The sequence below is a fragment of the Mirounga angustirostris genome, unplaced genomic scaffold (assembly GCF_029215605.1).
Source record: "Mirounga angustirostris isolate CCGP_5_RB_7025 unplaced genomic scaffold, mMirAng1.0.hap1 SCAF_5, whole genome shotgun sequence".
NCBI classification, from domain to species: Eukaryota; Metazoa; Chordata; class Mammalia; order Carnivora; family Phocidae; genus Mirounga; species Mirounga angustirostris.
The window spans coordinates 173,766,205-173,838,293 of record NW_026991713.1 but is presented as its reverse complement, the minus strand read 5'-3'; the positions used below and the strand labels follow the sequence as shown (position 1 = coordinate 173,838,293).

General features: G+C 42.1%; 1 protein-coding gene across 1 annotated transcript; it reads left to right on the top strand.

The window, feature by feature from the left end:
• The first annotated feature begins 33,410 nt into the window (after positions 1–33,410).
• Positions 33,411–68,824, top strand: LOC123841656 (cytochrome P450 3A12). The gene is made up of 13 exons (XM_064593272.1): positions 33,411–33,481; positions 37,505–37,598; positions 39,921–39,973; positions 42,117–42,216; positions 48,745–48,858; positions 49,112–49,200; positions 50,518–50,666; positions 54,640–54,767; positions 56,628–56,694; positions 59,978–60,138; positions 61,993–62,219; positions 64,758–64,920; positions 66,049–68,824. Exons 1-13 carry the CDS (start codon positions 33,411–33,413, stop codon positions 66,142–66,144), a joined length of 1,512 nt encoding a protein of 503 aa, XP_064449342.1. The 3' UTR covers positions 66,145–68,824.
• Positions 68,825–72,089: the final 3,265 nt, after the last annotated feature.

Below are 72,089 nucleotides of genomic sequence, written 5' to 3'. Positions count from 1 at the left end.
CTGTGAACTTGTCATATATGGTTTTCAATATGTCGAGGTATATTCTTTCTGTACCTAAACTGTTGAGAGTTATTATCATGAAAAGATGTTGAATTTTGTCAAATGCTTTTTCTGCATCTATTGAGATGATCAAGCGATTATTTTCCTCATCATTCTGTTGATGTTATGTATCACATTGATTAATTTGCATATGTTGAACCATTCTTGCATCCCAGGGATTAAATCCACTTGATCATGTCATATAATCCTTTCAATATGCTCTTGAATTCAGTTTGCTAGTATTTTGTTGAGAATTTTTATATCTATGTTCATCAGGACTATTGGCTTGTAATTTTCTTGTAGTGTCTGGCTTTGATGTTGGGGGTAATGCTGGCCTCATAAAGTGAGTTTTGAAGTGTTCCCTCCTCTTCATTTTTTGGGAGGAGAGTTTTAGGAGGATTGACATTAATTTCTCCTTAAACATTTGGTAGAGTTCACCAGGGAAGCCATCTCGTCCTGGACTTTTCTTTGCTGAGAGATTTTTGATTACTGATTCAATCTCTTTATTAGTTATAGGTCTATTCACATTTTCTGTTTCTTCATGATTCAGTCTTGGTATATTGTATATATGCAGGAATTTATTCATTTTTTTCTAGGTTTTCCAATTTGTTGGTATATAATTGTTCACAGTAGTCTTTTATGAACCTTTGCATTTCTGTGGTATCATTTGTGATGTCTCCTCTTTCATTTATGATTTTGTTTTTTTGAGATATTTTTCTTTTCTCTTAGTCTTGCTAAAGATTTGTCAATTTTGTTTATCTCTTCAAAAAAAGCCAGTTCTTAGTTTGTTGATTTCTCTTCTATCGTCCTTTCAGGCTCCATTTCATTTATTTTTGCTCTGATCTTTGTTATTTCCTTCATTCTGCAAAACATTGTGCTTAGTTTGTTGTTTTTCTGTTTCCTTGAGGAATAAAGTTAGGTTGTTTACTTGTGATTTACTTTCTTAACGCAGACAGTTATTGCTGTAAACATCCTGCTTATTACTGCTTTTGCAGCATCCCATAAGTTTTGGTATATTGTGTTTTCTGTTTATATTTGTCTCAAGATACTTTTTGATTTCCCTCATGATTTCTTCTTTGACCCATTGATTGTATAGAAATATGTTCTTTAATTTCCAAAAAATATGAAGTTTCTAGTTTCCTTCTATTATTTATTTCTACTTTCATATCATTGTGGTTGTAAAAATGCTTGATATGACTTCAGTAGTCTTAGATTGGTTAAGATTTATTTTGTGATCTAACATATGATCTGTTCTGGAGAATGTTCTGTGTGCACTTGAGAGGAATGTTTATTCTACTACTGTTGAATGGAATGTTCTGTATATATCTATTTGGTCCATTTGGTCTAAAATCTAATTCATGTGCAATATTTCCTTTTGATTTTCTGCTTGGATGACCTACCCATTGTTGAAAGTCGGGTATTGAAGTCCCCTACTATTATTTATTGTTGTTTATGCTTTCAGAGTTGTTAATATTTACTTAATACATTTAGGTGCTCTGATGTTGGGTGCACGTGTAGTTACAATTGTATATCCTCTTGATGAATTGATCCTTTATCATTATATAATGACTGTCTTTGTCTATTATTACTGTTTTTGACTTAAAGTCTGTATTGTCTAAGTATAGCTTATGGTTCCATTTGCATGGAATATCTTTTTCCATTCCTTCACTTTTCATGAGTGTCCTTAAAGGTGAAAGGAGTCTCTTATAAGCAGCATATATTGGGTCTTATCTTTTTGGTATGTGTGGGGATGTCTTATTTTTTATTCCATTCAACCTCTGTATCTTTTGATTTGAGAACATAATCCATTTACGCTTTAATTATTAATAGGTAAGGATTTACTTTTGTCATTTTGTTGACTATTACCTGGGTATTTCATAGATCCTTTGTTCCTTTCTTCCTCTCTTGCTGTTTTCCTTTGTGATTTGATGATTTTCTATAGTGGTGTGTTTTGATTTCTTTTTCTTTATCTTTTGTGTATCTACTGTAGGTTTTTTCTTTGTAGTTACCATGAGGCTTGCATAAACCATCTTATAGTTATAAGGGTCTATTTTAAGGGGCTAATAACTCAGCTTCTATTGCATACAAAAACTGTACTCTTTTACTCCCCTCTCCCCTACATTTTATGTTTTTATATCACGATTTCTGTATTATATTGTGTATCCATCAACCAATTATTGTAGCTATACTTTTTTAAAAAATACTTTTGACTTTTTTTATTTTAGAGAGAGAGTATGACCATGAGCGAGGTGGGGGAGGGGCAGAGGGAAAGAGAGAGAGAGAATCTTTTTTTTTTTTTTAAAGATTTTTATTTATTTATTTGACAGAGAGAGAGATAGCGAGAGCAGGAACACAAGCAGGGGGAGTGGGAGAGGGAGAAGCAGGCTTCCAGCTGAGCAGGGAGCCCGATGTGGGACTCGATCCCAGGACCCTGGGATCATGACCTGAGCCGAAGGCAGACGCTTAACAACTGAGCCACCCAGGTGCCCGAGAGAGAGAATCTTAAGCAGGCTCCATGCCCAGCCTGGAGCCCAACATGGGGCTTGATCTCATGACCCTGAGATCATGACCTGAGCTAAAATCAAGAGTTGGATGCTTATCCAACTGAGCCACCCAGGTGACCTAATACTTTTGTCTTTTAACATTTATGCTAGAGTGAAGTGATTTACACACACTATTCCAGTATTAGTTTTTTTTTTTTTGAGAGAGAGCACACACACGGGGGGAGGGGCAGAGGGAGAGGGAGAGAAAGAATCTTTTTTTTTTTTTAAGATTTTATTTTTAAATTTATTTTAGAGAGCACATGAGCAGGGGGAGGGGCAGACGGGGAGGGAGAAGGAGAGGGAGAGAGAATCTCAAGCGACACCAAGCTGAGCAGGGCTCAATCCCATAACCCCAAGATTATGACCTGATCTGAAACCAAGAGTCAGACACCCAACCAACTGAGCCATCCAGGCACCCTGAAAGAGAATCTTAAGCTCTACTGGGTGTGGAGTCTGAGTTGGGGCTTGATCTCATGACCCCGAGATCATGACCTGAGCTGAAATCAAGAGTTGGATGCTTAACTGACTGAGCCACCCAGGTGCCCCCAGTATTAATGTATTCTGAATTTGACTGTATAATTTCCTTTAACAATCTGTTTAAACCTTTGTATGTTTTCCTGTTACTAATTAGCATCCTTTCATTTTCGCTTAAAGAACTCTCTTTAGATTTCCCTAAGGCAGGTCTAGTGGTGATGAATTCCCTCAGCTTTTGTTTGGGAAAGTCTTTATATTTTCTTCTTTTCTGAAGGACAGCTTTGCCATGTGAGGTATTCTTTTTAAAGATTTTTATTTATTTATTTGAGAGAGAGAGAGTGAGAGAGAGAGAGTGAGCAGGGAGAAAGGGTAGAGGGAGAAGCAGATTCCCCGATGAGCCAGGAGCCTGATATGGGACCCAGTCCCAGGACCCTGGGATCATGACCTGAGCCAAAGACAGACACTTAAACAAGTGAGCCACCCAGGCGTCCATCTTCACTCTTTTTCATTCTTTTTTTCTTTTTTATCCTCTGGATAATTTAAAATGGTTTGTTTTTGAGTTCACAGACTCTTCTTTTTAAAAAATTTTTATTTTATTTTATTTAAATTCAATTAAATAACATATAGTGCATTATTAGTTTCAGAGGTAGAATTCAGTGATTCATCAGTTGTATAAAACACTCAGTGCTCATTACATCAGGTGCCCTCCTTAATGCCCATCACCCCATTACCCCATCCCCCCATTCCTCTCCCCTCTAGCAACCCTCACAGATTCTTTCTTCTGCTTGCTCGTGTCTTCTGTTGATGCTCACCTCTTCAGTTTTCATTTCAGTCATTGTATTCTTCATCCCGAACATTTCCATTTGGTTCTTTAAAAAATGATTAATCTCTGTTGATTTGTCTCATTTTGATCATGTACTCTTTAAGAGGTTTCATCAAATTGTTTACTTGTGTTCTCTTGTAGATGGTTAGTAATTATTTTAAATTCTTTGTATAGCAATTCATAGATACCAATTTCTTTGGGGTCAGTTACTGGGAGATTATTGTGTTCCTTTGGTGCTATCATGTTTCCTTGATTTTTTTTTTTTGTTTGTTTGTTTCTTGTAGCCTTGCATTGATATCTCTGCATTTTTAAAAAAGATTTTATTTATTTATTTATTTGAGAGAGAGAGCACAAGCAGGGTTGAGGGGCAGGGGGAGAGAGAGAATCAGACTCCCCAGTGAGCAGGGAGCCTGATGTGGGGCTCAATCCCAGAACCCTGAGATCATGACCTGAGCTGAAGGCAGATGCTTAACCGACTGAGCCACCCAGGTGCCCTGATATCTGTGCATTTGATAGAGCAATTACCTCTTAACAGATTTTACAGACTGGTTTCGATGGGGAATACCTTTATCTGTGGGTAGGCGTGAGGGTGTTTGCTGGGCAGGATGTGGCAATTTCAGCTCCAGAGAAGGCCCAGCAGCATAGTCTTTGTGCAGCTCCATTAGCTGAGGTGAGGGTTGGTGAAGATAGCAAGGGGTTCTCAACAGTCAAGGCTGTAAATATCTGCAGCAGCTATTGGGGATCTTTCGCTACTGGGAACCTCCTGATCTCTTTTTCTCTTATAGGTGTTATCATGGCTGGGAGGACCCCTTTTGGCACTGTATTCAGCTTGTGGGTGCCCTTGCGGTAGTGGTGAGATTGTGTTTAATGTGTGGATGACCATGTGGCCACCATGGAACAGGGGACTGGAATGCATGAGGACAGTGGCTCCAGGTTCAGGGACACTGGATAGTCCACATGGGGATGGCTCTGTTGCCCAGATGCTGGCACTTGCAGAGCAGCAACAGAGCCAGAGTCTGGAGTGCAGGTGCTTACAGAATGACCGTGGCCGTGGAGTCCTGGCATTGGCTAGCCCACAGTGGCAAAGGCTCTGTTGCAGGAGATGTGAGTGCATACCAAGTGGCCACAGGGGCAGGGTCTAGAGCATGGGTGCGTGTGGAGCAGTGGTGGCTCTAGGGTCTGGGGTGCTAGCTAGCCCATAGCAGTGGTGTCTTTGGTGCCTGAGATAGGGATGTATGTGGAGCAGCCATGGATCTGGGATTTGGAGTGAGAGCACATGCAGAGTGGCTATGGAATCAGGGTCTGAAGTGTGGGCACAGGAAGAGCAGCCAGGGCTCTGGAGTCTGGGGGCATGCACGAGGTTAAGGGAGGCTGGCAGCCCTGCCCTGGTCCTAAGGTGGCATAAGAGCAGCTCCCTTCTGGGGGATGTGCAGCAGCATATCCCTTTTTTTGGGGGGGGTCTTCTGTTGCAAGGGCCATTAGTTACCACAGTGTCAAAAGCTTCCTCTGTCTCCTGCAAAGCAGGTCACTGGGGTCTGTACCAATGAACACTACGGAATCTTCCACTAAGAAAGCTGTGGGGAGTCTGCAGTTTTTGAATTAAAGGCTATTTTGTCTGATATTAGTATAGCCACTTGTGTTCTCTTTTGGCTGTCATTTTCATGGAATATCTTTTACATCCCTTAACTTTTAATCTATGCATGCCATTAGATCTAAAGCGAATCTCTTGGGGTCACCTGGGTGGCACAGTCAGTTAAGTGCCTGACTCTTGATCTTACTCAGCTCAGGTGTTGATCTTAGGGTTGTGAGTTCAAGCCCCATGTTGGATTCCATGCTGGGTGTGGAGCCTCCTTAAAAAAAATAAAGTGAATGTCTTGGGGCAGCTGGCTAGCTCAGTTGGTGGAGGATGTGACTCTTGATCTCGGGGTCATGAGTTCAAGCCCCAGGTTCGTTGTAGAAATTATTTTAAAAAATAAACTTCACATAAATAAAATGAATCTCTTTTTTTAAGAGAAGGGGAGAGAAGAGGGGGTAGGGGCAGTGGGAAAGGGAGAGAGAGAATCTTAAGCAGGCTCCACGCCCATCTCACAACCCTGAGATCATGTCCTGAGCCGAAATCAAGAGTTGAACAATTAACTGACTGAGCCACCCAGGCACCCCTAAAGTGAATCTTTTATAGACACAGTATAGCTGGATTCTATTTCTGACAATCTCTGTCTTTTGATTGGGTAGTTTAATTTATATTTGTATTTAAATTAATTACTGATAGGGAAGGACTTGCTATTATCATTTTGATATTTATTTTCTGTATGTCATATACCCTTTTTGTCCCTCATTTCCTACCTTACTACCATCCTTTGTGTTTGGTTAGCTTTTTGTAATGACATGTTTTGATTCTCTTCTCATTTGCTATTGTGTATATTCTACAGATATTTTCTTTGTGGTTACCCTGTAGATTATATAAAACATCCTGAAGTTATAACAATCTATTTTAAACTTAACCTCAATCACATAAAAAGGACTCTACTCCTTTATAGCTCTGCACTCCGCCCCCCCATTTTATGTTATTGATGTCATAAATTATATCTTTATATATTGTGTACCCATTAATATGATTTATAGTTCTTTTTTATGCTTTTGTCTTTTAAATCCTATAGTACAATAAAAAGTGGAGTTAAAGCCAAAATTACCATAATACATGTATAATACATGTTTTTATATTTGTTCATATATTTATCTTTACTGGAGAACTATATAGTTTGTACGGTTTTTGAGTTACTGTGTAGCAAAAAAAAAAAAAAAGAAGAATCCATTTCTACCAGCCTGTCAGAATACTAAGGGAACATTACATACTTCCGGTTTCCCTCTTGAGAAGTATTTGAAAAATTCTGGCTTCTGTCTTTGCTAGAGTAACTTCATCAGCATTGGGGTTTGTTGATTTAAGCCCCCCAGTCCCCCAGATAATTTAATGGGTATGGACCTGTTATATTTCAGTCAACTTCCATAGGGCTTTTTCTTTGGTGAATATAATTCCTGGGCATGCACATAATAGCCTTTAGGTTCTACTTTAATGTATATATTCTGAGAGAATTGAAACTGTCAAAGAAATCTTGACTTTGAGTGGCAGGCATTAGAGCTGTTTCCTAATAGTGTGTTTCTTTGGTGAGCTGAGTTCATATTCTCAACCTGCTTGTACTAGTCCGATTATAATCTGAATTTCCTAAGGTTCATGTGCCAAGTTGAGGTCATTGTTTAATATTCAACAAGGATTATGCCAGCAAAGCAGTGCTGTGGGAAAACATCAGATATGTGTTGTAATTGGTGATTTGATTTGAGTTGCAACATATTCTATCTGGTTATTGATCTCAGCCACCACTCCTGCCTTCTATCTCTGTCTTCTAGGTCTGCAACCTTGGAAGTTTAAGACTTAGTTTATAGAATCCTAGTACCTGGGCACTGAGAACATATAGTACAACCTCCTTACATGATGGACAAGGAGTTGAGAGTGAAAGGGTCTTGCCCATGGTCAAGTGAATGAATAACAGATTGGAGTGGGACCCTCAGATCTAGACTCCTGTGACTTCTCCCCAACAATACATTCCAATTGTCCCTTCATTTCCTTTATAATGTCATATCTGGTCTAATCTGGCTGTTTCCCGCTTTCCACTCTTTGCCTTCTTCAGTGCCCTGTTTGTAGGTCACTTTGTGACCCAGAGACCTTGACTACATTCTTGGAAGGAATGCTAAGCCACAATTTACAAAGTTGATCTGGGTGAAGCTGATGGGAGGCCTGGGCCTTGTCCACTTGGCATCATTGTCTTCTGACATCTGTTTTCCACCTCCATAGGTAGCCCCCATTTGAAAAAAGCTGTTCCAGGAGGTCAGACTTGACCCTTTGGCTGATTTTGGAGTGCTCACTCAAGCTGCTGCCCAGTTCCTTCCTTTCCATCCTCTTCTCATCCTTTAGACATATACTCTGTTCCAACTCAGCAATTCTGTGTGTTGTCTCCCTGTGGGGACTTTGCTTTCCGGGACTATGCTAGACTCGATGGAGAGAGCTGCAAGTCCATGGGAGTGGCCTGTAGAGGCTCTGGAACAGGAGGTGAGACAGCATTAGCAGTTGACAGGCCAGGAGAGAATGGCTGAGCATAAAAAGGCTCTCACTGTCATCCATGGATAAGCATGTCTTCCCTAAGCTCTCTTGCCAGGCATGGTACTCGATGATGGAGAAATAAAAACAATTTTACTTTTTTTTTTTTAAAGATTTTATTTATTTATTCATGAGAGACAGAGAGAGAGAGAAGCAGAGGGAGAAGCAGGCTCCCAAGGAGCAGGGAGCCCGATGCGGGGCTCGATCCCAGGACCCCGGGATCATGACCTGAGCCGAAGGCAGACGCTTAACCGTCTGAGCCACCCAGGCGCCCCAACAATTTTACTTTTTTTAAAAAAGATTTTATTTATTTATGAGAGAGAGAGAGAGAGAGAGAATGAGTCGGGGAAAGGGCAGAGAGTGAGGGAGAAGCAGACGCCCCGCTGAGCAGGGAGCCCAACGTGGGGCTCAATCCCAAGACACAAAGTTCGTGACCTGAGCCGGAATCAGATGCTTAAGTGACTGAGCCACCCAGGCGCCCAAAACAGTTTTACTTCTATCAAGATTTCCAACTCATGGGGCGCCTGGGTGGCTCAGTTGGTTAAGCGGCTACCTTCGGCTCAGGTCATGATCCTGGAGTCCCTGGATCGAGTCCTGCATCGGGCTCCCTGCTCAGCGGGGAGTCTGCTTCTCCCTCTGACCCTCCCCCCTCTCATGTGCTCGCTCTCTCAGTCTCTCTCTCTCAAATAAATAAATAAAATCTTAAAAAAAAAAAAAAGATTTCCAACTCATTAGCTATTAATTCCATTCTTCTGAAAACTTTGAGGGTATATGCTCCAGGCAAAAAGGGAAAGGAGAAGGAAGACTAACATTCAATTATATGCGTATTAGAGTATGTGCTTTGGGTGTGCATTCATATCCCTGAAGACAGTTTGCATGCTGAGGGCTTCCTGTGCCTCAGGGACTGGGTGTGCTCTCTGCTCACTGGCATGTGTTTGGCTCACTGAGCAACAAGCAGGAAGTGCCAGGCAGTTAATGCCCAAAGCAGCGATCTTCCACAAATAAGAGGTGGGAAAACACCCTAGCTTCCCTTTCCCTCAATATGGTTCTGAGGCACATTCTGCACAGTCATCAGAAGGTCCCCTGTGGGATGGGGCTCCAGTTTTCCACAGCAGTGACCTGCTCATGAACATACACTGTATTCACATTCCTACCTTCCTTTAGCCATGTCTCCATCCTTTTAGAGTGCTTCCTGGGATCACCCCCTAAATTAACTACATACAAATATTTGTCTCAGGGTCTGCCTCTGGGGAAAATTCAAACTAAGAGCCCTCTTATGTACCAGGGGTTTTACATGCATCGTCTCACTTACTTTTTGCACAAGCCATGAAATATGCACCAAATCCTTTTTAGAGATGAGGATGCTGAGGTTCAGAGAGGTTGAACAGATTCCTCAAGGTCACACAGCTAATTCAGGTAGAACCAGGATTTGAAACTATGTCTGTGTGACTCCTAAGCTTGTCCCATTTCTGCCATCCCAGGATGCTTCGGGGGAAAGCCCATGAGTGAGGGTCAGCAGATCTAAGCTCTGGATTCAATTCTTTCTCCACATCAACGTGTGACCTTGGGCAGACCCCTTGGTTGTTCTTGGTCTTAAGCTCATTTGCATTCCTACCTCAGGGCTTTTGCACAAGCTGTTCTCGTTGTATGAGATGTCTTCCTCTCGTTTATCTCTATGTTAGGGGTCCTGAGGACCATACCCAAGTTCAGTGATTTGCGAGAAGGATACATAGAACTCAGTAAAGCTTTTATACTCATGGTTATGAGTTGCTACAGCAAAAGGGTATAAATTAAAATTGGCAAAGGTAAAAGGCACACAGGATCTAAACTTTCAGTTTCCCCCCCCCAATGAAATTGTACAGATAGCCCTGAATCCCCCCAGCAATGATGTGTGACAAAATGTATGATGTGTTGCCAACAAGTGAAGCTCACCCGAGCCTTGCTGCCCAGGGTTTTTGTTGAGGGTTGGTCACATAAGCAGGGAGTGCTCATGTGACTAACCTTAGTTATTCCGTTTCTAGCACTTCCAAAGGTCAAACTAATACAGCATGGCCCAAGACCCCTACCATAATTCACACTGCTGGCATAAACTATCTGGTATGCCCCAGGGCCCAGGTATGCAAAGACTCATAGTAGGCAGCATATTCCAAGGGCTTAAGCATTTTTTCCCTGGAGCTGGTCAGGATCAGTCCTTTCTTTTTTTCTTTTTCTTTTTTTTTTAAAGATTTTATTTATTTATTTGAGAGAGAGAGAATGAGAGAGAGCACATGAGAGGGGGGAGGGTCAGAGGGAGAAGCAGACTCCCTGCCGAGCAGGGAGCCCAATGTGGGACTCGATCCAGGGACTCCAGGATCATGACCTGAGCCGAAGGCAGTCGCTTAACCAACTGAGCCACCCAGGAGCCCAGGATCAGTCCTTTCTTTGGAATATGTAGGGTTTGGACAACTCAGGCCTGCTGAGTTAGCCCTTTACTATACGCTCTTGTTGCTTTTTCTTGTCACTCAAGACTTAAACATGATTTCCTCAGAGAGGCTTTTGTCAACCAACCATCCTGAACTACCCTCTATCACTTCCTATCATTTTGCCTGTTTGTTTTCATCATTGCTCTTCTGAACACCATATATTTCCTTGCTTATCATCTACCTCCTCCTTCTAGAATGCAAATTACTCAAGAGTAAGGACTTTATTTTATTCTGCACAGTCATCAGAAGCTCAAATGCCAAGAACAGAGAATGGCAAAAAATAGGCACTTAATAAACACTTTTTGACAAATGAAGGAATCTGGACAATGGACTGATTTCTAATATTTTTTCCTAGCTTTAAACTACCATTAATCAAGTGAATTGATTTATATTTTTCTTTTTTTTAAAAGATTTTATGTATTTATTTGACAGAGAGAGACACAGTGAAAGAGGAAACACAAGCAAGGGCAATGGGAGAGGGAGAAGCAGGCTTCCCACGGAGCAGGGAGCCCAGTGCGGGGCTCAATCCCAGGACCCTGAGATCATGACCTGAACCGAAGGCAGACGCTTAACCGACTGAGCCACTCAGGTGCCCCGATTTATATTTTTCTAGCTAGATTTTGAGTTCTTATAAGGAAAGACTATTTTTCCTATGATTAGGTTACCTGAAAGTTCCCACGTCTGTGTTGGGCAAGAGCAGGTGCCTGAGGAATGCTTGTTCATGCATCACTTCTCCTTTCCTTGAATGAACCACACCTCTCATGCTTTCCTGGGACTTTCTTTTCCCCTGCCTTCCCTCTTTTCCTGTTTTGCTATTATGATTTGTGAATCATGCTGCTTACCCCATGTTGGTTTCTCCCATTTTCTGGAGCTCTTTTGTAGTGAGCAGGCACTTCCTGAGATGACAAGTGTACCTCTCTTTTAAGAACTATGGCTGTCTGATGACCTAATTCTACCAGAAAGTTCAGAAGATGCCCACTGGAAGCGAGCCTTGAGGGTTTTTTTTTGTTTTTTTGTTTTTTGTTTTTGCCACAGCAGGCTAGGGATGACACTAGTATTAGTGCCCTAGGTTGCCATAGCAAATTTACCATAAGCTAGTGGCTTAAAATCCAGAAATTTTACTGGAGTGCCAAAGTCAATAGGGGATGGGTCATCAAAGCTAAATGTGGCCATCATCCCCTGTGCCAGTAATTGGTCTAGGAGTGGATGTATGTTTGCCATTCTAGCCAGTGAGACATAAAGGAAATTTTCTAGGGGCTTCTGGGAAACATCTTCCTCCATGATAAAAGAGAAGTGTGTGAAGAGAGAACTCCTTTTACCCCTACCTTCCCTTCCTATGTTTTCCCATATTTATGTGAAGATGTGATGCTCAGAACTGCAGCAGCCATTTTGCAGCCATGAGGGGGAAGGTGGGTACTCTGAGGATGACAGAGTTGAAAGATTAAAGGAGTTTTGTTTTGAATGACCCCATTGCACCAATCCTGGCATTACCTACCTCCAGAATCCTTTTTATGGGAGATAACTGTCTTTGTCACTATTATTTGTCTATTACTTGAAGCCAGATGCCTCCTTTCCAATATAGTTGATATTCTGTGTCTCTTCACATGTCCATGTATCCTTGAAATAAACTACCATTACCTAGGACCACCTAAACATATCTCTGTTTTTTGCAATTTGAAAGAAACTACCACCTATTTTTCTCTTTGTGTGCTGGAGACCATGCTTGCATATTCACGTCCTTTCATAGGATTGAAAGGGAGAGGTTGTGTGTGGCCACATCTATTGCTCTTGCCTTCCAGCTTCTCTTCTCCCCTTTTTGGGAAACACCCCTCTCCTACTCCAAGTTCATTTCTTATCAATAGATTGACTCTATTCTTCTGTGCTGGGGTTGGGCAGGTGATCCAGGCCTGGCCAATCAGAGTCAGAGCAATTGGTTTACGGGTGAGCATGTGCCTGATTCAGACCAATGAGAGTTAGACTTGCAACTTTTGCTAGAACAATTGAGGTAAGAGACATGTGTGTTTTTTTGTTTGTTTGTTTGTTTTGTTTTGTTTTTGTCTATTTTTGGATTACTGAACTATGAGGATGTGAGCTTGGAGCTGCTGCTGGCCACCTTGCGCCGTCAGGGGGAAAATGTTGGGGAGGGAAGCCCACATGGTTACTAGAGCCAGAGAATTCTTTTTTCCATTTATATACATTTACATTGGGTTTTTCTTACTTATAAAAGAAAGAGGGCTCTCTGACACGTAATGTCTTATTTTTCCCTTGTCTGTGTCCTAGGAGCCCCCATTCTTTCTCCCTGCTGGATTATGTTAGTGTTTCAGGTTTACAAAAAAAGATATTACATCAAAAGGGTTTGCAGACTTGGCCCAGCATTTCATCCTCTGGTTTGGTGAGGGTAATTTTGTCTCTGGCCACATAGCTACCCCTTCTTTTCCTTATAAAGGATACTTTGGCTATGACAGTTTAAACCTGGCTGTTTGTGCAAATCACAGTGATGCCCTGAGGAAGCAGGAGAGTCTACAACAGTGTCTGACAGGAATATGATGAGATTCACATATGCATTTTAAATTTTCTGATAACCATATTGAAAACATCAAAAGGAAGAGATGAACTTGATTTTAATAGTATATATTATTTAATGCAATATATATCCCAAAGACTATCGTTTTCAACATGTGACCAACATGCAACTTAAAAATTAAATATGTTACTTTTTTTATACTAAATCTTCAAAATCCAGTAAATTCATATAATGCTTTATAGCAAATCTCGATCCAGGGCAGCCGCATTTTAAGTGCCCAATAACCCAGTGGCTGCTGTATTGGACAGTTTGCCTGGGGAAGGAAAAGAAGCCTGGAAGAGGTCAAGAATTGGGAAAAGAAAAGTAACGGTCAGGGGATCAATAGGCCCCCCCAGACTTAATTTCAAGGGTTTTTTGTGCAACAGTTGAAGCCAAGTTGAGAAAGAGCCTTGAGTCCAGATTTTTGCCATGGTAAGGACTGTCATGAGGAACATCTCCATGCAGATTCGAGCACTTGCCCTGGAGTTCAACAGCCTGGGTTTAAACCGCACTCCAACACAGGCCAGCTGTGTAATGTGGGGCAGGCACCTCCTTTGTTGTGTGGGGAGGGGAAGGTCACAGGGAAGGTCACATTCGTTTCAGGCCCAGAGGTTCTGTTTTTGAAGGCTCCGAACTTTTCACCTCCTGTTAAGTTGTCCTCCTAAGGGAGTGATGGGTATCAAATCAGCAGGAAAATGGTTCCATTTCCTGCAAAGACACAAAACTCTGGGGACAGCTGAATAGCCCACTCATTTGGAGTGAAGAGAGGAAATGCCCTCACAGGGGAACTGGTGATGCTGGGTATCAGTCTCAGAAACAGTAGTTCTGTGAAAGGAGCTTGGAACCATCTGGAATATCTTGCATTACGTTCCATAGCATTCCAGAATTTTGATTTATTCAACCAGTACCTGTTGAACTCCTGCTCTGTGCCAAGCATTATTTCAGTGTTGAGGATACGAGGGCGAACTGTAGTCAGGGTTTCTGCCCTCGTCATGGGGTCACATCCTAGTGAGGAGAGAGACAGCCAATAAGAAGGCAAATATAGCAACTAGATATTGCTGAAGAGCCAAGAAGGAAATGAACTGGTGCTGAGACTGCGGCTTGGGGATCTGATTAGCCTGGAGGGCCAGGGAGGGCCTCTCTGCGGAGATGGTATTTTAAGCTGAAACATAAGAATTAGGCCCCATGAAGGGCCAGGGGAAGAGCATTCCAGGTGGTGGAAACAAGGTATACAAAGGCCCTGAGGCAGGAAAGGGCTTGGCTTCATCTGACAATGATGTGGTTGGAGGGCAGCAAGTGAGGCCGGTGGTGGAAGGAGAGAGGGCTAGAGGGGTGGGCAGGGACCTCGGGGGCCAGTGGCAGGAGTCTGACTTTTCTTAAGTGCATGGGGAACCCACTGGAGGGTCTTTAGCGGGAGAGTGAGACAATGGGCTTTCCCTGCAGTGGCAACGTGGAGACTGGCCGGGAGTGGGCAGAGTGGAGGTTGGGGGCTGGTTGGGAGCCATGCTAGGTATTTGGGAGAAAGATGATGACAGCATGGCCAGGATGACAGCAGTGGCGGTGGTTAGGAGATGCATTCTGTGGGAGAAATGGACAGGCCTTGAGGATGTATGGAGGTGTGGGGGAAAGAGAGAGAGAGAATGCGAAAGAGAGATCAAGGAATTCCAGCTTGAGCACTTTGATATCACTCACCATGATTTTTCTTCCGGCCTGATCCATACATACCTGTTGTGCTTTGGGAGATTCAGATCTGACCTCTTTGGGTGCCCCAGGGGCTCGTTATGAGAGGTAAAATCCCAGAAAAGCTGAACTAGAGGTCAGATGTGGGAATTGGATTGTCCACTTCACACTTCAATGTGTTTATTTAGCAGCTTCTCAGGCTTGCTTGGGTAACCTGGGTTTTTTGAGTTCAGTCTTAGTGATTTCCTCCCCCTTTCTCTTACCCTCCAAGATGATGTTGGGGTTGGGACTTATGGGAATTGGAAGGTGGGCCTCAGACTTATGTTTTGCTTTGGGCCTTGAGATCTCTGTGGTCAGAGAGCTGGCTCCACCCTGTGGCTTCATCCTAGAGGGAGGATCATCCAGGCTGAGGGGAAGGCAGGATGTTGACTCCCATCATTTAGGGTCAAGGTGTGGGAAGAGGCTGCTGTACCGGGTGAGGCCAGGGCTGCACGGGGATGTCCGAAGTGTGTCCCTGAAAGCAGAGCATGGTTTGCAGAAACTGTGGCTTCCCTACTTGTCCCTAGGCACCCCTGCTCCAAGTGTGGTGACTGGGACCCAGATGTCCCTCTCCATGAGAGAATGGATCTGTATTACTTTGCTGGGCTCCTGTAACAAAGTACCACCGACTGTGGAGCTTCAATAACAGAAATTTATTCTCTCACAGTTCTGGAGGCTGGAGGTCCAAGGTCAAGGGATCAGCAAGGTTGGTTCCTTCTGAGGCCTCTCTCCATGGCTTGCAGATGGCCATCCCCTCCCTGTGTCTTCATATGGTCTTCCCTCTGTGGATGTCTGTGTCCTGATCTCCTCTTCTCATAAGGACACCAGTCATGTTGGATTAGGGCCCATGCTAGTGATCTCATTTAACTTTCATTTCCTTCTTAAAGGCCACATCTCCAACTGCAGTCACACTTTGAATTGCTGGGAGTTAGGACATCAACATACAGATTTGGAGGGGACAAATTTAGTCTATACCAGGGTCTGTGGAGAGAGCATGTGGGCCTGCACATGGCTGGGCTAGTGGACCACATGCACAGGAGGGCTAGGGAACCCACAGCAGTGACCGTACACTTTCAGCAAAGCTGGGTGGAAGGTGGGGCTGGGTCCCGGGTGCTAGTGAGAAGGCCCCAGGTCAGCAGAGACAACTCCCAGTCCTTACAGAGCCATGGACACAGCCACAGACCATCAAGGACCCTCTGTGGAACCAGGGCAGAGAGCAGGTGTCACCTAGAGAGGTCTGAGGCCCACTGTCTCAGCCAGGAAGTCACACCCCCAAATATCCTGAGCTCATTCTGGGAGGAGCAGGGACAGAACAGTGGGGAGCAATGATGATCTCATTTTGAAAAGTTAAAAAGCCCTATTTTCTTCGAGTATTTGTGTGTTTTCAGCAGCATTGTGTCTCTTATTTCTGCAAATGGTACCATAACACGGTTGATTGATCAATACAGATGAAAGAATCAGAGAGCTGGAAAGAGTCTCACTGTTTGAGTCCAAGGCTTAAATGTCACACATTTTTCATTTAATCCTCCTAACAGCCCTCTAAGGAAACTGAGGCACAGAGAGGTTAATGACTTGCTCATGGTGAGAAAGTAGAAAAGGCAGAGCCTTCCAGACCTGTGGCCTCACTCATTGTGCTGACCTATTTCCAGATAAGCTTGTAAGTCCCAGTGCTGGGCTGGAGCCCAAGGGCCCCCAGGGGACAGAGATGACTTTGAGGCTAATGTTGGCCCCGCTGATGTATTCTCAGAGCCTATCACACTGCTGAGCACACACTAGGCCTTCAGTAAAAACATCTTTTTTTGTGTGTGTTTTGTGGCTGTTTGTGGAACATATTGGAAACAGCATGCGGACTTCCACCAGTACCACTCATGGTTTTGTCATTTGGGCATTTTCCAACACCTGCTATCAGGAGTTTCATCAGAACCTCGAACATGCCTAGACAGTCAGCCAGAAGGTTCTTGTCCTGGATTTTCTTTGGGTCCACAAACATTTCCTGAGCACCACTCTGGATCAGGCAAGAGATGCCTTTGGTGGGGAAAAGTCAGACCCACGAACAAACTGATTCAGTATGGTGGAAGGCCAGCCTCGACACTTTGAGATCACACAGAAGGCACACTTGTCTCCAAAGGGGGTTAGGAGGAGCTGATACCCAGTCTGAGGCTTCTAAAAATTTATTTTCAAAAATCAAATGAATAGATGGACATGCTTTAAAAAGTTGGACAGTACTACAGTGGTTATAACAAAGCTAGTGGTGCCTTGCTCCACCTGATCTCCATTCCCATTTTCCTTTCCAGGGTCCATTTTCAACCAGTTTAGTAGTTTCTTCTGGCGTTTACTACCATGTCATTAAATGACATGCTCCTACTGCTACTTCTTGATTACTTGGACGCTGAGAGTTTAGGTTGCTAATTCCTCTTGCCTCACACCAACTTCCCACCCTCCCAAAGCAGGGGTGGGAATTTGATTCCTATTCAGTGCTACGTCAATATGATTTAAGTACTTACTATTCACAGTTGAGCCACATGCATATCTATGCTCCTGTTTCTGTTCTCTCGACAACTTTTTACTTTTACTTGGAATCAATATTTCCTTTTTGTAAAATTTGATTTTTCTATGCCCCATCATCCATTTTCTGCTAGAAGCATCACTCACCTCTCTGCATGGCCAGACCCTTCTGAGGCTCTCTCCATGCTTTGGCCTAGTCTACTTACTCCCTGCAGCTTGTGCAGGGCCATTATGCTGGGCATTTCCCTCCCCTCTCCTGGTCCTGTTGCTCCTCTTTCTTGGTTTTCTCCCTCATTTTGTAGCTTTCATTAGAATGATGCAGAGGAGTAAGTTTTTGTTTGTTTATTTGTTTGTTCTTTTTAAAGAATGTGCATGTCTGAATATACCTCTTTTCTCATGCTTGATTGCTTGATTGATGCTTGATTGACGGTTTGGACATAGAATTCTAGGCAGGCTAGAATGTTCTCTCTGAATTTCAAGACACAGAGTGTTGTTGTTGTTGTTTCTTCTCCCATTCCTGACCACTTGCCCTTGCGCTTGAAGACACAGGGTGTTGCTTCTCGTATTGCTTTGAGAACTTTAATGCCCTCTGATGTCTGAGCCTTTGTATGTAACCCCCTGTTTTTTGCACCACCCCAGCCCCACCCCGTTTCTGGAAGCTTGAGGGAAACTTCTTTTTGTCCCTGGTGTTCTGAACGTTCATGAAGATGTGCCTTCATCCATTATGCTAGGCAGAGGTGTCCAAGAGAACTTTCTGCAGTGATGCAAATGTTCTGTGTCTGTGTTGTTCCATATGGTTGCCTCCAGCCACATGAGGCTATTGCACACTTGAAATGTGGCCAGTATGGCTGAGGAACTGCATTTCTGATTTTATCTATTTTTAATAAATTTATATTACAATGTCACTAACCACATGTGTCCAGGGGCTACCGTATTAGACCATACTGTGTATTGGCCTTTCAATCTGGATACTCTTCCGTTTCATTTCTGGGGAGTTGTCTTGAATTATTTCTTTCATTTTTTCTATTCTCTGCTCTGAAACCCCAGTTTGTTTCATGATAGAACTCATGCAGTGATTCTTTAGTTTTCTTATATTTTCTCTCCCATTTTCCATCTCTTTGTCTTAATTTTCTTTCCAAGTGAATTTCCTAACTTTACCTTCCTACCTTTCTACGGAATGTTACATCTTCCATTACACTTTTTATTTACAAGAGTTCTTTTAAACTCTCTGCTCTGATTTCATCTGATCACAGCTTTCAGGCTACAGTGGCTGTTTTCCAAAGCTCCCTTCCTTCCCTTCTTTGCTTCTGTTCCTTAGAGCTCCTTTCCCTGTTTGTGTTGGTTTTGGCCTTGAATGCCAGTCTGTCCCTGCCTGTCTTGCTCATATCTGGACGTGTCTGGGATTTGCCGGTGACAGATTTCAGTGAAGAGCCATCTGGCTGAAGACTCCCTAAATATCAGGATCAGTAGATCCGTAGGGCTACTCTGTTTCCCAAGAAGGAGTTCTCTGGTCTTCTGCCTGGGAGGCTTGCTGGGTGGCAGAGGGAGATGGAAATCTTCTGGATCCTCTTCCTTTCAGTCCTGCGGTCTGTCCTCCTCTCTGCCTGGGGTCTCAAGTCCAGAGTATATCAGCCTGTGCAGAGAATAGTCCCTCGGTCTTCTGCAAGGTAGACTAGGTAGCTGTAACAAAGCACCACAAACTGGGTGGCTTAAAACAACAGAAATGGATTCTCTCACAGTTCTGGAGGCTGAAAGTCTGAGATCAGAGTGTGGGCAGGGTTGGTTCTTCCTGGAGGCTCTGGGGGAGAGTCTCCTCCATGTCCCTTCCTAGTTTCTTCTTATAAGGATACCTGTTGTTGCATTAGGGCCACTCTACTCCACTGTGACCTCCTCTTAACTAATTACATCTGCAAAGACCCTACATCCAAATAACACCACATTCCAAATAACGCCACATTCTAAGTTTGCTGGCAGACATGACTTTTCAGGGGAACACTATCCAACCCAGTACAGCAGGGACTCTGGAAGCCTGACTCTTTATTGTACAGACTCTTTCCAGCCTCACTCACACCTCCCAATTTCAGAGATACCAGGTACATTCAGTTCCTGAGTCTTCCTGGTTCTGTTTGCTTCTGGTCTCCCTAGTGCTGCAGGCCCCAGCTTTGTCTGCTGTGCCAAGTGACCTGTCATGCCAGATGTACAACGGTCTTTGCATAGACTGTGGGCAGCCAGACCACCTGGGTTTACATCCTGGCTCTGTGGCTGTGTGACCTTACCCAAGTGACTTAACTTTTCTGTGCCTATAAAAGGCAGTTGATGATAAAGTGCCTACTGCATATGGTTTTTCTGAAGACTAAGAGTGCTGAGGAAGATACCTGGTGCAAAGAGCTCATGATGACTCTTGGCTACATGTACTTGCTAGTTTCAAACGTTTGGTGGCTCTTGTCTCCTGTCTGATTGTCTTGGCCCTTGTAAATTTATGTCTTTTAAGAAAGCCTTTTAATGCATTTTACTGGGGCTTCAGGAGGCTTCAGAGGTAAATACTGTGTTCGACCCACCATATTTGAGTTCTGGGAGGAATCTTAAAGATGAGGAGGCAATCAGGGGAGAATAAGGCAGTTGGCACAGCATGAGCAAAGGCACAGGGGTGTAGAAGCCGTGCAGGGTGTGCGGGGCCCTGCAAAGACTCCAGTGTGACACATGGAGTCTGAAGGGGGGTCCTGGGAATGCAGAAGTCACCTCTCACCTAGATCAGGCACAGGCAGCACCTGACTGCAGGGGCGTCTAATTGGAAGCCCTGATTAGATGTGCAAAGGTCACCTTCTGTAAGGAGATCAGCCAGGAGGCTGTAGTTATTGTCAGGGAGAGACGAGGGTCTGGCTAGGGCTGGGGAGTGAGGAAATACTGCTAATAATTTCTTTACCAATTTTTATAATGACAATTTCAAATATAGAAAATTTGAACAGAAAGATGGAAAAAATTGTATAGTAAACACTTGTGTCCTCACCACCTGGATAGAACAATTAACATTTTGCTTTATTTGCTTTATCATCTGTCAGTCTATCCCTCTATACATCCATCAAAGCATTTTACTTTTTGATGCATTTGGTGTAAGTTGCAGAATGAGGACACTTCACCCCTAAACACTGCAGATGGACCCTAGTGTGTAGATAAAATTAACCCACTGATCCTGTCTTTATTTAAAATTTTGATATTTTTTTCCCTCATTGATTTTTTTGCATTAGTGTGCTATGGTGAGCGCTGTGAGTTGTATAAGACTGATGAATCACAGACCTGTACCTCTGAAACAAATAATACATTATATGTTAAAAAAAAAAGAAGATAGCATTAATATTGATTTTTTTAAATAGGCACCACACCCAGAGTGGAGCCCAATGCGGGGCTTGAACTCACAACCCTGAGATCAAGACCTGAGCTGAGATCAAGAGTCAGACACTTAACTGACTGAGCCACCCAGGTGCCCCTGATTTTTAAAAATATTACATTAGAATATAATCTGACTGCATTATAATATTTATCTGATTACTAAGATTTTTGGCAATTTTGGGCTCATTGGAATGCCTCACTCCCCTCACCCTGGTCCCAGCCCTGCCTACAAATCCGGACTGAATTTTATAAACACACTGTGTTGGTAAGGAGAGAATGAGCTCTCCTTACTCATGTTTTCAGTTTCTTTGGGATTTACCTTTTCTTGACCTACTGTGCACTCAACTTAGGAGATTGTTCAGAGACAAATTCTGCCTAGACTAGGAGAAGGAGGATGAGAAGGATCTCAATCAAGTGGGTCTTTAGATCCTATAGGGGTGGGGAAAAGTGAGGTGTGGTGGTCCTGCTCTCCACCCTGTGTTTAAACAACTGGACAGACACTGCAGGCTCCAATTAGAACCCAGGAAATGAAGTCTCTAAACATTTATGATCTCAGTGGCTCCGCACAGACCAGGAGGTAAAAAGAGCCATTTAAACATAATTGATAAGAAGGAAGAAGATAAACAGTCCGCATCCAGTAAACTCCCAACTTTTTAATCATTTTGTCAGTTAAATCTTAAACTCACATTTCCTCCTCTTGTTCAAAGAAAATATGTTACCCAATTTGAGTTTACTCTATAACTCTTGTCCTCTCTCAGCCACGAGTTGAACGGTTTATGAGTTCATATTGAGTGAACGTTTGCCCAAGGGTCAGGTATCTAGCTGGCCACATGTTGTCTTAAGTCTAAGCCACCATGGGCCAGACTTGCAGATTCAGTCAGGCCCTATGTCCCTGCAGGTTGCGCCCAGGATCTGGTCTGGTCTTCCTTTTGGAAGGGAAAGACTTAATTGTTAACAGGCTAGGCAGCTGAGGCCTGAGGGTGTTTAAATAACTCACACACGGGAACACTTGGGTGGCTCAGTTGGTTGAGCGTCTGCCTTCGGCTTGGGTTGTGGTCCCGGTGTCCTGGGATCGAGTCCCGCATCGGGCTCCTTGCTCAGCGGGGAGGCTGCTTCTCCCTCTCCCACTCCCCCTGCTTGTGCTCTCTCTGTCTCTGACAAATAAATAAAATCTATAAATAAATAAATAAATAAATAAAATAACTCAAACACGGCCTGCGTATCAGTCAGTTCTGCAGATCCCTATTTGCTGACTGTCTACACAATAGAGAGCATGGATGTTCCTGAATCTACAGAAAGCTCAGGGGGCACCTGGGCCAGGTTCCCAATTATACCCTTCCTTGTCCCTCTCTATCTCTGGCATATTCTCTCAGATTCTTTTTTTTTTTAAAGAATTTATTTATTTATTTGACCAAGAGAGACACAGCGAGAGAGGGAACACAAGCAGAGGGAGCGGGAGAAGGAGAAGCAGGCTTCCTGCTGAGCAGGGAGCCCGACACGGGGCTCGATCCCAGGACCCTGGGATCGTGACCTGAGCTGAAGGCAGATGCTTAATGACTGAGCCACCCAGGTGCCCCTCTTCTGCCCAATTTTTAATAGCATTATTTGTTTTTTGGGTGTTGAGTTTTATAAGTTCTTTATAGATTTTGGATATATGTTCTTTCAGATTCTTAACCATTTTGGTTGCACAAAATCAAAAGGCCCAGAAATCTTATTACTTCATAACCACTCGGATAGCTATAAAAAATAAAAAAAGAAAATAACAAGTATTGGTGGGATTGTGGAGAAATTGGAACCCCCATACATTTTTGGTGGCAATGTAAAATGGTGCAACCACTGTGGAAAACAGTTTGGCAGTTCCTCAAAAAGTTAATCATAGAACTACCATATGACCCACCAGTTCCATTCCTAGTTAAATACCTAAGAAAACTGACAAGTTTCCCAAAGAAACACATCTACCTGCATGTTCATAGCAGCAGCATTCACAATAGCCAAAACGTGGAAACAATGGAAATTAATGGATGGATGTGATGCAGGCTGGTTGGGTCTGAGGACCAGGGGCAGGGTGGGGGGGGGAGTCCCGCAAGACAAACCAGGAGGGTCCTTGGCTTTGCACAGGATAGAAATAAAACACAAGCCAACAGGAAATGAGAGCAAAGTTTATTAAAGATATAGAGAGAGTGTAGGTATGGACAGAGTGTCTGGGAGACTCAGAAAGGAAAGAAGAGTGAGTCTCATTGTTGCTGGGGGCCTGGGGTTTTTATTGAGGCTGATGGTTTGGTGCACAGTGTCTTCTCAGTAATCCAGGAGCAAAGATGAGTGTTTAGGTGTTCTCCATAAGTCACTTATGCCCTGGAACCAGGGGTCTTGATGAGTTAGTGGTCTTGGAAAACATTCATGATGACCTGCCCAGTCATTCCTTAGGTGTTATCTATTGTGCTGGAAGACTCCAAAGGAATCATTAACTCCTTGACCTTTACAAGGAGAACAGACATTATCTGTTCTATAAGGCATATGTAAGATGTGGTGTCAGTGCTAGTGAGAACAGAAGCAGGAAAAGGGGCTAAGAAGCAGTTTTTCATGGAGTCCCTTTAGTTTCCCTGTCTCAAATGGATAAACAATTGTGGTATATATGGTAAAAAATTGATGTGACTGGAGTTGTTTGAAAATAGAGCTGGAGCATTTTTTCATGTGTCTACAAGCCATTTATTTGTGTGTCTTCTTTGGAGAAATGTCTGTTCATGCCTTCTGCCCATTTCTTGACTGGATTATTTGTTTTTTTGAGTGTTGAGTTTCATAAGTTCTTTATAGATTTTGTGCTACTAGGTATTTACCCAGAAGATACAAATGTAGTGATCCGAAGGGGCACCTGCACCACAATGTTTATAGCAGCAATCTCCACAATAGCCAAACTATGGAAAGAGCCCAGATGTCCATTGACAGATGAATGGATAAAGAAGATGTGATATATATACACAATGGAATATTACTCAGCCATGAAAAAATGAAATCTTACCATTTGCAGCAATGTGGATGGGACTAGAGGTTATTATGCTAAGCAAAATAAGTTAAGCAGAGAAAGCCAATTATCATATGATTTCACTCATATGTGGAATTCAAGAAACAAAACAGAGGATCATCGGGGAAGGGAGGGAAAAATAAAATAAGAGGAAATCAGGGGCGCCTAGGTGGCTCAGTCAGTTGAGCGTCTGCCTTCGGCTCAGGTCATGATCTCGGGGTCCTGGGATCGAACCCTGCGTCGGGCTCCCTGCTCAGCAGTAAGCCTGCTTCTCCCTCTCTCTCTCCCTCTGCCTGCTGCTCCCCCTGATTGTGCTCTCTCTGTCAAATAAATAAAATCTTTAAAAATAAATAAATAAAATAAGTTGAAATCAGAGAGGGAGACAAACCCTAAGAGACACTTAACTATAGGAAACAAACTGAGGGTTGCTGGAGGGGAGGGGATGAGGGGTGGGGTGATGGGCAGTAAGGAGGGCACGTGATATATAATGAGCACTGGTTGTTATATGCAACTGATGAATCACTGAACCCTAACTCTGAAACTAATAATGTACTATATGTTAATTGAATTTAAATAAAATTTTATTATTTATTTATTTATTTATTTATTTATTTATTTTATTATGTTATGTTAGTCACCATAAAATACATCATTAGTTTTTGATGTGGTGATCCACGATCCATTGTTTTCGTATAACACCCAGTGCTCCATGCAGTACGTGCCCTCCTTCATACCCATCACCGGGCTAACCCATCCCCCCACCCCCTTCCCCTCTAAAATCCTGTTTGTTTCTCAGAGTCCATAGTCTCTCATGGTTCATCTCTCCCTCCAATTTCCCCCCCTTCATTTTTCCCTTCCTTCTCCTAATGTCCTCCATGCTATTCCTTCTGTTCCACAAATAAGTGAAACCATATAAGTGATTTTCTTTCTCTTGACTTATTTTACTTAGCATAATCTCCTCCAGTCCCATCCATGTTGATGTAAAAGTTGGGTATTCATCCTTTCTGATGGCTGAGTAATATTCCATTGTATATATGGACCACATCTTCTTTTTTTTTTTAGATTTTTATTTATTTGACAGAGAGAGCACAAGCAGAGGGCGAGAGAGGGAGAAGCAGGCTCCCTGCTGAGCAAGGAGCCCGATGTGGGACTCGATCCCAGGACCCCGGGATCATGACCTGAGCCGAAGGCAGACGCTTAACAACTGAGCCACCCAGGCATCCCTGGACCACATCTTCTTCATCCATTCATCTGTTAAAGGGCATCTCAGCTCTTTCCACAGTTTGGCTATTGCGGACATTGCTGCTATGAGCATTGGAGTGCATATGGCCCTTCTTTTCACTACATCTGTGTCGTTGGGGTAAATACCCAGTAGTGCAATTGTTGGGTCATAAGGTAGCTCTATTTTTAATTTTTTGAGGAACCTCCACACTGTTTTCCAAAGTGGCTGTACCAACTTGCATTCCAACCAACAGTGTAAGAGGGTTCTCCTTTCTCCACCTCTCCAACATTTGTTGTTTCTTTCCCTGTCCATTTTTGCCATTCTAACTGGTGTAAGGTGGTATCTCAACGTGGTTTTGATTTGAATTTCCCTGATGGCTAATGATGATGAACATTTTTTCATGTGTCTGTTAGCCATTTGTATGTCTTCTTCAGAGAAGTGTCTTTTCATGTCTTCTGCACATTTTTTACTTGATTATTTGTTTTTTGGGTGTTGAGTTTGAGAAGTTCTTTATAGATCTTGGATACCAGCCCTTTATCTGTAGTGTCATTTGCAAATATCTTCTCCCATTCTGTGGGTTGCCTCTTTGTTTTGTTGACTGTTTCCTTTGCTGTGCAGAAGCTTTTTATCTTGATCAAGTCCCAAAAGTTCATTTTTGCTTTTGTTTCACTAGCTTTTGGAGATGTATCTTGAAAGAAGTTGCTGTGGCCGATGTCAAAGAGGTTACTGCCTATGTTCTCCTCTAGGGTTTTGATGGATTCCTGTCTCACATTGAGGTCTTTCATCCATTTTGAGTTTATCTTTTAAAAAATTAAAAAAAAAAAAGGGAAAGAAAATAGAGCTAGAGCAGGCACTATGGAGAAACTGTCTTACCAGCCTAGTTTGAACTGGGGCAAAAGCTTTGGACCAGGCAAAATGGCAGTTGCTTTAAGCAATTGCTTGAGAAGTCAGGGGAATCATAAGACTGACAGTTACAAACTTTCTGAAAATAAAACTAGCAGTCAGAGTAGCTTAGCTTGTAAAAACCTCCATAGAAAGCCCTGTTTTTCTTTTCTTCAATGCATGTCATTGCCCCCTCCCCTTGTCTCATAAACCCCCTGCTTTCGTACTAGAATGGAACCGTGTTTGGGTTTCTACCTGAATCTGCACCCCTTGGGTTACAGTTATTATTTTTTAAAATTATGTTATGTTAATCACCATACATTACATCATTAGTTTTTGATGTAGTGTTCCATGATTCATTGTTTGCATATAACACCCAGTGCTCCATGCAGTACGTGCCCTCTTTAATACCCATCACCAGGCTATCCCATCCCCCCACCCCCCTCCCCTCTAGAACCCTCAATTTGTTTCTCAGAGTCCATAGTCTCTCATGGTTCGTCTCCCCCTCTGATTCCCACCCCCTTCCTTTTTCCCTTCCTGCTATCTTCTTCTTTTTTTTTTTTAACATATAATGTATTAGTTGTTTCAGAGGTACAGTTCTATGATTCAAAAGTCTTACACAATTCACAGCACTCACCATAGCACATACCCTCCCCACTGTCTATCACCCAGCCACCCCATCCCTCCTACCCCCCACCACTCCAGCAACCCTCAGTTTTTCCTGAGATTAAGAATTCCTCATATCAGTGAAGTCATATGATACATGTCTTTCTCTGATTGGCTTATTTCGCTCAGCATAAATACCCTCCAGTTCCATCCACGTCATTGCAAATGGCAAGATTTCATTCCTTTTGATGGCTGCATAATATTCCATTGTATATCTATACCACATCTTCTTCATCCATTCATCTGTTGATGGACATCTTGGCTCTTTCCATAGGTTGGCTGTTGTGTTATTTGATCCCAAATAAGCACTGGTTTGCCTCTCTTTATGGCTTTTTATTTTCAGGTTGACAGTACAGATCATAGGATGTTATTCGGCCATGAAAAGAATGAAGTACTGATACATGCCAGAGCAGGAATGAACCTCAAAAACATTATCCTAAGTGAAGGAAGTGTTCAAAAGAAATAAGCCCCAAATGGAGTCACTTACGTTAAGCCCCACCAACACTTAACACCTAACCCAATTGCAGTTTCTGCCTCTCCCAGGATTGCAGTTTTACACCAGTCAGTCAGGAATTTCCTGATCAGCACCAGTGAGAATATATCTGCATGATAAAACCCCTTGCCTTCCTTAAAGGGAAGGTAATTTTGCCTGAAATAATACATTCTTTTTTTTCCCTGAAATAATACACTCTTAAATTCCTGTCCCACTTCCTTCTATCTGTAAAATCCTTCCATTTCATATAGTTCCTGGGAACTCACTTCTATTTACTAGGTGGGATGCTGCTGATTCATGAATTGTTGGATAAAACCATTTAAATCTTCAAATTTAAATTAATAGGGGCCAGACACAAGAGCTCATATATTACATGACTCCATTTACATGAAACATCTAGAGTGGGTAAATCCCTAAAGACAGAATGCAGATTGGCGATTTCCAGGGGCCGGGGAAAGGAGAGAGTGGGGAGAACCTGCTTAACAGGTACAGGATTTTATTTTGGAGTAATGGAAATGTTTTGGAACTAGATAGAGGTAGTGGTTGCACAACATTGTGACTGTATTGTTTTTTTTTTTTTGTTTTTTTTAAAGATTTTATTTATTTATGTGAGACAGAGAATGAGAGAGAGCACATGAGAGGGGGGAGGGTCAGAGGGAGAAGTAGGCTCCTTGCTGAGCAGGGAGCCCGATGCGGGACTCGATCCCGGGACTCCAGGATCATGACCTGAGCCGAAGGCAGTCGCTTAACCAACTGAGCCACCCAGGCGCCCCTTGTGACTGTATTGTTAAAAAATGAAATTCAACTGAGTAAATTTGAAGATCTCATTGTCTTTTTTTTTTTTAAAGATTTTATTTATTTATTTGAGAGAGAGAGAATGAGAGACAGAGAGCACGAGAGGGAAGAGGGCAGAGGGAGAAGCAGACCCCCTGCTGAGCAGGGAGCCCGATGTGGGACTCGATCCCGGGACTCCAGGATCATGACCTGAGCCGAAGGCAGTCGCTTAACCAACTGAGCCACCCAGGCGCCCCGATCTCATTGTCTTTATGAAGCAGTTCATGAATCTTCAGGCTACATCCTCTGTAGCAAGTGAGATGCTTTGAAGAGTTGTACAAAATGGAAGATTTTTATAGGCAGGAGGGTGGGGCAAGGAAGTTATTGACAAAGAAAGATTGTTTCAGCAAGATCATCCTCCGTAGGGAGAAGGGCAGGGATCTTATTAGGTGGATTACCTCCTTTTCCTTTGGAGGTTGGAGAAGGGTCCATGTGATAGGTTACCTCATTGGCGCTGACCGGAAGATTCCTGACTGACTGGTTAAGACAACATTTCTGGGAGAGGTTGAAATTGCAATTAGATTAGGTACTAAGCCCTGGTTTGGTGACTTCTTTTTTGGGATTGTGGTTTTTCCCTTGAACAGTACTAAGTGACACTGAATTATTCACTTTAATATGGTTAGTTTTGCTGCTGTAAACATTGTTGTTTATAGCAGCAATGTCCACAATAGTCAAACTATGGAAAGAGCCCAGATGTCCATCGACAAATGAATGGATAAAGAGGCTGTGGTATCTATGTACAATGGAATATTACACAGCCATCAAAAATGAAATCTTGCCATTTGCAACAACGTGGATGGAACTAGAGGATATTATGCTCAGCAAAATAAGTCCATCAGAGAAAACCAATTATCATATGATTTCACTCATATGTGGAATCTAAGAAACAAAACAGGATCATAGGGGAAGGGAGGGAAAAATAAAACAAGATGAAATCAGAAAGGAAGATAAACCATAAGAGACTCTTAATCATAGGAAACAAACTGAGGGTTGCTGGAGGGGAGATGGGTGGGGAAATGGGGTAACTGGGTGATGGGCATTAAGGAGCACTGGGTGTTAAATAAGACTGATGAATCACTGACCTCTACCTCTGAAACTAATAATATACTGTATGTTAATTAATTGAATTTAAAATAAAAAAATTTTTAAATGGTTAATTTTATGTTATGTGAATTTTACCTCAATAAATGTCTTAAAATCCAGAAATTACCCTGACAAGTGTTAAGACAGGTTGCTATGGTCATTTTTTCTAGAGGCCCTGCCCAGTCTCCAGCCCCCTGCTGACCAGTGTAGGCCTTAACCTTAGCCTAGAAGCAGAGGATCCTTATCTGGGGCTGTGATCTGATTACTTCTTTATTAGCAGCAGTAAAAATCAGCTTGACTTAGACACTGTACTTTGCAACCAAGAAATGATAAACATACTCAGCAATGATAATGATGGTAAACTGGCCATTCTCACAGCCCAAAATGCCCTTTCTCCTCTTCTTCTGGCCAAACACCCCTCTGTCCATGGTACAACTCATGTCACCCTCCTATGGGAAATACCCTCCCCCCACCCAATGTAGGGTGGCTCCACATCCCACATTTCTCTGCCTTCCCTAAGCTCCTGATACCTTTGGAGGTGTCTGCGTGCAGCAGAGCACCCCACCAGGTCCTCTGTGTAAGTGCCCTTTGTAATAGTCTTTTTTTTTTTTTTCTTTTTTCTTTTTATAAGTAGGCTCCACATCCAGCTTGGAACCCAACATGGGGCTTGAACTTATGTCTCTGAGAGCAAGACCTGAACTGAGATCCAGAGCCTGATGCTTCACTGACTCAGCCACCCATGTGCCCCTCCCTTGGTAATAGTCTTGTTCACACTTTGCCTCCAGGGTGCGTCCTAGCACGGGGCACAGTGAAGACTGATTCAGATGGATAGAGAGGTCCCCCTGGTCCTGGAAATAACCATGTCACCAACAGAATCTCCTGCTGGAGCTTGGGAGTAGGCCCCAGTTGGCAAGGCAGGGTGTCTGGAAAAAATCAGTGGGCTTGGCAGCTACCATTGTGCCCTGTCTCTTTGGGGATCCCTTGGAACTGCGTGCAAAAAATGTTTGAGGGGTGTTTGTGTGTTTTCTAGGGAGAGATTACATTACTTTTGTCTGATTATCAAAGAAGCCTGTGTTCTGACTAAAGGTCAAGAACTCAAGCTTGTGAACCTAGATAATTTTGGCCAAATGAACCCTCTGGCCTTTTCCTTTCCCCTCTGCCCCTTGCTGAACAGTTCAGGAAGTCTTTCAAGGTAGAAAAATATGTAGTTTTTTCAGTGATTTTTGAACTTTTCACCCTAGGATCCCCAGGCTGGGTTCCTGACAAAAACAAGTAATGATGTTCTTCCCATGTACAGCAAAAAGTTAATTGATGAGATTTTATTATTTAAAAAAAGTTACTATTTTTGAGAAGGCTCTATGTACATAAGGCAAAACATTAAAGTGGTATAAGAGGAAAGTACTTTTATACTATGAAGAATGATACTTCCTGTAGGTTTTTTGGTAGCTACTTTTATCACGTTAAGAAAATTCCCTATTAGTACTTTAAGACTTTTTTTTATGTCATAAATGGGAATTGAATATTATCAAATGCTTTTTCTTAAAGTATTTTGATGATAGGGCTTTTCTTAATTGGTTAATGTGATAACTGATATTTCTATTTTTCTTGCTAACCACCTTGAGTTCCAGAGTCAAATCCAACATGGCCAGGGTGTATTATCACAGGTGTATTAGGTTTGCCAGGCGAGGGTCAGGCAAAACACACTAGGAGGTCAACACTAAGGATAACTTCTTTTTGACCCATGAACTGGCCCAGGCAATTGGAGGGTACTCACCCTCTCCTCATCCTTGGAACGTGTGTTTTGCTGCCTTCTCCATCCCAGAAATTGTCCCACAGGCACAGCTTCGACATAGTGATGTGGTATTGAGACTATCTGGGTAGTACATGTGACTGAGCCGAGTTAAGGCCTCTCTATAAACTTTTAAGATGTGGCAGTTGGATGTGGAGATCTACTTGTCTTACAGCTGCCCAATACAAGACTTGTGAGTAAATTCCCTTTGCTTATTAAAACTGCTGATCTGGGGTGGTATTCTATTACTTGGATCTCTTCCTGCCTTCTGCATATAGGAACTAGTTTCAGATTACACCTGAGTAGGTTGTGAACTCAAGCTTCCTTGAATGTTATTTGAGATTCAACTTGACCAGTATCTAAGGAAACAGAAAGCAGATAAGCTGTTCCCTGTTGAAGAGAATGCATAGTTACTTTTCCTTGGCTGTACTATAATTGTCTGTTAGTTTTCAGTAGCTACAGCTGAATGATGTCTGGGTCTTAGTTATATTTTTACCTCAGGCATTTAGAGTTTGGAAAGTACATGATGAACATAGTACAGGAAGGAGTAGATGAGAGCCACGGGGTGTGTGGGGTATTCTTCCAACACACAGTGTCTTTCTTCACACCTTCTGTACAACTCTGAGGATGTGAATCTCCTCATGTCAGGTGTTCCCTTCTGAGGAAGGGTGGGGCACAAAGCTCATGCCTCTATTATTTCCCTTTGCAGACAAGGCCATTTGCACTGGGTCAGTGCTGGCTGCATTTCAGGCCCCAGCAATGACTAGCCTGTCATTGTTGGGATAGATTCCAACCAGCTGGAGCAGGCCCTGAGGTGAATAGGGCAGGTGGATGCTCACATTAGGCTTAGTTACGAGTCATCGTAGCCAAGCATGAGATTTGGAGAAGTATGAAAGCATATTAGTTTCCACAGGGACTGGTTTCTAAGTAAAATAAGAAAGGCTTTGTGTTTAGGTGAGAGAATTAAATTGTCCAGATTATCAGATGACAGGATTCTTCCTTGTTTGTGTGTATTCTGTGTATCTCTCTGCTGGGGAACATAGGGAGGGAGATCCTACCTAACAATACCCCCCTTTTTAAAAAAGATTTTATTTATTTAATTGACAGAGAGAGAGAGACAGCGAGAGAGGGAACACAGCAGGGGGAGTGGGAGAGGGAGAAGCAGGCTTCCTGCGGAGCAGGGAGCCCAATGCGGGGCTAGATCCCAGGACCCCGAGACCATTAGGCAGGCACCTAATGACTGAGCCACCCAGGTGCCCCCCCTAACAATACCCTTACTACCATCTTGACCAGTATCTGTCTTCCCTGCTGAGATGTGGTGGAGTCCTTTGTTCTGGAAGACCCACAAGGAAGCTGCTGTGTAGGTCACCATGGAGTTAGGAACAGAATTTTAACCACTTTGTTGTTGCAGCCTGGATCTCACTATTTCCTATAGTGACCCTTATCAGGGAACGGCAAGCATTGAATACTGATGTTGCAGAGCACAGACTTTCAGTCTCTCTTCATGTTCACTTATTTAAAATATGTTCTTGTGATCAATGGCTGTTGGAAAGCCCAATGCAGTCACTGAGTCTCAGTTTCTACATCTGTAAACAGGGATAATAGCATGAATGGTGTCCAGTGAAGGCACCAAAAGGGGGCAGAAATATTTCAGAATTCCTGGGTCTTTTTCCCCTATTACCTGGGGATCATCTTCCAGCTTCCTATGTCTGTCCATTGTTGCTATTCAAACTTGCAGCTACTTCTTTCTTAATTATCTCTTTGCAGGGCTCCATTGTTCCAGAGATTCCAGCGGTAGCCACATAATCCACAGCTTTAGGGTATGCAGACACAGAACATGGGTCAGAATGATGATAATGAGCAGTGTAATTTCCAGACAGTATGTGCTTAGATCTCTCCCAGCAGGTATATGACTGGATCACCAACGATCCACCCAGAATAGACACACAGGAAGGCCAGCAATTTCACCACTACCAACTCAACTCCACCAACCTTTCTGGATGCCCCTCTGAGCATATAGCTCTTGGCTGGGGACTAGGGACATAATATTGACAAGTACTCAGATGGCACCCTTGAGAAGCTCTCTATCTGTAAGGCAAATAGGTGTGTAGGCCAACTATGGGACTGGAGCGTAGAAAGGATGATAATAGAACTGGGGCTGGGGGGACAGAAATTTCCCAGAGGATGAAGTGGTTATATTTGTTCAAGGAGGTTGAGGAGGAAAGACTCTAACAGAGGAGATCCTCTTGGAGCTGGGTTTGAAGCATGAGTAGGATCCTTGTAGGCGGCACAGGGGTATTTCTAGGCAGAGGAAACTACATGGGTAAAGATGTGCAGACCTAGCTTGTTTGAAGGATTTCAAGTATTTAGGGTACAGGGAGCCATGGTGACCAGGACAGGTTAGAGATTTAAGGAGATGGTTTTACATGAGTTTCTCTAACTTTTGAGATTACTGATAACACTGAGTTGTTTATTGATTTCCCACAGAGTATGAACTCATTGGAGGTCAAACTGGGAGTATGCAGGATGCCTTGCCAGCACACATGACTGGGGGGCACCTGCGGGTGGAGCTCGGGGCGGGGGGGGGGGGGGGGCTGCTACTGGCTGTAGCTCCAGCCCCGCCCCCTTTTCAGTATATACATTCCAGGCTCACTGAATCACCGCTGGTGGGAAGGGAAGCTCCGCACACACAGGCAAGCAAAGACTAGCACACACTGCTGAACGACAGTAGAGAGAATTCATAGAGGAAAAGTGGCCATGGACCTGATCCCAAGCTTTTCCATGGAAACCTGGCTTCTTCTGGCTATCAGCCTGGTGTTCCTCTACCTGTGAGTAACCGTCCAGGCTCATTGCCTCTGGAACCCTGGACTTGGGTTGCTGATCAGCATCCACCCCCTTTTCCTTGTCTGTTTTGAGGATCAAAAAAGTTAACAGAGGGGAAGCTGCTTAAGTGTTGGATGCTTCAGATATGCTAGGAACACATAAAGGGTTATTATTGACCTCACCAGATCAGCTGATCTGCTGAAGCCCCCACACCCCAACTCCAATTTCTGTAGCTAGGAGGTAGAGTGACATTATTTGCTCCTAGGGATGATCTGATTGACTACCAGCTGGGACCTAGACTAATCAAGCAGAATTCAGCAGAAGCAGAGTAAAATCAACAGGTCTGGTGCTCTGGGGTCCTCACTGCTTTCCAAGCTGTGGAGATTCTGGAGGCAGAGGGAGTAGCTTGGGTTTTTATCTCATTATCTTGACCTCCCTGGTCTGTGTCCGCTGCAGGAGACATGTAGACGTCACTCAGGTGGTCCTGTTCCCCTCCCTCCACTGCCAGGCACCATGTACACAAGGCACCTGGTGCACCCAGACTTCCAGGGGAGCTGGAGATACCTCATCTTCCTCTTCTGACTGGGCTCTTCCCTCTTTTCTGTGCCCCTCTCCTAGCCATCCCTGACCCTGTAATATGCAGAGCTCTTGAACTCTAAATGAGCATCATTAGAGCTGAGGAGACTTTGCAGATTTCTTAAAATTTTATTCATATCACCTTTTCCTTCCAGTCTCTGGGAGGGTTAGTATCAGTATAGAGATTCCCCGCCCGCCCCCCCTCCCCCATATGAAATCTTCCAGCAGCCACAAAGACAGATCCTGAAAGCCAATTTGGATTTTATTTTATTTTATTTTTAATTTTTAAAAAGATTTTACTTATTTATTTGTCAGAGAGAGAGAGAGCACAAGCGGGGGAGTGGCAGGAGAGGGAGCCCGGTGCGGGGCTTGATCCCTGGACCCTGGGATCATGACCTGAGCTGAAGGCAGATGCTTAACTGACTGAGCTACCCAGGTGCCCCCCAGTTTGGATTTTAAATATTTTTTTTGCCTTTACCTTACAGTACAGGAGAAGCAATCAAAACATCTAGCAGAGGAATTCCTTTCAGTTGTGAGATTCCCAGCATCATGGAGGAGGTTGGGAAAGGACTTAGTTTCACAGTGTGGGTAGGGACAGACCTTCCATGTCACATTTGACCTCTGTCTCAATATCAGTTTCTTTAGGGGCGCCTGGGTGGCTCAGTCGTTAAGCGTCTGCCTTCGGCTCAGGTCATGATCTCAGGGTCCTGGGATTGAGCCCCGCATCGAGCCCCGCATCGAGCCCCGCATCGGGCTCCCTGCTCGGCGGGAAGCCTGCTTCTCCCTCTCCCACTCCCCCTGCTTGTGTTCCCTCTCTCTCGCTGTGTCTCTCTCTGTCAAATAAATAAATAAAATCTTTAAAAAATATATCACTTTCTTTAAGAGTGGGAAATCATGAGGATATAAATATAGAACATGGAAACCTCATTTTCATTTTCTGAGAGAAAGGTTAGGAATGCCAAGTATTGTGGCAACACATTTTCTGTGTGATGACAGTTAAGAGTAGTTGATGTGGTTTAATTTCATTCTATTTAATAATAGGTTTTTTGCTGAGATAAGACTATTTCCAATATGTTCTTTCTGAACGATACAACAGGGCTGTTGGCTCAGCCTTTGTGACTATAAAGGTGCATAAAAAACCTCAGCCTTCTAGAATAATGTTGGCAGTATGAATTTAGTGTACACATACATGCTTCTATGATACATGTTGTATATGTTTTTAAATACATGTGCCCAGCAGGTTATTTTAACCCCTCAGCACAGGTGAGTAGTGAGACTGTGAGCTCATACTGATGTGAGAGGCATCCAGGTAGGACTCGGGGCTGGAGTGGGAGAATATTCCTCCCTCAGAGCAGACCTCCAGGGTTACTCCTTGATCCTGGTCCTACAGAAGGTCATCACGGGACCACAGGGTTAGCATCTCATCTGCAGAAGTGAGGGGACAGGACCACCATGTAAGCCACACTGTGTGTAGTTTGTCTGGTAGTGGGACTGTCACTGGATATTGTCACCACCAGGCAAACAGCTCTGTAGACTTAGAAGACACTGGCGTAGCCAAGAGTCATGTAGACAGTGCCCTCTGCATGCAATGCAATGTAATGGCAATAAAAATGAGTGGCTTTATTGTTAGCCTCTTCATGTGTACCAAAAGCAGCATGACTCTACCAAGAAGAGGGAAGCTGGAAAGAATCAGAAAAATTCACCCAGCCCACCCCCTGCCTTGTTATGGAGCCATGTGAGTTTAGACACTAGACCAGATCTTTCCACGGGACCAGGGTTGCCGACACATTCACTCACTTGCTTGGCTTCACTTGGGAGTTCATGTAGCACGTTGAATGTTCAGAAACAGGAATTGATTTGTTGTGGTGGTGATGGCAAGGAAGGAATGGAGGTGGGACTAACCGAGGCCAGCCTGGCTTCTGGCAGTTGGTACTCATATGTCCAACTGTTCTGGAGGATGGATCCAGACACTCAGCTGGGCCTTGCTAGGGCCCTCTGCTGGTCCCTCAATACGTGTCCTTTCATGCAATTTTGTGGGTTTATTTAACTATATAATAATACAAAATTTGCTGGATTTGCACAGAATATTTGGAAACTGTACTGTCTTGAAGGCTAGTCTCCAGAGATGAGGAGACAAGGTTTTCATTCCATTCTATGGAACATTTTATCATGACTCATTTTATGTTGCATAATATGTATTCTGCTGTCAATTGGAGATATCTGGACTTTGGAAGGCCCCCTATCTGTTAGCTGAAAGACTTTTGGGGCATGTAACCATTTCTACCTAGCATCCTTTCCTACCATACTTTCCTAATCTGCCTCTATGGGGTTAGCCCTGTAGGCCTAACAAGTTATGGTTAAAATGGTTGCTGGCAGCCTCTTTCCTCATCCTCTCTTTTCACTCCACTCTGCCATCTCCCAGCAACACCTAAATGGAAGTCTTGCAAGGATGCAGTTGTGGGTTTCCATACATGACACATGAAAGATGAGTGAAGGCAGGCCTACCATAGGGAGCACCATCCATAATGGGTTTCTGAGAAAGTTGATGCACAGAGTTGGTAAACTAACTGCTTTGTGAGTGACCATCTTGAAGAAAATAAGTGTACTTGGTGGTGTGCTGAGCAGGTGAGTATCTCAGGTTGAAGGATCAGATGCCATGAGGGGAAGAATGGTCTGGAAATGGATGGTTCCTTACTGATTCTTTTATATGGTATCATTTAGGGCACATATGATTCAGTCCCCTTCCTCTTCAGCTTAAGAGAACCAGAGTGCCTGACAACAGAGACTTGGGTGGAGCTGAAAACATCTCACTTTTCAGTGAGGCCAGTGGAGCCTTGAACACAGTTTTCATTGTATAGCAATGAGAATACGGTCTTGCTCAAACCCTCCCAATGAAGATAGATATAAGAAGGACCATATCCTACAATGAACAGGGTCTACAAGGAAGGAAAAACACAGAAGTCTCTGAGCAAACCGTATGAACATTTTCATTCTAAGTTATCCATAACCCTCAGCTCTTGAGTGGATGCAATTAAGCAAAATCTCTTCATCATAGGAGAGAAACAATCTTTCATCTTTCCATCTAGAATGAGAATCTCCAAAATCATGGAAGAGTCATTTACTAAATAGGCATGAGTGAATTTCCTGGAAGAAATCAGCATGAACCTTTCAGGAGCTCTCAAGTGTAGAAACACTCACGAGTCTTCACTTTAGGATTGGGACCATGAGGATTTCAGCTGCTCTTAACTAATCATCCTTACTTTTTGTGAGTCCTAGTGGAGGTGGAAAAGCGGATAATGAGTGAATGTAATTATTGCCGTTGGAATTGCTCTTACTATTTCTTGCCTACATGTTACCTCCCTTCTTACCTGTTCCAGTTTTGTGTCAGTGACTGCCAGCCTCAGCACTTATTCCACCATCCCTGTGACCCGGCTTTCTCTTTCACTTTATAGATATGGGACCTCCACACATGGACTTTTTAAGAAGCTGGGAATTCCTGGGCCAACACCTCTGCCTTTTGTGGGAACTGCTCTGGCCTACCGTAAGGTGAGTTGCTTGAGCTCCCTCTTTTGCTTCTTATGATTGTCAATCCCAGCTTAGTTTCATTGTAAATATGCTCGTCCTCAGGAGGAAGTGCTTAGGTTTCAGACTTCCCAGAAGTGGTGTCACAGGCCCCACCCAGCACATGGCCAGGTCTACCCCAGGGCTCTATTGTCTGCTGTTAGGAGCCTCAGGGTTTGCCTCAGTGGGCAGCCCAGCTCTCTGGCTGCTTCAACCCAGGACCTGATGTTCTAGCTTGTGAGCATCGAGAAGAGGCTTTTGTTTCTGGCAGGTGCAGATTCCCAGGAAGGCATAATCATACTTGGTATGAGGAGAAGAGCATCAAGGGGGTCCACGCTAGTGGTCCATTAGGCTGTGTATGCTAGAGTCAGACTTTTCTGTTCATAGTACAAGCTCTGGGTAGCCTTTTGTTTGGCTGGATAGCTCTGGAACTTCAGTTTATTGGGCAGCTCAAATTCACCTTTGGGGAATTTGCACATACTTGAATTCTCTCAAGAATTGCCAACCCCCTGCATTTATTTCCAAGCTCTAACTCACCCTTTGCTAATGGTGACATCTCTTGGGATTTGAGAGGTTGACCCAGAGCTCTCTGCTTTACTTCTCTACCTTCGTTGTAGGCACCTTCTGGGTGAGCAGGGAGGGAGTTTTGCTGAGGGGAGATGGTGCTTGTCTATTAACTTCAGATTTTAATCTTTGAACGAGTTGTGTGTATGTGTGTGTTGTTTTTCACACAAAGGTAGAACTGCTCATACAAAATCACTAGAAAAGAGATACTTTGACAAAATTATTAAGAAATAATGTACTGGGCGCCTGGGTGCTCAGTTGGTTAAGCGACTGCCTTCGGCTCAGGTCATGATCCTGGAGTCCTGGGATCGAGTCCCGCATCGGGGGTCCCTGCTCAGCAGGGAGTCTGCTTCTCCCTCTCCTGCTCGCCCCTCTTGTGCTCTCTCTCTCTCTCTCACTCTCTCTCTCAAATAAATAAAAATAAAATCTTTAAAAAAATAAAGAAGAAATTAATGTACTGGGGCACATCGCTAGCTCAGTTGTTAGGTGTCTGCCTTTGGCTTGGGTCATGATCCCAGGGTCCTGGGATCGAGCCCCACATCAGGATCCCTGCTCCGCAGGAAGCCTGCTTCTCCCTCTGCTCACCTCCTGCTTGTATTCCCTCTCTTGCTGTGTCTCTCTTTGTCAAATAAATAAAATCTTAAAAAAAAAAAGAAAATGTACTGAGTGGAATGTTTTAGCGGACACACAGACTGATGGTAGAGCCATTGTGGCTCATCCAGCTCTGATGGCTTGTCTGAGGCCCAGCCGCCCCTGGACAGAAGGTTAGGAGCTCACATCAGAAGGCCAGCAGACAGAGTCTCACGTGCAGGCTGCTCTCTGCTGTGGAGTTCCTTTCCCCCAGACCTGAGGCTTGTTTCTCAGATCCCACTTCTCCCTCCTGAGACTCTTGGTGCCCAATTACCACCTAAGAACTTCCTGGACTTTTTCTTTCCAAAAAAGCAATAATTTCCTTTCCTCTTTTCCCAGATCAAGTCCTTAGTACCGGCACCCCAAGATCCACATTTCTGAGACCCTGTTTTGCATGGTTAGAACATCAAAATCACAGCTAAAACTTAGGGACAGGAAGTTTTGTTGTTTTTTTCTTAAGTGAAAACTCGTATCAAGTATTTTAATTTGTTCTGCCCTTTGTGGAGTGGTGGCATGGTCCCCTCTTCTGTGTTTGCTGGATGATTGGAAGTCAAGTCCAACTTGTCATTCATTCACTCATCTCTCACTTACTCACTCAACAAACATGTCTTAGACTTCTGTAAATCTGCTAGACTAAAAGAGGTCACTGGTGTCTTAATTTCCTAAATCCCCTGGAATTCTAGTAGGGCTCCTGAGATCAATGAACAGGATGCTGACTGGGGGTTCAGAGAGTGCAGGCCACACTGACTTTCCCTCAGCTCCAGTTTTCCCAAGTGGCCCTGAGGTAATAATTCAGAGGATTCTGAGATTTAGAGAAAACACAGACACAAGCCAAACAGGCCAGAAATTCAGAGGTTCTGTAGTCCTCACAGACAGGGTAAGTTGTTCAGTATCTGCAATACTTGGAGAGGATTCAAGAGGGACTTGAATTTTTCCATTTCAATATCCTCTGTTTTCTCTTCTTTCTAGTAAGACACCTGTGATAAGAGCTTCCCTCTGACTGCCAGTGAGAGGTAGTAAGCTGCATTTCATGTGATCTGAGTCCTTTTCGTCCCTGTAGGAGGTAGGGCTCAGGAAATTTAGATTAGTAATATGTTTTGTTTCTTCTTGCAGGGTTTTTCTGGTTTTGACGAGAAATGTTTTAGAAAGTATGGAAGATTTTGGGGGTGAGTATTCTGGAAACTTCCATTGGATAGACTTATTATGATGAAGCCCCCGTGGTGTGAACAGTCTCAGTCGAGATCTCCTTGGGTTGAAGCCTGCTGTCGTAAAGCTTCTGGAACCTCTGCTTCCTGGGATCCCATAGGTGTCACCAGGTGTGCAGGTCTAAGTGTGAATCAGGCCTGGAGAGGTATAGTGTGGTGCTGGGCTGCTCACAGCCAGTGTTGTACCTCTCCATACCTTTCTTTTCTCTGGTCACGTCCTCAGAAACCATCGTCTCTGAGTGGCATTGGCCATAAGCTATATGATGGCATAGAAAGAACCCAGATCTCTGGATCACCACTGATTCAGCTCCACTGCCCCTTCCCACATTCAGTACTGGTCAGCTCTGGATAAAGCCAGTCTTACATCGTGGGCCCCAGTTCTGTCCTTAGTACATGGTTCTCATGCTTGGCTGTGGGTAAGAATCACCTGGGAGAGCTTGTTAAAAATGCAGATTCTTGGTTTCCATCCCCCAGAATGCTGAATGTGGAGGATATGGGGTGGGTCCCAAGAATCTGAATTTAACTGGTAGTGGAAGCAATATTAGGACTGTGTGAGATCGTGAATATGTATGGTAACCCCAAAGCACTGTCCTTTGTCCACCCACATGTTTTTGAACAAACATGATGGGATGAGGGGAATCATCCAAGAAATTTGACCAGGCTGCTGGGAGAGCAGACCTAAGGTGCCACCTCAGTAACTTCTATCACTGCGTCAACACTAAATGTACTCATTTCCCACTAAAAACTTCTGAGTGTTAGAATACTTTTTGGAGATGGGTAGCATTTAGTGTAGTGGTCTCATCCATTTTTAGATGTGATGGAAACCATTTGAAATTCCTCTATGAGATCAAAGGAGGAATAGAGGACTTGTGGGAAATCTTTCATTTTGTTCTAGTAAATGCAAATGATTTATTGTGGAAAACAAAATGCCAAAGGGTGGTGTGATTAAGCTTAGAGTAAACCTCATGCTGGTGACAGATTCCCATTAACAGGCCATATTGTCAGTCAAGAATAGGAATGAATCACACATGAAGATAGGATAGGATAGGAATGGATAGGAATGGCTGGAGAGGAATGAATCACACATGAAGAGTCAACTTTGTGTGAGACGTGCAAAAGTCGGCATGCCCTGCTGCTAGGGGATGTCACCTACAGGAAGTCCAAGGAACTCACACCTGGGACCCACATATAAGAATAAATATATGTAATGGAAAGAAAATATGTCCAAAATGAATTATACATGTTCCTCTGTATTTCTTTATTCTCTTTGGTTTTTTTGTTTCAAATTTTTCTGACCTAATGCTATCAAGGACCTCTATAATATTTAAAATAATATTTCTTTTAGAATGTAACTAGGATGTTTATTTTAGTAAATAGGGCAAAGAAATAATTCATAATTTTGCCATCATTTTTGAGCATTCCAAGTCTTTTTATTTGTAGGCACCTCTTACATATTTCTGATTACTGTGTCTATAATTTTGTCTAATATTCTCTCCAATGCATTTAATGTGTTTGAGGTATTTTTAAAATTATAATTTTTAGTGACTAAGTAGGCGGACTCTCCATTATTGTTTTGTTCTTAGATAAGTTACTTGCCTTCAGTTATTTACCACCCTAACTTCCTTTTTGATAATATACATAAATTGTTTGCAATGTTTGAAATACTTCTAAAAGGGATGCCTGGGTGACTCCGTCGTTAAGCGTCTGCCTTCAGCTCAGGTCATGATCCCAGGGTCCTGGGATGGAGCCCAGCATTGGGCTCCCTGCTCTACAGGAAGCCTGCTTCTCCCTCTCCCACTCCCCCTGCTTGTGTTCCCTCTCTCGCTCTCTCTGTCAAAAAAATAAATAAAAAAACTCTAAAAAAAAAAAAAAAGAAATACTTCTAAAATATTTAAGTATTTTAAACATATAAAAAATTATGGAGAATGGTCCAGGAAATACCCATGTGCACACCTAGACTTAATAAATGTTCTAATGTTTTTTCTAACCATGATCTCAGAGAATGGATTAGGTACCATCAGGATAAAAGTCTAGACTTCCAGGCATGGCTGCAACTGCAGAAACTGTCATGTTAAGTGTAATCAGGTCTATTTTCCCCACACAGGTTTTATGATGGGCGACAGCCTGTGTTGGCTATCACGGATCCGGACATGATCAAAACAGTACTAGTGAAAGAATGTTATTCTGTCTTCACAAACCGGCGGGTAGGCATTGGTTTAGTCTTAATTCACAGACTGACTGATTGATGGATTGATTTATATAGCTTTTATTTTGAAATATTTTTAGATTCATAGGAAGGTGTCTCGGGAGGTTCCATGTCCTGTGGCCTTCAGGCTATTTCCCCTTAGGTAATATCCTGCATAACTATAATATAGTATGGAAATGGAAACTGATACTGGTTCTAGCCACAGAGCTTATTCAGATTTCAAGTTTTATGTGCACTCATTTGTGTGTGTGTGTTGCTCTCTGAATATTTATCTTACATGTAGATTTGTGTATCCACCACCCCAGTGACGTTACAGGGCTGTTCCATCACCAAAAAGTCTCCCTCTTACTATTCTTTTATAGGCACAGTGTGAGCTTGTCTCTTATTATCTCAGGGTTTTCAGCAGAGCACACAGTTTTGTTTTGTTTTTGACAAGGTCAATTTATCCTTTTATCCTTTTATGGGTTGTGACTTTGGCATCAAGTTTGAAAAATCTTCACCTAGCCCTAAGTCCCTAGGATTTTCTCCAAGTATTTACTTTTTTGTTTTACATTTAACTATATAGTTTTATGTTTTATATTTATGATGTAAATCCTATATGGTTTTATGTTTCGCATTTAAGTCTGTGATCCATTTTGTGTCAATTTTTAGTGTTAATTGTGAGGTGTGAAGTGTAGGTCAAAGATCTTTGTTTTTGGCCTATGGATGTCTAATTGCTCCAGCACCATTTGTGAAAAGGCTATGCGTCCTCCATTGAATTGCTTTTGTAGCAGTATCAAAATTGAGTTGGGCTTATATGTGTGTATGTCTGTTTCTCATTCTCTGTTCTGTTCATTGATCTCTGTATCTCTCCCTCCACCAATGCCAGGCTCTCTTGATTACTGTAGCCATATCGTAAGTCTCAGCATCATGAACAGTGATTCCTCCCCTTTGTTGTTGTTATTGTTGTTGAAATTGTTTTAGGTATTCTAGCTCCTTTGCCTTTCCATACAAATTTAGAATTAGCTTATCTATGTTTGCATAATATTTGCTGGGATTTTGTAATACATGACTTAAACCTATCCATCGATATATGGAAAATCTGTATTTTTCCTGTCATGTCTTTCAATCTATGAATGCAATGTGTGCTTATTTAGGTTTTCTTTTATTCTTTTCACCAACATTTAGTTCTCAGCACAGGAAAGCCATATATGTTTTGTTAAATATACATCTAAAGTATTTCACTTTCTTTGTGTGATTATAGTTGTTATTGTGTTTTTACTGTGCTTTGACATATTCTCGTTACTATATAGAAACGGGGTTGATTTTTCTGTTGATCTTGTTTCCTACAACCTAGCTTAGCTTGTTTATTAGAATCAGAGGTGTTCTTTTTTATATTCCTTAAGATTTTCTACATTCACAATTATGTCACCTGAACTAGAAATAGGGACACTCCTATTTTTATTTTTCCAATCTTATGCCTTTATTTCTTTGTTTTGTCTTATTCCACTAGCTAGGATTTCTAGTAAGATGTTAAATAAGAGTGGTGAGAGTACACATTTAGTCTTGTTCCTGATGTTAAGGGCAAGCATTCAGTCTTTTACCATTTAAATATTTATATATATATATATAGTGAAAACTGTATATATTTAACTGTGATGTTTTGATTTGTGTATACATTGTGAAGTGATTATGACAAATGAATTAACATATCTATCACCATCCAGAGTTTCTTTGTATATGTGTGTATTTTTTTTTTTTTAGGTATTTATTTATTTATTTGATAGAGAGAGAGAGAGCAAGAGAGGGATCACAAGCAGGGGGAGTGGGAGAGGGAGAAGCAGGCTTCCTGCTGAGCAGGGAGCCCGATGCTGGGCTTGATTCTAGGACACTGGGATCATGACCTGAGCCAAACGCAGAGCTTAATGACAGCCACCTAGGCGCCCCGATGTGTGTGTGTATTAAAACATGTAAAATCTACTTTTAAATTTCAAATATATAGTACATTATTAATAATTATTATCACCAGGGGCACCTGGGTGGCTCAGTCGTTAAGCGTCTGCCTTCGGTTCAGGTCATGATCCTAGGCTCCTTGGATTGAGCCCCACATCGGGCTCCCTGCTCAGCGGGAAGCCGGCTTCTCCCTCTCCCACTCCCCCTGCTTGCATTCCCTCTCTCGCTGTGTCTTTCTCTGTCAAATAAATAAATAAAATCTTTTAAAAAAATAATTATAATCACCATGCAGTATATTCAGTCTCCAGAACTTTTTCATCTCATTACTGAAATTTTGTACCATTTGATTTCTGCCATTTGCCTCTACCATTCTAGCATTTGTTCCTGAGCTTGACTTAATTTTTCTAGATTCCACTTATAATTGAGATCATGCAAATCCTGTCCTTCTGTGTCTGGTTTAGTCCCCTTAGAGTGTTGTCCATGTTGTCCAGGTTCATCCATGCTTAAAATGGCAAGATTTCCTTCCTTTTTAAGGCTTAGTAATATTTCATTTTCTCTATCCATTCATCTTTCCCTTTACATTTGAAGTAATTATTGATAAGGATTTACTATTGTCATTTTGTTAGTCCAGGTGTTTCATAGGTCAATTTTTCCTCCTTCTCATCTTTCTTTTGATTTCATGGGTTGGTTTGTTTTTTTTGTTTTTGTTTTTTTTTACAGTGCTATGCTTTGATTTTTTTTCTCTTTATCTTTTCTGTATCTACTCTATGTTTTTGCTTTGCAGTTACCAGGAGGCTTACATAACGTATCTCCTAGATATAGCAGTCTGCTTTAAGCTGATAAGAACTTAACTTTGTTTACATCCAAACTCAATGCTTTTATTCCTTCTCCACCAATTTTATGTTTTTGATGTCACAATTTACATATTTGTATATTGTATATTTAACAAATTATTTTAGCTGTAGTTTTTAAAATTATTTGTGTTTTAAGCTTTAACTAGAGTTGTAAGTAATTTGTACATCACCAGTTTACAATATCACTGTGTCTGAATTTATACATTTGTATTTACCAGTGAGATTTATACTTTCATGTGATTTCATGTTCCTAGTGAGTGCCCTTTTTGTTTTTCAGCTTGAAGGACTCCCTTTAGTATTTCTTGTAAGGCAGGCTTAGTGGTAATGAATTCTGTCCGCTTTTGTTTGTCCGGAAATGTCTTTATCTCTCTCTCATTTCTGAAAGCCTTGTTTTTCTGGGTAAGGTATTCTTCGTTGGTATTTTTTTTTCAGCACGTCAAATAAATCACCCACTGTCTTCTGCCTTTCACGATTTCTGCTGAGGAATCCACTGACAGCCCACGATGTTCCCTTGTATGTGATGAGCTCCTTTTCTCTTGCTGCTTTCAAGACTTTTTCTTTGGGTTTAATTTTTGAGTTTTATTATAATGTCTCTTGGAGAAGTCTTTTTCAGATTCAGTGTTATTGGGGACTTTAAGCTTCATGTCCCAAGATTTCCATACATTTCGCTAGGTTTGAGAAGTTTTCAGCCATTGTTTCTTTCAGTAAGCATTCTGTCCACTTCTCTCTTCACCTACTGGGACTCCCATCATATGAATATTGTTTCACTTGTTGGTATCCCCTAAGTCCTGTAGGCTTTGTCCCCCAGTTCTTTTCATTTTTGTACCTCACTCTGACTGGACAATTTAAAATAATCAGGAGGGCGTGATTGGTTCAGGCAGTTGGGGGCCACAACTTCAGCAGCTGCATGATCCTTGGCAGCAAGAGCCGTGGAGGGTTCTTTGTGGCTGCAGTGGCTGTTGGGGTCTTCAGCAGCACCACCAGATCCAGCGCCAGGAGGCTGGGGAAGGAGAATGGTGGCAAGAGTTGGTGCTATGCACACACCCATCTGTCGTGGCTGAAAGCAGGCTCACGCCCAAAACAGAGCTAGTGCCAGTGGTGGGGACTGTCCGCCTGTGGGCACACAGGGAGCCTTGAGTGTCTGGGCTGTCTGTGTGCACTCACATGGCTTCAGGGCTAGCCAGTGCATGCGCAGCAGCTGGGGGCTTGTGAGTGGAGTTCAGGCCGGCCGTGTGAAGGTGCACAGCTTCAGGGTTTAGCTGTGGTCTCATGTGGCAGTGCAGTGGCAGGAGTCAGGCCTGGCCTCAGGCACCTGAAAGCTGCTGGGGCCTGGGCTGGTGTTGTACGTGTGCTGAGTTACAGAGGCCAGACTGGCTGGTGGTGTAGATTCTGGGGCTCACAGTGTTGGTGGTGGCACGGCTGAGGCAACTCCAGTGAGTACAGATGGGACACAGCAGGACTGAGGCAGCTGGAGTCTGCAAATGTGAAAACCTGGGGGACTATCAGCAGCAAAATCTTAGAGGATGCACAGTGCTCGGCTGGCTATTGGTTCCTCAGCCGCTGAGGCTGCTAGGGTCTTCTGCAGAGCAGGACACAGAGAAACATGGTCACTCATGCCCGGTGGCCGGTAGTCCTGCCCTTCTTTGTTCCTAGCTGTGTCTAGATGTCAGCCATGCCAGTCTCTGGGAGGTTTGAAACCAAAACAGGTCATTTGTGCTGTGCCCTGAAGGGCTGGGGCTAATAGTCGTTCACCCTTCTGCTGTTCCCCAGGAAGGGGAACTGTCTCAGTCAGGGAGTGTCCTCTTGGTGCTGAGCAGTGCTGGCCTGGGTCATGGGGTGATGCGGGCAAAATGAAGTTATTTTCCTTGCACAGTTATTCTCAGGAGTTTTCTCCACTCTGTTGTTGAAACTTCTTAAATGGACTCCTAAGCTCTTGGGCCTATTTTTGTTTGTGGATAGCTGTCTAATTGTTGTTCTTTGTGGGGTGACAGAGGCTGGAGTGTCCTGTTCCATCATCTTAGTGACATAATATCAGTCTTTCCTCACTGAGGTGATGTTAGCTGTAGGGTATTTAGATGCTCATTATTAAGTTGAGGAACTTTCCTTCTCTTCCTAGTTTGTGAGTTTTTATCATGAAATGGTGTTGGAGGTATCCATTTTATTTTTTGTTTTGAAGAGGGCATGTGCTGTGGTGAGCACTGGGTGTTATAGTTAACTAATGAATCACTGAACACTGCATCAAGGACTAATTATGTACTATACCGTGGCTAACTGAACGTAATAAAAAAAGTAAAAAGCTATGTGGGAAAAAATAAAAACAAAACACACATATGACAAAAAAATTTTTTAAATTTAAATTTAATTTAATTAACATGTTCTGTATTATTAGTTTCACAGGTAGAATTCAGTGATTCATCAGTTACATACAACATCCAGTGCTCATTACTTCATTACTATATGCCCATCATCTGGTTACCCCATTCCTCCAGCCACCTCCCTGGGAGCAATTTTCAGTTTGTTCCCTACAGTTAAGCATGTCTTATGGTCTGCCTCCCTCTCTGTTTTTATCTTATTTTATTTTTCCTTCCCTTCTCCTATGTTCATCTGTTTTGTTTCTTAAATTCCACATATGAGTGAAATCATATGATAATTGGATTTCTTTGATTAACTTATTTCGCTTAGCATGATACCCTCTAGTTCCAACCATGTTGTTGCAAATGGCAAGATATCATTCTTTTTGATGGCTAAGTAATATTCCATTATATATATACCATGTCTTAATTATCCATTCATCTGTCAATGGACATCTGGGCTCTTTCCATATTTTGGCAATTGTGGACATTGCTGCTATAATCATTGGGGTGTATGTGCCCCTTAAAATCACTATGTTTGTATCCTTCTGATAAATACCTAGTAGTCCAATTGCTGGATTGTAGGGTAGCTCTGTTTTTAAGTTTTTGAGGAACCTCCATACTGTTTTCCAGAGTGGCTGCACCAGTTTGCACTTCCACCAACAGTGTATGAGGGTTCCCTTTCTCTGCATCCTGGTCAACATCTGTTGTTCCCTGAGTTGTTAACTTTAGCCTTGGAGATATCCATTTTAAAACAAACTATAATTTTGGAAAATGGAAGAAATACTCAAACTGGTTGACTTGCTAGGCCAGTCCCAAGATGATATATTGAAGAGAGAATTATTTCTCTCTTTTTCCTTATGTCCCTTTGGGGAAAATACAGGGACAAGAGATTTCCATATTACTGTATCATTTCTTCACAAGAGCAAATAGATTCCTCATCTTTTTAGTGTTAATTACAATTTTTTTTTAAAAAAAAAATCACCGTATCAAGACATCCATTTCTCATGCTGTGGATATATGTAAAGGCAGAACTGGTCTGAGGCAACATGCAGTTTTCCAGGCTATCTGGCTGCCTTCTACCAATCCAATTCTACTCTGCACAGCTTAGGAGAATGTACTAGGTGTTAATCCTCTGTATTCCCCTGGAGGAGTAGTTTCCCTGCCAAATTTTCCCATACCACATCAGGTGGCTGGATGTGTCCTCAACCTTGTGGGAGGCTAGGCATTTGGGGTAAGTATCTGTTAATAACCTACCATAGGGCCTACTACTAAGTTGATAATCACTAAATATTTGTTGAATAATTTCTGCCTGTTTAACAAAATTTCCACAACCTTTGAGACCTCCAAAACTTATGTAGGGCAAATTGTGTTTTTCTTTGACTCTAGTGTTTTGGTCCAGTGGGATTTATGAAAAGTGCAATCTCTTTGTCTGAGGATGAAGAATGGAAGAGAATGCGAACATTGCTGTCTCCAACCTTCACTAGCGGAAAGCTCAAGGAGGTAAGAAAAGAAGAGGACTTTCAGTGAGAAAGTTAAGGAATGCATCTGGGGGCAGGTAGGAAATAAAATCACAGTCCATCTCTAAAGGGTAGTCTGCTGAATTTGGGCTTCCTAAAAATGGTCTTTTCATGTCCTACAAGAGACATGATAAGATTTGTTATTACAAATCACTGCTCCATGCTTGTGAAAGCCATGTCATCCTAGGACTTGATTCTCAGATTTAACTTCAGGTGGTGTTGTATTTTGTGTGTAGATGTTCTCCATCATTGGCCAGTATGGAGATGTGTTGGTGAGGAACCTGAGGAAGGAGGCAGAGAAAGGCAAGACCATCATCTTGAAAGAGTAAGTAGGAGTACAGCTGCTGGGATTCTGACTCTGTCACAACATTTTCCAGCTGCTGCTGCCACAGAGCCAAATTCCCACTGTTGAGTTACTCAGTGAACAAGCTGAGGTAGGTGTATGATGTTACAACCCCAGTGAGCCAGCCAAGAAGAGGTAGCTCACCTAAAAAGGCAGAGCAGCCAGGAGAGAAAGGGTCTTCTTTTGTGTACATGAGGGAGGATTAATTTATCTGCTTAGTTGTCACCTTGGATATTCTGGAAGACAAAAATACATTATTTGAAAAGAAGACACATGATTGTACCAAATCTTTGAATGTAGAGAGTATGGAATGGTGGGAGGGAAAGGCACTTGGTACGTGTTGTGCGGGGGGAAGGAACATTAACACGTGGAACTTGGAACAACTTAACCCCCTTCCTGATTTTGTTGAGGATATTAGCAAAACACTAAATATTAATTCTTATGACCAGCTGTCCTTCTTTCAATCTCAAAAGAGAGAAGGCCCTGCTCATGGGATGGGTAAGGTGACCATTTTTTTCCCCTACCTGGAATATATTTTAATAATGTAGGATGAACAGATGTACATTGGGACTGTCCTAGGAAACTAGTGGCATATGATATCTTAGCTATGGCATCCCCTAAGTCAATTTTGGTGTAATTTAATATATATTTTTACACTAGGAACATTCTTGTTCTTACATTTTCCAGAAATGAGTGAGTCCGAAGGATAATCTCAGATTGATGGAGATGAGACAGAGTGGGTCTTTCAGGAGCCTTAGCAGGGGTGTAGAGAAGAAGGGATGGTGTTCTTGGCAGCACAGAACAGGGTGTTGGTGTTCTATCATGTGCTGAAGAGGAATCAGCTCTGAGTGTAGATACTGTGGTGAGAGGAGATCCTGATCAATTTCACCTACTTGGCCCTGAGGAAGGGTTAATTATTCCACCATTTGTCCTTCTCAGACACAGTGCTAATCCACCTTCTACTGCCCATACTCAAAACACACTACTGTAATATGTCCAGCTCTTGGTCTCTAACCCTCCATGACTGAGCTCCTTGCGCTCAGAGGTGTGTCTAACATGTTACAGTGTCCCCATGACCCCTAGCACAAGACCAGCTGCATCAGTGGCACCTCCTGAGCACCTCGTGAGTGAGTGTGATGTCATAGAGACTCTTCAGATGATGTAGCAGGTGGTTCTGGAAGTGTGGCTCTTGTCTTGCCTGGTCATTGGAATCTACACGTACTTCCTGTTTCATGTGTTTGATAAGAACAGTAAAAAGGTATCGCTTTTAATTATCTACATCTTTCTTTCTCTACTAAGCATCTTTGGGGCCTACAGCATGGATGTGATTACCAGCACATCGTTTGGAGTGAACATTGATTCCCTCAACAACCCACAGGATCCCTTTGTGGAAAATACTAAGAAGCTCTTAAAATTTGATTTACTTGATCCATTTTTCTTCTCAATATGTAAGTACAGTACTAGTTTTCTCTTTTTCCTTCCTTCCCCTTTTCTCCCCTTCCTTCCTTCCTCTCTCACTTCTTCCCTTACTACCTTTCTACAACAATTTTACTGAGATATAACTTCATATAACATATATGTCCCCCTTTTTAAAAATTTATTTTTTCTTATGTTAGTCACCATACAGTACATCATTAGTTTTTGAGGTAGTGTTCCATGATTCATTGTTTGTGTATAGGACCCAGTGCCCCATGCAATACATGCCCTCCTTAATACCCATCACGTGAAATAAGTCAAGCAGAGAAAGTCAATTATCATATGTTTTCACTTATTTGTGGAACATAAGGAATAGCACGGAAGACATTAGGAGAAGGAAGGGAAAAATGAAGAGGGGGAAATCAAAGGGAGAGACAAACCATGAGAGACTATGTCCTCCTTTAAAATGTACAATTTAATTTTTACAGTCTGAGTGTTCGTCGTCCAAGGAATGGATAATGAAAATGTGATATGTATATACCATGGAATCTTATTCAGCCATAAAAATGGAAGGAAATTCTGTATTTGGACAACATGGATGGATCCTGAGGGCACTATTAAATGAAATGAGTCAGGCAGGGAAAGACACATATTGTATGACTTCAATTACACGTGGAATAAAAAAACAATACAAGAAATGAAGTCATACAAAAAGGAGATCAGATGTAGTTCTCAGAGGCAGGGATTGGGGGGTGGGACTTGAATGAAGGTGACCAAAGGTACACACTTACAGTTATAAGATATATGAGTCCTGGACTGGTAAATACAACATGATGACTATAGTTAACACTACTGTATGATGTATTTGTAAATTGTCATCATAATGGCAGAAAATTTTGTTTTTATAACTATATGGGATGATGCATGTTAACTAATCTTATTGTGGTAATCATTTTTATATATGTATGTCAAATATATGCAGTACACCTTATCTTATATAATACTGTATGTCTGTTATAACTCAAGGAAACTGAAAACTCTTCTTGGTGCATTCAAAGATATGTGTAACGTTTACTGCAGTTAATTGTTGGAATATTGTTGTCAACACAGAAATCCTGTACTTTTTTACTATCACTACCTACTTTCCTTAGCCTTAAGCAACCACTAATCTGCTTTCTGTCTGATAGATTTGCCTCTTCTGGACTCTTCATACAGATAGAATCATATAACATGTGATTTTTGTGGCTGCCTTCCTTCATTAGCATAATGTTTTCAAGGTTCATCCATGTTGCAGCATGCATCAGAACTTTCTTTTTATGGCAGAACAATATTCCATTGTATGGGCATACTGCATTTTGTTTATCCTTCCATCTTTTGAGGGACATTTGGGTTGTTTCCAACTCTTGGCTATTGTGAAGAATAGTACTGCTATCCACATTCATGCACAAGTTTTTGTTTGAATACCCGTTTTTAATTCTTTTGGGTGTGTATTCTGAGATGGAATTGTGAAGCAACTTTGCTGTTTGTACAATGCTTTGTATTGTAACTTGCTATGTTGCTAAGGTAAAGTGTGTTTAATTTAATAAGGAACTGCCAAACTGTTTTCCACAATAATGACATCATTTTACATTCCCACCAGTTAAACATGAGGGTTCTGGTTTCTGCTCATCCTTGCCAACAGTTGGTCTACATTTGTCTATCTTTTTGATGATGGCCATCTTAATGAGTGTGAAAGGTATCCCATTGTGGTTTTGTTTTGCATTTCCAATGACTAGTGAGGTTGAGCAACTTTTTATATGCTTGTTGCCTATTTCATAACTTCTTTTTTAAATTTAATTTTTTATTTAAATTCAGTTATCCAAGGTATAGTGCATCATTTGTTTTTTTTTGTTTTTGTTTTTTTAAATATTTTATTTATTTTTTTTTAGAGAGCGAGCGAGAGAGAAACAGCATGAGAGGGGAGAGGGTCAGAGGGAGAAGCAGGCTCCCCGCCGAGCCGGGAGCCCGATGTGGGACTCGATCCCAGGACCCTGGGATCATGACCTGAGCCGAAGGCAGACGCTTAACCATCTGAGCCACCCAGGCGCCCATGCATCATTTGTTTTTGATATAATATTCAGTGATTCATTAGTTGAGTATATCACCCAATTCTCGTCATATCAGGTGCCCTCTTTAATGCCCATCACCCAGTTACCCCATCCCCCCACCCACATTCCTTTCCACAAACCTCAGTTTGTTTCCTGGAATGAAGAGTCTCATATGGTTTGTCTCCTTCTCTGATTTATTTCCATTCAGTTCCCCCCCACCGACACCCTTATTGTTCTCTGTACTATTTCTTATGTTCCACATTTGAGTGAAACCATATGATAATTGTATTTCTCTGATTGACTTATTTCACTTAGCATAATACCCTCCACTTGCATCCATGTCAATGTAAATGGTAGATATTCATCCTTTCTGATGGCTGAGTAATATTCCATTGTATATATGAACCACATCTTCTTTATCCATTCATCTGTTGAAGGACATCTTGGCTCCTTCCACAGTTTGGCTGTTGTGGACATTGCTGCTTTGAGCATTGGGGTGCACAACTTCTTTAGCTAAATGTGTATTCAAATTCTTGCCCATTTCTGGTTCAGTTGTTTGTCTGATTTTGAGTTGTAAGAGTTGTCTGCATCTTCTAGATAAAAGACTCTTAAGATATATGATTTGAAAATTTTTTCTCCCATTCTGTAGGTGTCTTTTCACTTTCTTCAAAGTGTTCTTTGTAGCAAAAAATTTTTAATTTTGATGATGTACAATTTATGCATTTTTCCATTTTTATCTGTGATTTTAGTGTCATATTTAAGAATTTATTGTAATTTCTGAGGTCATGTGACTTGTCCCAGTAACATTTATTGAAAAGACTATCTTATTCCATTGAATGGTATTGGAAACCTTCTCAAAATTCAGTTGACCATAAACACATGGGTATAATTTTGAACTCCAAATTCAATTCCATTGATCTATATGTCTCTCCTTATGCCTGAACCACACTGTCTTGATCATTATAGCTTTGTGGTAAGTTTTGAAACTGGAAGTTGGAGTTCTACAGTTTTATTCTTTTTTTTTTTTCCCTCCAAGATTGTTTTGGTCATTCTGGGTTCCTTACATTCCATATGAATTTTATTTTATTTATTTATTTATTTTTAAAGATTTTATTTACTTATTTGACAGAGAGACACAGTGAGAGAGGGAACACAAGCAGGGGGAGTGGGAGAGGGAGAAGCAGGCTTCCCACTGAGCAGGGAGCCCAATGCGGGGCTCAATCCCAGGACCCTGGGATCAGGACCTGAGCCAAAGCAGGTGCTTAATGACTGAGCCACCCAGGCGCCCCTCCATATGAATTTTAATTTCAGTGTGTCAATTTCTACACAGAAGCCAGCTAGGATTCTTATAGGGAGTACATTCATCTGTAGATCAGTTTGAGGAGTATTGCCATCTTGGCAATATTAAGTTCTAATCCATGATCATTGGATGTTTTTCCGTTTACATAGATCTTCTTTAATTTATTTCAACAATATTTGTGGTTTTCAGAGCATAAGCACTTCTTTTGTTAAAGCTATTCCTAAGTATTCTGTTCTTCTTGATGTTATTGTAAAGGAGTTTATAGTCCTAATTTCACTTTTGGATTTTTTATCACAATGTATGAAATGTAATTGATTTTATTGAGGCTCTAGTCCAAAATAAAAGGCTAAGAGATCCAGGAATGTAATCCTGTTCCTTTGGTCACTCCAAAGATGTGGCAGGAGACACTGATCTGACTGTTCTAGTGGTGGCCCATATGTGTGACTTGCTCTGGCTCAGCCATTGGCTTGAAAGTTCAAGTAAAGGTCATAGAGGGAATAACTCCGATATGAATGAATCCTGGTGTCTTTTAATCCTCAGGTTGGTAGACCAAATTATAATTGCTCCAGGGCAATTTTGCATTTTCACTGATATTTCCATTGCTTTTTTTCCTTATAGCACTGTTTCCATTCCTTATCCCAGTTTTTGAAATATTAAATATCTGGCTATTTCCAAAACGTGTTACTGATTTTTTCATGAAATCTGTAAAAAGGATGAAGGAAAGTCGCCTCAAAGATAAACAAAAGGTAAATCTGGTGGTGGTTACATGTGCATGTTCACTTTTGATCTGTTATTGAACTGTATACATCTGATGTACACACTTCTAAATAGGTTTTTATGGTAGGTAGAGAACTATAGGGTTTAGAGCAGGAGACTTCTAACATTTTAGAGAGAATGAAGAAGGTGGAGGTCAGGGAAGGAGATAAGAAGATGAGTCAGAGAGACAATGTTTAAAATTTAAGAATAAGCTTGCCAACGAGTATGTCACTGCATAATCTTCAGTGAGAGGAAAAACTACCACTTCCTTTCAATAAATTGTCAAAACTTAAAAATTACTGTGTAAAATATTTTTCCTGGTAGTATGATTTTGCCAGATCTTACAGTGACAAAGAATCCCTTCAATTCTAAGCCTCTTTTCTTACAGTCTCCAGTGGAAGTTCCCCTCAGGCACCTGGTTATGTTAATAACATAATAATAATAATAATATCATAATGTGGAGTGGGCAAGTGTCTTCTTTGGACACTGAGGCTGCAAGCTGGCCGAGTAGGCTTTGCCTTCCTGAGACTTGGCGGCCAGCACTAAGATGTGTGTAGGACAAGGAGACAGGGCTGGTTCCCCAGGATGTCTCTGAAGATTGTGCAGAGTTCTGGGAGGGTGGGGCATTGGAAGATGCTGACGCAGAAGCTGCCCGTGGACTCTGCAGAGGTCAGGGAATTGGTCTATGTGACCATTCATTAAGAATTAAGGCTGGGGGCGCCTGGGTGGCTCAGTTGGTTGAGCGACTGCCTTCGGCTCAGGTCATGATCCTGGAGTCCCGGGATCGAGTCCCGCATAGGGCTCCCTGCTCGACAGGGAGTTTGCTTCTCCCTCTGACCGTCCTCCCTCTCATGCTGTCTCTCATTCTCTCTCTCTCAAATAAATAAATAAAATCTTAAAAAAAAAAAAGAATTAAGGCTGGAAAAACAAAAGGACTGAAGTCAGGGACTCTCTCCCCAGCTAGTAGGTATGACAGGAAAGGGAGCAGGAAATACTTGGGCCAGGAAGCTGTGTTCAAAAGCCAGAGAAGCTGAGGATCAGAGAGGGCAAGAACCAAAAAGCAATGGGACATAATGGCTGGATTCCTGTCAGGGAAATATCATGCTCTCCAAGATTTGTAGCTGGACATTTTTGTTCACTGATGACTCTGGAAACACTAGTTAAACTTCTGGATGTACAAAAGGAATGAGATCTTGCCATTTGCAATGACGTGGATGGAACTGGAGGGTATTATGCTGAGCGAAATAAGTCAAACAGAGAAAGACATGTATCATATGACCTCACTGATATGAGGAATTCTTAATCTCAGGAAACAAACAGCATTGCTGGAGTGGGGGGTGGGATGGGAGGAATGGGGTGACTGGGTGATAGACACTGGGGAGGGTATGTGCTCTGGTAAGCGCTGTGAATTGTGCAAGACTGTTGAATCTCAGATCTGTACCTCTGAAACAAATAATGCAATATATGTTAAGAAAAAAAAAAAAGATGATAGCAGGAGGGGAAGAATGAAGGGGGGGAAATCGGAGGGGGAGACGAACCATGAGAGACGATGGACTCTAAAAAACAGACTGAGGGTTCTAGAGGGGGGTGGGAGGATGGGTTAGCCTGGTGATGGGTATTAAAGAGGGCACGTTCTGCATGGAGCACTAGGCGTTATGCACAAACAGTGAATCATGGAACACTACATCAAAAACTAATGATGTAATGTATGGTGATTAACATAACAATAAAAAACCTTCTGGATGTAAAGGGGCCATATTCTCAGGAAAGAAGTTAGATACTCCATCCCTGTTTTATTTCTGACTTCACAAGTGACTTTTTGTCATTGAAATGTCTCTTTCTGTTTCCAGCACCGAGTGGATTTTCTTCAGCTGATGATTAACTCCCAGAATTCCAAAGAAATAGACACCCATAAAGGTAAGCAAGGAGAGCTCCAGATGACTCTTGATGGGGTGGCTCAGAGACAGGGGGTGGTTCTGAGATATGGAGGAAGATTTTTAGCAGATGGAATATCAGAAAATCAAAGAAAGACACATGTTCAGATACAAATGGTAGCCAGAGCATTTTCCAGAAGAACACAGCCACAGTTTTTTCAAAGCTTGAAGGGCAATGTTAGACAAAGCAGTCAGTGGTCTGCCACATGGGAGCGTGTTTCCAATGTCAGTCCTCCAGCCTAATCCAGACCCATTTAATCAGACCCTTGGCCTGGAAATTCACATCAAGGCTCATCACGTCAGGAGGCACCTGGCCCCAGTATTGGCAACCTTCTTTTGGAACACTTGGTTAAACTTGTGTTCACTGGCTTAATCTACTCCCAAGTTTTTTTTCCTTTTGTAATTAAGAAGTAACTAGTGCAGGATGACTTTGCGACTGTGTACATGTGGTGTTTGTCTTTAAACCATCACCTACTACTTTTACCATCCGTGGATGGTATTTGACTAAAACTATTATTACTATGATGGTTGCAAAATGATGGCTTTCTACTTCTACCATTTCTTCTACATTTAGAGTGATGGTCCATTGTTAGGGTGGGCTTTCCATTCATCATCATTATTGTATTAGTTTATTTATATATGTCAGTATGATCTTAATATTACTTAGTCTCTTACATTTTTTTAAATTTAGATTGTCAATTCTTTCAGATTTGTCCTCTAGAAGCCATTTTAAGTGGGCTCCTGTGTCCTTTTTTTTCTCTTTCTTCTTCTTTATGGGTTCTATAGACTTTATTTTTTTAAAAGATTTTATTTATTTATTTGACAGAGAGACACATGAGAGAGGAAACACAAACAGGGGGAGTAGGAGAGGGAGAAGCAGGCCTCCCGCTGAGCAGGGAGCCCGATGCGGGGCTCGATCCCAGGACCCCTGGATCATGACCTGAGCTGAAGACAGGTGCTTAACAACTGAGCCACCCAGGTGCCCCTAGACTTTATTTTTTATAGCAGTTTTATGTTCGCTGCAAAATTGAAAGACACAGAGACTTATCCCATATCCCTTCTGCCCCACCTACATACTGCATCTCCCACTATCAAAATCCCTCACGATGTGGTAATTTTGTTACAATCAGTGCCCCTACAATGACAGATTATTACCACCCCAAATCAATAGTTTACATTACAGTTCAGCCTTGGTGTTGTACATGCTATGGGTTTAGACGTATGTATAATGATGTATATCCACCATTATAGCACATAGAGTATTCTGTGTCTTTTTCCCATTTATTTTCTGAGCATTTCCTTGCATTCTGGTATGAGACATTCCAGGTTTCTCTTCTGTTTCCCCTGATGAGCCCTGGAATCATCCACTTCTCCAAGAAGCTCTGTTTCCTTTTAGTGAGAAATGGTATTTAGAAAGCAAAATCTGGGATCTAGGAGTGCTCATTGCTACAAGGGTTTCTTTGTTTCTATTTCCTCTCAGTGGGCCAAGCAAAGAACATCAAATATATTTACACAGGACTGATGAAGATAAATATTTCTATATCCATAACCAGTGATGTAATTATGGTCTCTGCATCTGAAAGAAAAAAGGAGTCTTGACTTAATTGTTGTTTCTATGACTGAAATATTCCCATTGTGGTTAATTTCAAGCTATCTATGGTTTGACAACCATCGCACAAAATTCTTGAATATATAACAGTTGATTCTAGAGAAAAACGATGGGCTTACTCTATGACACCACTCACTCTCTCCATATATATCTATATATCTATAACTATGACTACTTCTATTTTTTTCTATCTATCATCTATCTATTTATCTCTATCTATCTAGTTCTACTACTTTCTGTGATAAAGGAAATATTCTATATATGCTTGGTTCTATGAACCACTACACACATGTGGTTATTGAGCACTTGACATGTGGCTAGTGTCACTGAAGATCTGAATCTTATATTCTATTTAATATAATTAAGTAAAACTTAAATATAAATAGCCACATCTGGCAAGTGGCTACCTTATTGGACAGCACAGCTCTAAAGTTTGATTATCATGGGGTTCATGGTAATCAAGAGCAAGAATTTGATAGTTGAATTTTCCACAGCAGCATCACAGAAAGTATGACTGGGAAATCAGAACTCTATAGACCTTTCTTACACTTTTTTATGGTTTTTAGTTGTGAGTTATGTGTTTGTGGCAAGTGCCAAGTTCATTTCAGTGCTCTACGTATCCAAATGTCCTGATACAGTTCTGATCAAAGAGATCAGAGCATGACCATGCTGTCTTTCTGCCAGGAGAAAATCAAAGGAGATGCCAACTTATATTCAGAGTGGGGCCGTTCACTAAGGAAGGTCACTGATTCAGGCCATGATTGAATAGGCATTGCTAATTCCATTCACTGCATTCAGTTTGTCTATATTTCTTGCCAGCCAGTACCCTGCTATTGACACATTCTTTCTTCTGCTCCTTTAATGGCATGGATTATCCTAGTTCTATCGACTCTTCTCACTTTGTCTGTGTCATAGTTTCTGTACACCTTGGAGATCATCCACTTGAGAAGTTGTGTGCCAGGTCTTCTATTAGCTGAGACCTCAGAAAGGTATAATCTGTGCTTCTCAAGGTAGGTTGTGCACACAAATCACCACATCTCATGAAAGGTCAGATTTTGATTTGATACTTTTAGGGTGAAGTTTGAGATTCTGCATTTCTAATAAGTTCCCAGATGCTGCAGATCCCACACTTTGAGCAGCAAGAGTTTATCTGTAGCTCAATTGTGTTCTCTTAAGTTCCTGCAAATATGTTTAGATGAAAGATCATTCATTTTTTCCTGATAATTAAGCCTTAGCATTGCAAACTCTCTAAAGAAATTTAAGTTCTGTTTTAGCTGGAAGGATTTAAATTTTCCTGGGGGAGAATGCTATCCCATGTGACTTAGGACTGAAGTCCTTTTCAGATTCTCCAAAGGACATACAGAAAACTCTGTGTGCATTAGACAGAAATGCCAGCTCCTGAAATTGGTGGGGAGGGTGGCATGAGCAGGAGCAGATGGCCAAGAATAGTATAGACCATGGGAATAAGCACATCAAGACAATTTCTTGCTTTTCTGGCTCTGTAGGTAGACAGAGTGCAAACCACTGTGAGTTTGATTCTGAATTGCTTTTACATTTCCCCCCAAGGGAATTGGGAGTTTCCAATAGATTTCTCATCATCTAAACTGTGATGTTTTATATTCAGCTGCTCTAGCTAAAATGTCTTTGCTTCTTTTAGCTCTCTCTGATCTGGAGCTCGTGGCCCAATCTATTATCTTTATTTTTGCTGGCTACGAGACCACTAGCACTTCTCTTTCCTTCCTTGTGTATGAATTGGCCACTCACCCTGATGTCCAGCAGAAATTGCAGGAGGAGATTGATGCAACTTTCCCCAATAAGGTGAGTGATACCTACCTGAAGAGGGAGTCAGGATACGCTTGGTTATGTCTCAGTAACACATTAGCCCTCAAACCAAGTGGGTTTTCATAGAAAGGTTTACTTCTAACTCATTAGCATGTCCAACATGGGGATGAGTCTCTGCTTCATATAGTTATTCGGTGATACTGGGGAAAGAGGCTCCACTTTTTTATACCTGCATTATCTGGAACTTGGGGACTAATTGTTGGCTGGGGAACAAGGAACTAGAGTGTTGCTTTCTTGCTTTTCAAATGTTTGGCCCTGAACTGACATCCATCTCATCAGTTCACAGCCGATTTGCAAAGTAGTTTCCCTTAAGTTCCCATGGGCTGGGAACTATGGGGGTCTTCATGGTTATTGGGTGGACAGTGAGTGTCTCTGCCACACACCCTATGAAATGGCAACCCTATTATCTCCATGTAACAACTCAGGAAACTGGGCTACAGAGAGACATCATAACGTTTTAAATTATCATATAACTAGTGGTGAAGAAGCCAAGCTAGGAGCCAGGGTGCCTAGATCCTGATCGACCTCTAACCTCTACAGTGTTGGCTCTTAAATATAACAGCAGGGCTCCTGGGTGGCTCTGTCGGTTAAGGGTCTTCCTTCGGGTTGGATCATGGTCCCAGGGTCCTGGGATCGAGTTCCACATCGGGCTCCCTGATTAGTGGGGAGTCTGCCCCCCCTGCCCCCACCCCTGCTCGTGATCTCTCTCTCTCTCTCTCTCCCTCTCCCTCTCTCAAATAAATAAAAAATATGTACATAACACCAAGTGATAGGCACATATTGACCACACTGTTTACTGATCCCTGCCCAACTTGGAGTTCCCTACTTATGAAGAGACCTGGCCTCTGGGGATGGAGTGCCTTATTTGGCAAACAGTGAAACCCTGAAGCAACAACAAGGAGACCCTTCCAGCAACAGAGGGTGGACTGAGAGTAGGGTTCTGATCCTCTATATAACGTTCCATAGAACTGACATTGTGTGTCCACATTTGGTAGCATCCAATCCTACCCTTCTCTTGCCCTACTTGGGTTGAAAGGAAGTAGTGTCTCCCCCAATTATTTATACTTTTTATATAATAGAGTGTTTCTCTCTAAATACTGTAAATATAATTGAAAATGTAGGGAGCAGGATATTTCCACTAGAAGAGTTTATGTGGAAGAGGGAATATTTTCTGTTGCACATTCTTCTTCCATGGTGCAGATGTGTGACCCCTGTTTTGAAAGGGAATGGTGACTTCAACTTCACTTAAGACTAAGGGTCATAGGGAAGGGAAAATAAAATAAGAGAAAAACAGAGAGGGAGGCAAACCATAAAAGACTCTTAAGTATAGGAAACAAACTGAGGGTTGCTGGAGGGGAGGGGGTGGGGGGATGAGGTAACTGGATGATGGGCATTAAGGAGGGCACCGGATGTAATGAACACTGGGTGTTATATGCAACCAATGAATCACTAAATTCTACCCCTGAAATTCATAATACACTCTATGTTAACTAAATTGAATTTTAAAAAAATTTTTAAAAAGATTAAGGTTCACAATCTATTAGTCACTTTAGTTCACATGAGGAAGAAAAACCATACCTGGTATTGGGAAGGATTCAGGTCCTGTTTAGGGGGTTGTCCCTGCAGTCTCCCCTTGTCATTACTATTGCATACATGTCAGTGGGCCATTGAGCAGGTCAAAGGACATGGTAGACATTAAAATGTCCATAAATGCCCTTTATCAAAGCAAATTATTCTTAGGTGTTCCTAACTCTTCAGTAGCAGTGTGTAGAGTGAGTTGAACGTTGATCCCAAATCTCAATGTATCAAAATCTGTTTCTTTCCTTCCAGGCATTGCCCACTTATGATGCCCTTCTACAGATGGAGTATCTGGACATGGTGTTGAATGAGACTCTCAGATTATACCCAATCGGTGGTAGACTTGAGAGGGTCTGTAAGAAAGATGTGGAAATCAGTGGTGTATTCATTCCCGAAGGGATAGTGGTGATGGTGCCGGTCTTTACTCTTCACCGAGACCTGGATCTCTGGCCAGAGCCTGAGGAGTTCCGTCCTGAAAGGTACAGGGAACCCTGGAAAGGGGAACCCACCCTCATGTTGAAGGATATTCTGATATTTCCTTAGTATAGATGACAAGCATGTGGTTGTACAATTATTTATTTGTACATCTTTTTATTTTTAGAAGTATTTTTCTTATTACAAAATGATCATTGTTGTCAAAATTTTGCAAACTGTAGTTGAGAAAAAAGAAAATTAATGTCATCACCAGTCACATACATCATTATTAATCATGTGATATATGTCCTTGTGGATATTTTTCTATGCATACATAGATTACTAAGAGTTAGGATGGCATTATATATTTTTGAACTACTTACTTAATGTAACAGTAAGCTATAAAAACATACTGTATTTGTGTTTGTGATTATATGCATATACCATAATATACTTCACCATTATCTCATTTAAGAAAATGGGGCTTTTTTTTCCCTTTAAGTTTTTCTGCTCTCAGGCGCCTGGGTGGCTCAGTTGGTTGGGCGACTGCCTTCGGCTCAGGTCATGATCCTGGAGTCCCGGGATCGAGTCCCGCATCGGGCTCCCTACTCAGCAGGGAGCCTGCTTCTCCCTCTGACCCTCCCGCCTCTCATGTGCTCTCTGTCTCTCTCATTCTCTCTGTCTCAAATAGATAAATAAAATCTTTAAAAAAAAAAAAAGTTTTTCTGCTCTGTCTAGCTCTCTGAATTTACTCCTCACATTCTCACATTCCATTTTTGTAACCCTGGACCACAGATTCTGATAGCTGTAGTGTGAGAGCAGAGGCTGTTGAGCTGAGTTCACATCGCCGGCAGGAGGAACAACCTCCTGAGGACGGAGGTGTGCAAAGGTCCTGTGCTGTCTGTGGCTGCAGTCCTGTGTCAGCTCCCACCTCTGTCAGGATCAGGGGTTCATCCAAAGCAAGCTCATCTGCTCTCTAGCTGTCTGAGACATCCTCCTTGGAGGGTTCTTGAGCTTTCTGTTCTGATCATTCAGAGCAGAGTGTGGCTTTGGGTGCAGCTTGAATTCTGCTAAAGTCCGTGCTTTCCTGTTTATTGTATTGGTGAGCAAAATTTGGATGAACTTTTTAGGGATCTAGACGTTTAGCCCCTACCCCTAACTCCCTGCTGGCAGAGCCCTTCTCCTGTTGCATGGTGTCCCTAGTGCTAGCAATGCATCTACACATAGTACTTGCTGAAAGAACTCAAGAATGACCAAGTCATCCGTTTTCTAGACCAGGAGACCTGATGGTTCCCATAAGCTCAGGAGTTCCCTCTCCTGTAGCTTCTCGAATGGAAACCAGAGAGCACTCCTGGTACTTGTCTGTGATTGATTCAGCCACGAGAGGAAGTGCTTACCTATGTGTGTCAGGGACTGTGCCAGGCGTATGAAATCCATGTATTAAAAGTGCCTATTATGGATAATTTTATTAAAGATTTTATTTATTTGAGAGAGAGAAACAGAGAGAGAGAGAGACGGGGGAGGGGTATAAAGAGCACAAGTAGGGGGAGGGGCCGAGGACCAGAAAGAAGCAGACTCCCCGCTGAGCGGGGAGCTCAATGTGGGACTTGATCCCAAGACCCTAAGATCATGACCTGAGCCAAAGGCAGACCTTTAACCAACTAAGCCACCCAGGTGCCCCTACTGTGGAGAATTTTTGACATATGCACAAGCATATTCTATAGAGACAAGTCTATGAAATACTTTTAATGAACTCTATGTGCCCATCACCTGCCCAACAACCACTAACCCATTATCAGCTGCCCCATCCACACACCATTATAATTCCTTATCTGTTTTCCATATTACTTTAAGGCATATCATCTGTAAACATTTCAGTATCTTCTCCATAATATAACGAGTTTTAAATAATACCTCACCACAATGCCATTATCACTTTCCCCAAAAACACATGTTTCCTTGATATAAATATGGAGGAATGAATTTGGAATAAAGTGTAAGTCTAACCTTCAAGGAATTTATAGTTTTGTGGAACAGATAGACAAAAACTCAGGATTTATAGTGATTATTCATATCTGTGAGTGTGATTATAGTGGAATAGCATCACGTGCCTATGTAAATCATCTGAAAATCTGATCTGTTTAAGTGGTTAGGGGTGGTCCTAGCAGGGAGGGTAGGGAAGCCAAGGGAAAAAATAACAATGTAAATCATGGGAGGCATTTCTCCTGCTTCCTTTTTCCATGGATAGATGACCAATGTCAGTCAGTGTAGGCAGAATCCTACCTCTCCTTCAGTCAGGCTCATTTCTTGCTTGCCTTTCAGAGTGTGAACATCTCACCACCCTAAATATAATTCTAGTGTTTAAGATAAATCTTTTCAAAAGCATTCATCTCTCATCTCTTCAACAAGATTGAATGCTCCCATAGGGGAAGGGGTATCCAACGACCTGCAGCTTATAATTGTCACAGCAGATAAGCATAGCAGAACTTCAGTATCCAGCCTATCAAAGTTTCCTATGTACCCCTGGTTGAGAACCCTGAATATGTAGCTCTTGTGATTTTTATGTTTCACTAACTTGTTTCCAACTTGTAATGTGGAGCCAGGTTCAGTAAGAAGAACAAGGACAACATAAATCCTTATACATACCTGCCTTTTGGAACTGGACCTCGAAACTGCCTTGGGATGAGGTTTGCGATCATGAACATGAAACTTGCCCTGGTCAGAGTCCTGCAGAACTTCTCCTTCAAACCTTGTAAAGAGACACAGGTCAGAGAGAGAATTTTCTTCAAAAAGAATATTTTATTTTTTTAAAAACTAACAGATATGGAATAGGTGTCGTGTGTGTGTGGTGGGGGTGGGGCTCGTTTATCCTTAGTAATTTGTTCTATCTGTGACCTTGAAGGGAACTTCAGCTCTTGAGTGCCACATCTGTGGTTTATGACCACCCAGTCATAAGGGTCATGTAGTCAGTACCATTCATGTGACATCATTATGCACAGACCTATGATCCTGAGCAGTATTTTAAATTTCTTTCAAGTCCACTGAAAGGAGGGGAACATGTTGTGCATAGTCATGACGTGCAATGATAACCACGATGTGACTTTTGAAGGATTCTCTTCTTCACCATAACTTACCGATACTCTGGTGACCGAGGTTCTCAAACCCTCATTGTACATGGGAATCAGTGGGTTTGTTAAAAATCTGGATGCCCAGGTCATCTCAGAAACTCTAATGTAATTCTCCCAGAGTGTGGCTTTAAAAGTGCCCCCATGATTCTCAAGGGCAAGCAAGGTTGAGACTCAATGGTGTGAAGCATGTCTGCCTGATGTGAAGGACTCCCAGGGTCCAGGCCATCCTGGCCACTTGGCTCCACCTTCCACAAGCCTGGCTCTGGTCAGGCTGTGCTCCCATCCCATCCCAATCTGTCATCATGAATGGATGTTTCCATGGCAGAGGTGACAGGATGTTTAGCAGTGTGGATGTCCACACAATAAAATGTGTAATAAACACTCAAGATTCAACATATGAAAATTAACTCTGGCAATTTTCAGAATTGTTTGCCACAATGGCTAAGAACCTGTTGTAAATTTTAAACACTTACCCTTTTTTCTTAAAATTAAAATCACTAAAGAACACCAGCCAATATGAGTGTGTCTCCAGCCTGGTACAGAGTAAGTATTCAATAGATATTCTGTTGAAAGAGTGATGGATGAATGCTTCCATGCTCCAGTCTTGACAGCTTACAGAGTAATTTTAAAGAATCAGAGATAGATGAATCTAAAAATAGTATTTATATGTTTGTAATGCATTATTGTCCTTCATGTATCTTGCCTGCTTTGCTTCTGTTGTTGGCAGGGTTTCATTTGTTGGTTCTCTTATGCTTAACTGTTGCAGATCCCCCTGAAATTAAGTACTCAAGGGTTGATTCAACCAGAAAAACCCATTGTTCTCAAGGTTGAGCCAAGAGATGGGAGTGTGGACAGAGCCTGACTTTCTCTAAGGACTTCCCCTTTGTTCTTCAAGAAGCTGTGTCCCAGATCACCAGAGACCTCAATTTTCTTTGTGAGTAAAACCCAGAAATGAAGATGGCCTTCATGTACTGCCCATGATGGGTGACTAGGGATTCCATACATTCATTTGGCTTTTTTGGTGTCTGTGTGGAGCATTATAGATTGTGGAGAGTGAAGGAGGTGGTAATAATTGCCAGAGATGTAGACTCAGCCTGTCTGGTTCACACAGACTACCCCCAGTTAGTACCAACTTCTCCCCTGAGCACAGATCAAGAATAAAACTTTCTCAACAATTTTATCAACAAACTTTAATGAAAACAAGAATTAGTGTCATGACTGTGCTAGAGACATTTATATCATATGCCTTACTTTGAATATTTTACGTTAACTATCACACTGAGCCAGTCAATCAACACCTCTTTACAAAAGTATTAACTGATGGTTTTGTGCACATTAAGGGGGAATCCGTAGAACTGATGAGTGAGAGCCAGCGACTGAATGGTTTGACCATCACAGTCACTGGGTGGCTGGAGCTTGTTCAGAACTCCAATGTGGTATGTTAAGATAGGTGAGAGTTGGGGCACCTGGGTAGCTCAGTCAGTTGAGCATCTGCCTTCAGCTCAGGTCATGATCCCAAGGTCCTGGGATGGAGTTCCACGTCGGGCTCTGTGCTCAGCAGGGAGTCTGCTTCTTCCTCTCCCTCTGTGCCTCCTCCTGCTCATGCTCTCTCTCTCAAATAAATTAAAAAAAAAAAAAAAGATAGGTGAAAGTTAATCCACTGTGACTTTGCCCATGGCTCAGAAAGTATATTCAGAGTTTAACTCTACAGGTTTTGGAGCATATATTTTTTATAACTCTCTATTGAGACACTTAGTATTATATGATTCATTTTCATCTCATCTGCCCTTATGTTCTGGTAGGCAGGGAACATGCTTTCTCTTTGTGTTCCAGCCTCAGCTCCCAATTGTCCTAACACAGTGAACATGGTTTCAGAGATAGTTGATTGGCCAGTTGATTGGACAGAAAGGCTAAAAGCATTTGCTCATTTCAGCTGGTATCAGAAGCTGCACAGGATTCTTCCTTTTCCTTCCCTCCCCTCCCCATTCCTTCTTTCCCTTCTCTCTTCTCTTGCTTTGCTTTCTTCCTAGATAATTCAGTCCTAAAGCCATAGGTGGGGCATAACCAGGTAGACAGCCCCACAGTGGGGGTCAGAGGTAGAGAAGGGAGTCACAGTGACTCCAGGTTAGAAAATGAGTAGGGTGAAGAGGGTGTCCACATGGAAGAGCAGCCTGGCATGGGTGTGGGAGCCCAAGGTCGGTGAGAAGGGTGCCCACACAGAGGGTTGGTCTGGCGAGAGCTCCTGAAGCCTAACTACAATGTGAAGAACCCAAGTAGCATGGTGGGGGCATACATGAGTGTGAAGGGATGGAGTGAGGGTTAGTTACATGAAAGGGGATTGATCAAGTAAGTAAATATATTAAAGCTACATGGTTTCAGGAGTTTCTCAATGTTGGAGAAGTGTCATGCTTTCCTATGAATACATGATAAGATTGGTAGAGAGAGATAGAAATGTGTGTGTTTGTCTTTGTGTAAAAACACATATCCCCTACCTCTCTCCACAGACAGTTCTTAGAAACATGACATTGTAAGAGCAATGAGCATACCTTGTGCCCATTTTTGGCTTATAAATGTCATTTTCGACTGCAAGGAACTAGGGCTTTTCAGAGAAATGGCTGATTCCAGGCTGGGAGAGCACATGATGAGCCTGAAGCATCTTGTGCTACACAGGGGATGGGGACACATCCACAGGACACAGAGCTAACGTGAGGGGTTTCACCCACCCATCAGGCACGATTTGGGCATCACGGTCACTAATGATAGGAAGAGATTGTAACCCATTGAATAAAACTGGAAAATCGAGTACATACATGTAGAAAGAAATACAGGGATAGATTACAATTGAAGAGGACACTCACACAGTTTTAAAGTACTACAGCTGAGACAGCCATGAGTTACTGAGGAAAGAGCAGCTCACAGAGCGGAGACCTGGCAAACCAATGAGCCTCATCAGGAACAGGAGGAAGTGATGGAGCATCACCTGAAGGATGTGGTGAAAAGAACCCAGCGTCACCTCGGGGATATTCTTGCCAAGGAGGCAAACCTGAAAAGAAATCCCAAGAATTGTCAGATAAACCAAAATAAAGGACTATCTACTCCCAATCTGTAACTGGTGTGTAATCTTCTACAAAGTCACAGTCCTGAAAATGATAAAAAAGAAAAAAACAAGCCAGGATTGGAGTCACTTGCCCCCCCAACCCCACCACACAGCAAACAATGCCTAATTACCTCGATTGAATATCCCAGGAATCATGGAATACTACATCAAAAACTAATGATGTAATGTATGGTGATTAACATAACATAATAAAATAAAATAAATGATTATAAAAAATAGAAAAAACCCAAAATAAATTAAGCAAACAAAAAGTATTTATTGCCAGATCTAAGTGAAATACTGGAGAGAATTGTTCAGGTAGAAGAAAAACCTAGATGGAAAGATTGAAATGATGAAAAGAGGTACTGTGTAGGTAAATCCAATGAATGTTAAGTGATTAAGACAGTAACAGTGTCTTTTGGGTGTTTATAATATATGTATAATTAAAGTCTACAAAAATAAAAAATAAAAAGAAAGTATCCCAAGAAGATGACCATTTTTTTTATTCTTATGTTAATCCCCATACATTACATCATTAGTTTTAGATGTAGTGTTCCATGATTCATTGTTTGTGCATAACACCCAGTGCTCCATGCAGAATGTGCCCTCCTCAATACCCACCACCTGGCTAACCCATCCTCCCACCCCCCTCCCCTCTAGAACCCTCAGTTTGTTTTTCAGAGTCCATCGTCTCTCATGGTTTGTCTACCCCTTCGATTTCCCCCGCTTCATTCTTCCCCTCCTGCTACCTTCTTCTTCTTTTTTTTTTCTTAACATATATTGCATTATTTGTTTCAGAGGTACAGATCTGAGATTCAACAGTCTTGCACAATTCACAGCGCTTACCAGAGCACATACCCTCCCCAGTGTCTATCACCCAGTCACCCCATCCCTCCCACCCCACCCCCCAACTCCAGCAACCCTCAGTTTGTTTCCTGAGATTAAGAATTCCTCATATCAGTGAGGTCATATGATACATGTCTTTCTCTGTTTGACTTATTTCGCTCAACATAATACCCTCTAGTTCCATCCACGTCGTTGCAAATGGCAAGATCTCATTCCTTTTGATGGCTGCATAATATTCCATTGTATATATATACCACATCTTCTTTATCCATTCATCTGTCGATGGACATCTTGGCTCTTTCCACAGTTTGGCTATTGTGGACATTGCTGCTATAAACATCGGGGTGCACGTACCCTTTTGGATCCCTACATTTGTATCTTTGGGGTAAATACCCAGTAGTGCAATTGCTGGGTCATATGGTAGCTCTATTTTCAACTTTTTGAGGAACCTCCATACTGTTTTCCAGAGTGGCTGCACCAGCTTGTATTCCCACCAACAGTGTAGGAGGGTTCCCCTTTCTCCGCATCCCCACCAACATCTGTCGTTTCCTGACCTGTTAATTTTAGCCATTCTGACTGGTGTGAGGTGGTATCTCATTGAGGTTTTGATTTGGATTTCCCTGAAGCCGAACGATGTTGAGCACTTTTTCATGTGTCTGTTGGCCATTTGGATGTCTTCTTTGGAAAAATGTCTGTTCATGTCTTCTGCCCATTTCTTGATTGGATTCTTTGTTCTTTGGGTGTTGAGTTTGATGAGTTCTTTATAGATTTTGGATACTAGCCCTTTATCTGATAGGTCATTTGCAAATATCTTCTCCCATTCTGTCGGTTCTTTTGGTTTTGTTGACTGTTTCGTTTGCTTTACAAAAGCTTTTTATCTTGATGAAGTCCCAATAGTTCATTTTTGCCCTTGCTTCCCTTGCCTTTGGCGATGTTTCTAGGAAGAAGTTGTGTGGCTGAGGTCGAAGAGGCTGCGGCCTGTGTTCTCCTTTAGGATTATGAGGGACTCCTGTCTCACATTGAGGTCTTTCAACCATTTGGAGTCTATTTTTGTGTGTGGTGTAAGGAAATGGTCCAGTTTCATTCTTTTGCATGTGGCTGTCAATTTTCCCAACACCATTTGTTGAAGAGACTGTCTTTTTTCCATTGGACATTCTTTCCTGCTTTGTCAAAGATGAGTTGACCATAGAGTTGAGGGTCCATTTCTGGGCTCTCTATTCTGTTCCATTGATCTATGTGTCTGTTTTTGTGCCAGTACCATGCTGTCTTGATGATGACAGCTTTGTAATAGAGCTGGAAGTCCGGAATTGTGATGCCGCCAGCTTTGCTTTTCTTTTTCAACATTCCTCTGGCTATGCGGGGTCTTTTCTGGTTCCATACAAATTTTAGGATTATTTGTTCCATTTCTTTGAAAAAAAGTGGATGGTATTTTGATGGGGGTTGCATTGAATGTGTAGATTGCTCTAGGTAGCATTGACATCTTCACAATATTTGTTCTTCCAATCCATGAGCATGGAACGTTTTTCCATTTCTTTGTGTCTTCCTCAATTTCTTTCATGAGTATTTTATAGTTTTCTGAGTACAGATCCTTTGTCTCTTTGGTTAGATTTATGCCTAGGTATCTTATGGTTTTGGGTGCAATTGTAAATGGGATCGACTCCTTAATTTCTCTTTCTTCTGTCTTGTTGTTGGTGTATAGGAATGCCACTGATTTCTGTGCATTGATTTTATATCCTGCCACTTTACTGAATTCCTATATGAGTTCTAGCAGTTTGGGGGTGGAGTCTTTGGGGTTTTCCACATAAAGTATCATATCATCTGCAAAGAGTGAGAGTTTGAATTCTTCTTTGCTGATTTGGATGCCTTATTTCTTTTTGTTGTCTGATTGCTGTGGCTAGGACTTCCAATACTATGTTGAATAGCAGTGGTGATAGTGGACATCCCTGCCGCGTTCCTGACCTTAGGGGGAAAGCTCTCAGTTTTTCCCCATTGAGAATGATATTCACTGTAGGTTTTTCATAGATGGCTTTTATGATATTGAGGTATGTACCCTCGATCCCTATACTCTGAAGAGTTTTGATCAAGAAAGGATGCTGTACTTTGTCAAAAGCTTTCTCTGCATCTATTGAGAGGATCATATGATTCTTGTTCGTTCTTTTGTTAATGTATTGTATCACATTGATTGATTTGTGGATGTTGAACCAACCTTGCAGCGCAGGGATAAATCCCACTTGGTCGTGGTGAATAATCCTTTTAATATACTGTTGGATCCTATTGGCTAGTATTTTGGTGAGAATTTTTGCATCCATGTTCATCAGGGATATTGGTCTGTAATTCTCCTTTTTGATGGGGTCTTTGTCTGGTTTTGGGATCAAGGTAATGGTGGCCTCATAAAACGAGTTTGGAAGTTTTCCTTCCATTTCTATTTTTTGGAACAGTTTCAGAAGAATAGGTATTAGTTCTTCTTTAAATGTTTGGTGGAATTCCCCTGGGAAGCCATCTGGCCCTGGGCTTTTGTTTTTTGGGAGATTTTTGATGACTGCTTCAATTTCCTTAGTGGTTACAGGTCTGTTCAGGTTTTCTATTTCTTCCTGGTTCAGTTTTGGTAGTTGATATATCTCTAGGAATGCATCCATTTCTTCCAGGTTATCTAATTTGCTGGCATAGAGTTGCTCATAATATGTTCTTATAATTGTTTGTATTTCTTTGGTGTTGGTTGTGATCTCTCCTCTTTCATTCATGATTTTGTTGATTTGGGTCATTTCTCTTTTCTTTTTGATAAGTCTGGCCAGGGGTTTATCAATCTTGTTAATTCTTTCAAAGAACCAGCTCCTAGTTTCGTTGATCTGTTCTACTGTTCTTTT

What these genes read in the sequence shown, in the direction of transcription:
- LOC123841656 (XM_064593272.1), top strand. Translation starts at nt 33,411, where the DNA reads ATGGACCTGATCCCAAGCTTTTCCATGGAAACCTGGCTTCTTCTGGCT. An exon ending in CTAGCGGAAAGCTCAAGGAG is followed by an intron (nt 48,859 to 49,111) that starts GTAAGAAAAGAA and finishes TTTTGTGTGTAG; the next exon opens with ATGTTCTCCATCATTGGCCA. An exon ending in AGAAATAGACACCCATAAAG is followed by an intron (nt 56,695 to 59,977) that starts GTAAGCAAGGAG and finishes TGCTTCTTTTAG; the next exon opens with CTCTCTCTGATCTGGAGCTC.